The sequence below is a fragment of the Nelumbo nucifera genome, chromosome 3 (genome assembly GCF_055504915.1).
Source record: "Nelumbo nucifera cultivar China Antique chromosome 3, China Antique-T2T, whole genome shotgun sequence".
NCBI lineage: Eukaryota > Viridiplantae > Streptophyta > Magnoliopsida > Proteales > Nelumbonaceae > Nelumbo > Nelumbo nucifera.
In genome coordinates, this window is record NC_142651.1 from 102,601,072 (window position 1) to 102,673,160 (window position 72,089).

Consider the following 72,089-nt stretch of genomic DNA (forward strand, 5'->3'; position numbering starts at 1 on the left):
TTTTTAGGTCAGGGACAGGGATTTATCTCTAAATCGGGGGCGGAAACGGAGAATATAATCCCTATCTCATTGCCATTCCTACGACTAGATATTGATTGAATCCAACCGAAGTGGTTGGGGTGGGGCATTCTAGGAGACTCCAATGGTATTGCTGTTATTGCGTTCATTAATTATTATGGTCTTGTTTCTTCTATCCAAGCTGAATTTATGGCTTTAATTGATGTATTAAATGATTATATCTATATCATAATTAGGGATTCCCAGAAATTGATGCAGAGAGTTCCACATTCATGTTGAGCCCTTCACAGCAGCCTTGGTGTATAATGTTTATCATGCAAAAAATTTCGAGTATTATTGGCTATATGCAAACTAAGATTTTACATACCCTGACAGAAGGAAATATGTGTGCTGGATTTTTTTTTTGCAAAGTTAGGTGTGGAGTAAGAAAGGTTTATAATGGAAGAAATCAATTTCCTACTAGACTCTTATATCTGTTAAAGGAGGATCAATTGCGTATTCCTCCTCCTGGTGTTGGCTAATGAAATGGTCTCCTTGGTGGGCCCATTTTATAGTTTTATGTAAGGGAGAAGTTGTATTTTGGGAAATGTGCAAGGCGGGCTAAGTTCTCTGCTGTAATCTTATTTCTTCATTTTGATAATGGTTAATAAAATTTCAAGGTCACTTTGACTTAAAGTTTGGGGTGATAAATAAATAAATAAATAAAACTGATTGAATGAAACTCTTCCCTTATAAGATAATACTAGCGGGAACCATGTGATGCACAGGAAAACGAAATGCAATTTTTGACAAATTATTGTAATTTATTTAGGTCCATATTATTTGATAATTTGAAGTAATTATCATCTTAAGTTCTACTAATTTTTGGAATTTAATAGTTATTTTTACAAAGTTATACTAATTTCATCTATTTTATCATATTTTATGGAAATTAGTGGTTCTTTTGCCCTAAGTTCTACTAATTTCTGGTAATTTCTTTTATATAATAATTTATGATAATTCTTGGTAAATATAATATTTTATGGAAATTAGTGGTTATTTTTGGTCAAGTTCTACTAATTTCTGGTAATTTCTATTATAATAATTTATGAGAATTCTTGGTCAACATATACTTATTTTTGTATACTTATTATATGATAGTTTATTGGTCAATTAGTGGAAATTAGTTCTATTATATAATTTCTATTAATTTCTGGTAATTTCTATTATATACTAATTTTTTGGTAAATATATACTAATATATTATGTTTATTATATGATAGTTTATTGGTAAATTATAGTAATTTATCGATTTTATGGAACTTCGTTGCTATTTTTGGACATTTCTACTAATTTATGATAATTTTTGGCAAATTATTTTAATGTGTTTAGGATTATATTATTTGATAATTTCAAGTAATTATCATCCTAAAGTCTATTAATTTGTGATAATTTCTTTTGATTTATTTTAAGTAATTTTTTTATAAATATTGATAATTTATGTCTAGTAATGGTAATTTCTTTTAATTTACATTTGATAATTTTTATAATTATTTGACAATTGTTATTGTTACATTATTTGACAATTTTAGGTATAACAATTATCAAATTTCAAAAAAAAAATCAAATAGCAATGTTTTTAACTTACAATATGTAACAATCTTTAAAGCACAAAAGCTATAAATGTAAACCAAAGCAATTCAAGGTTCAAAGTATCGACACATATAAGCCTGTATCGGTTTTAATGTATCGTGTCGGTGGCTTCCCGATATGCCCCTATAGTGGTTGTATCGGGTTGGCCACTGGTTCAGGAGGGTAGCCAGGCCTTAAATCGGCCCCTCTGAACTGATTTCGAAAAAAATAAGTAAAACATAAAAAAACACCGATGCAGGGCGTATCGACCCGTGTTGATATTTAGAACCTTGAAGTAATTCATTAAGCTAAATGCAAATAGCATTTTTAACTAACACTATGCAACAACCTTCAAAGCACAAAACCCAAAAATTTAAACCAAAGAAATTCAATAAGCAAAAAGACAAACATTATTTTTGCTGATTTTTGTTAACATTATTTATTAAATATTTAATTTTTAACAACATTTATCAATAATAGTAAGTAATTATAATATTTTATTAAATAATCAGTAATGATAGTTTTAATAATAATATTTATTTATTTCTAAAATAACAGTAATTATTAAATTTATGAATAGGATCTATTAACAATATTCATTAAATTAATAATTATCAAAATTAAATTAAAGTAACAGTATTTATCAGTAATAGTCAGTAATTATAATATTTTATTAAATAATCAACCACGATACTTTTAATAACATTTTTAATTATTTTTAATATAACAATAAATACTAAATTTATTAATAACAGTATTTATAATTTTAATTTAAAGTAAAATTAAAGTAAATATCTATTTATTAACAATATTTATAATAACATAAATTATTAATTATAATCACTAATTATATGATTAAAATAAGATGAATATAATTGAATAAAAATAATGGCTAGAATGTAATAGTTTAAACGGAGAGAGAGAGAGAGAGAGAGAACGTATGGGACTAAAGAAAAAAAAGGCAAGGGCCAAGCAATTAATTAGACATTTAGAGCTGTACAAAATATCCATTCCCAAACCTAATTTTGCTAGTGTTATCACCTTGTCCATTGGCCCACTGATAGTGTTTCTAGAATTACCTTCAAATGCCAAAGATCTAATGAGGAGTCCATTGGCAATCCTTAGACCATTAAGAAGGGAACAGGTCTCGGCATTAGAGGCATTTGCAGCAGTGGTAGGATCATGTAAGTCATCAATGTGAAATCACAATTTTGTTGAATTGATATAAGCTTATTCATTAAGAGAAGCTAACCAGCTCAATTGGAAATCACTTGAATTGCAAAGGAATTATAAAGAGAGACCAACTAGAAATCACCATTAACTGAGTTGAAGCAAAGAGAAATTTCTAATTGAATATGAGCAATGAAAAATCACCGAAAGTGCAAAAGAATTTGTGAAAATCAGCATTGAGATATCTACATTAGCAGACCAAATATAAGCTTAGGCAATAAGAGGATCAAGAAATATGGAAGAAAGCAATTAGTAATCACTTGAAAATTGAAAAGCTTGTTCACTTGATGTATCTGAAACAATCAGTAATGAAGTTTAATTTAAGAGGAATAAAATGATGGTATGCAACTTTCTTTATAATTTTGATTCTTCTCTATTGCTCGTTTTCTATGGGTGTAAGTAATAACCTCATTAAAGTGAATAGCTGGTTACAAACATGTGTCAATATATACCAAAGAAAAGCTTGTTATGGCTAAAGACATAAGGGAATAACTGATCAACATAAATAAATAAAAGGAGATAGCTTACTTGGAAAAAAAAAATCAATGAGCAACTACCACCATGTTCTTGGGAAGAATGAGAAATCACTTGAACTACAAAGGAATTAATATTGCATAAAACAACCAATGGGATGTCACCTTTAACTAGGTAGTAGCAATTAGAAAATAGCAAGTGCACTATTTTCATGAATGTGAAGTAATCCTTAATCAAGTAAACAGTACTTAATAAGATAGTCATGTTAGACCAAGTTCCAAAAATCCAACTATTTTCATAAATAATAGAAACGTATATAAGTATCGTTACAATCCTAACCTTTTTTAAAAATAAAAACTTAAGGCTGCGTTTGTTTGAGGTGTAAAATTGAATTAGGGTAACTTTTACATACCGGTTCGATTTTGCAAGCGTTTGGATAGAGTGTATATTTATACCATAAATCGATGTAGTAGAGCGAACTGTGAAGAGAAGTGTGAAGGAAAGAGCCAGTGAGCAATGATGTATATGCTACACGCTATAGGTTGTAGCAAGCTAAAGCTACAGGTTGTAGTAGGCTATAAGCTACATGCTATATTTACATTGACGTGTATTCCAAACTTCAAAAAAAAAATCATCAAAATTTACACCTTACAACCAAATATGATTGGTGTAAATATTCAAAAACAACCAGTTTCAATTTCCATCCATCACTGAATCAGTTGTAAAATTGAATTTACACCTTAAACAAACAACTGATGACCAATCACACCTTGTCAGTCATTCAGTTGGGAATCAATCACCTGATATCCATTCAAACTCGCATATATGGGTTTCTAATGGGATAAAGTGTTTTTCTTTTTTTTTTTTTTTTTTTTTAACATCATAGAAATTGTCTTTGTACTCCAATCATGTATATTTTCAGGCATCATAGAATGTACGGACAGGCCCAATACATTTGGGGTAGGTGTTAGTTCGGAATTGATGCCATGGTTCAAAGTATCGATACACCCCTATGTATTAATAGGGGCGTACTGATACTTAAAAGCACATGTTCAATGGTTTTTTTTAAATATGATTTTTAAAGACGTTTTTTAATGATTTTTTATTGAAATAAACCAGGGTCCTGAAACACTTGTAAATAGATGTATCAGGCCAAAAGATATAATATGATACGTCCAATATGATGCATATCATATCGATTTTTTGAACCTTGATTAATGCTAATTCACGGCGGGTATGAATGTATAGAGTGTGGGTTTTGAGCTTTTAAAAGTTGCTTGATTAGGTCTTTTCACCTAAAATTCCTCGTTTGAAAATGAGAGTACAACTTGGTTACTTTTTGGCATATGTGTAAGATTCTGGATTGATTGGAGTTTCATGATTTTTGCTAGGCACTAGCTCCGGAGAAAATTTTGGCCTTAAACATTTGATTGACTGTGCTGTCATTAGTAATTTTTCAACCTCACACGTAGATTATGATAGTGTTCAGGCTCAGTTTGGAAGGAGTGTAAATACAAATACGTAGTGTAAAATCTTGCATTTTGTATTGATTTGTATGTATTTATATTATATGTATGGGTGGATTCGAGCATAGCTGAGTCGAATATCTAGTCATTCAAGTTCGACTAGTAATAAATCATAAGGTTCGAGCTTGAATTCGAACTAGAGTCAAAAGCTCATAAAAATATTTTGTAAACCAAGTGATTTTGTAAAAATAAAAAGTATACATATAAAAATATTTTTAATTTATTTTACATATAAAAATTAAGAATCATAAAATCTAGTTATTATATATATATATATAAATAAATAATAAAAACATTATATATTTATTTTTTATTTATGTATATGATATTTTTATATTTATTATTTTTATACTATAAATGTATATATGTATGTGTGTGTATATATAAGTTAAAGCTCAATTAAGCTTGTAAGCTTCACAAGCCAAGCTTTATTGGGTTCAAGCTCAAAGCTCCATTTAGACTAAACAGAATTGGACTTTTCACGAGTCGAGTTCAAATAATTCATGAAAAGCTTAGCTTGTGGCCACCCTTAATTATATATATGTATATGTTTAATTATATTATTTCCAAATTAATCGTTATGAATTTCATGACACAATAATATTACAAAGATTATGATCGGTGATTTTGAATTCCAAGCAACAATAACAGTACAAAAGGCAGAACTTAGATCCAAGGAGAACCCAGGACGGTAGAGTTTGGACTCACTGATCACAACACATTGCTGGCCACGGTCATCCATCTGCACAATATTCCTGATGTGCGACTGGATGAGTATGACCAGCAATGTGTTGTAGTCAGCCGGTCTGAACTCGGGGGACATATTAGCCATCCAACGTGGATATTGATGGTCTTCTCTTTAAGATCACATTTCATGCGAGACAAACCCGAGTACCCCTAACGGTAATTTTTGAATACACCGGTATTTTAATCAAACACCAGCTTGATGTGATATTTTGTCTTTTTCACGTCAGTGTTTAAATATCAACCAGTTGTCCCGCCATGGTGGTCAAACTGGTCACACAGGAAAATACATACAGCCTTGTAAACTTATTCGTGGGCACTCAATAAATATTCCAACAGCTGCATGTAATAAAAATTAATTTGTTTTTATTCTATTAATGGGTAGGTTTCGGGCATTTTAAGGGGCAGGTGTTAGAAAATTTATTGAGTGATTGATTAATGGGTGTTCTACAACATGAATGTTTTTATTTTTGTTATCAGTAAAAACAAAAAGTAAAAATATGTTTTTATTTTTTTTTTCATTTTCAAAAAGAAAACAAGTTGATTTTGTTTTGAAAAAACAATACATGTTTTTAGAACCAACAAAATATACAAAAACAAATTTTATAGTATAGAAATTATATAATTTATGGAACATGATGTCGAATAAACAAATGAAAACATGTTTTTAAAATCAGATTCAAGAACATATGTATTTTTTGTTTTAGTTTTTAAAACAAAAATCACACATGTTATTTTTGTGTTTTTATTTTAATAAATAATATGTTTTCAAACAAGATGGTTTTGATTTATTTTTGAAACAAGCAACACTAAGAACAATTCATGTAAGTTGTAGAACACCCCCTTAGTGTACTCATTGTGTGTGACTACCTGATCTAGACAAATGGAGTCTTCCACAAGAAACTATTTGTTGTTAGAATATACCATTTTTTTTGTACAAAATGGGAGCAAATACTAAGGCTGCATTTGGCATTCCTTATTTTAAGGATTTATATCCTTTTTATTTAATGTTCAAAAGGATTTAAATCCTTAAAATAAGGAATGTCAAATGCAGCCAGAGTCCATTTGGTTTGCTAAATTGCTATAAAGAATGGAATGGTAATCGGAATGGTCTATTCCCCTTGCCCATTTAGTTCAAATGGGAATTGGAATCAGTTGGAATGAGATTCTTATTCCTAAGAGAGAGGGAGGAAATGGACATTCTCTCAAATAGCTGAATGTCATTCCACCAGGAATGAGAACTGGATTCTGATTCACTCAACCAATATTGAACATTATTAAAAAATAAATTAAAGATAATTAAAATATCATAATGGTATGTGATGGTGTGCAATCCGACTGGTCCTAGCTGTCAACGACCTTGCCTCTGAACGGAGCTACTGGGAGCCTAAAACGGAGAAGATGAGGAAGTTCTGGGGGGGAACCCGGTATGAATGCTCTGAAGCTCAAGTTAGAATTCTCTCAAAGGCAAGATAAAACCAGATGGCGCAAAGTTCACATACCTTGTTCTTGGGGGGTAGGGAGCCTTTTATAACCACCTCGTGCACTCATTCCTAAGCTTCTGTTAGGTCGGGTATGATTACCTCTGGGCTCTTGCCAATTCGGGTGTCATCCCCTCTACTGGACAAAACCGCCACTACTCTCTTTGTCGGAGCCGTCTCTACGACTGGTGAGGACGGTGGCAGGTGGCCGTTGAAGTGCGGCTATCAAGCGTCAAATCCCAAGTCAGTCAGGTTCGCCGCCCTTGGATACGGACCTCCTCGGTGTCAGGTATGATACGTTTGTTCAGTTCGGCGTCCTGAAGGCGAAGTGCTGGAGTGGTGAGCGAGGTGAAGTCTTGAGTTTGGATAGGGGAGTGTCCCGAACTGCCATGAGGCAGGCCAGTTCGGGTCATTGCCTTGTGTGAGGCTCGGTGCCTAAGGGAGAGTTTGGGGTCCTTGTAGGGAGTTCAGGCTCCTTGTAGGGAGTTCAGACTGCTGGTAGGGAGTTCGGACTGCTGGTAGGGAATTCGGACTGCTGGTTCCTCCCTTTGGTGCTCGCGCCCTGGCGCGCTGTTGTGCCGAGCTGTTTGCCTTTGCCACGTGTTGAGTGATTACGAGGTCGGGCCAAATCTTCCTTCATCAGTATGTTAATGAGAAAATACATGATACCAGAAATACATAAAAATGGAAGAAGTTTGACTAATCAAAGCATCCCATGAATTGTGAATAATACCACCTAATAGGTCACCTCTTTTATGATACCAATTGATTGGCTATAAGCTTATCCAATATCTTGCCTTAACCCAAGAATTCAACTATTATGCCAGAAAGACATGATACCTAAAAAAAATCAAAACTTACAAGAGACAATGGGGCCTGAATCTGCTATAAACGCAGACACATACAATGAGTTAAGTAACCAACCAAGAGTTAATCCACCAATGATCTATAAAAACAAAATCTACATTAATTGTATAGATCGCTGGTGTGTTGACTCTTGACTGGTTATGTAGCTGAGTAGGGGTAAGCACTATTCAGTTAAAACCAAAATACTGAATAAAAAAGTTCAGTTTTGGTTTTTTCAGTTTTTGGGTAATTTGGTTCGGTTAATTCGGTTTCTAGGAATTTCGGTTTTCAAAGTTAAAAAATTTGGTTAACCGGAAAAACCAAATTAACTGAAATTTATTATATAATATATAATATACAATATATAACATTTAATATATAATATGCTATATATTTATATATTAATATATTATATATAATGTATTATAATGAAATTCAATTTCATAATATATATTATAACAATATATATACATTATAGGTTATAATATATTAATTAAATTTGGTTTTTAACCAAAATAACTGAAAACCGAACCGAAAATTTCGATTTTCTTGTAATTCGTTTTCACTTTGGGTTTTATTTTTTATTTCAGTTTTCAAAATTTCGATTTATTCGATTCATTTTTTAACCGAATAAACGAAATGCTCACCCCTAAGCTGAGATGGTCACTCAACTATATCCATTTAAATCCATGAAATTAACCACAGGTGATTCGTGGTATGGCCAATGGGCCCTACCTGCACCCTGTTCTCTCTGACCCTTATATCCATTTAAAAGGAAAAAAAATGATTGTTTATATAACCCATTTTAACCGGTCTAACTCTCCTGGCCCCCACACCCCAATCTTGAACTGAAATGTAACGGATCACTGTCTAATGCTCCTGTAACTCTCAAAATTAAAAAAAAAAATGTTTATTTTTTCTTTAAATGATATTTAATAGATTCATACCTACTCGGTTCATTCCCCCCCAAGAAAATCCTAGCTTCACCACTGACTATCATCATAAAAAAATGCTATATGCAAAAAACATGCACATGCATACTTATTAATATAGTGTTTTTCTACTCTAAAATTTTCACGTACAATACTCATACACATTTGCTAATATTACAAAACCATAAAAAGAGGTTCAAATCGAATCCGTTGATATCATATTCAAATGTCTAATCGTCGTTAAATAATCTAATTCAAATCTTAATATAGTGTTAGATTATTAATCTGATTGGATTCAAATAAACCCCCGATTCAATCAAATATGATCAAAGACAAGTACAACTTTAACCTTTTCTTCCCCTTTTTTTTTTTTCTTTTCTCTTTTCCAAACTTGTCGATGTCTTCTTCCCTTTCCCAATCAACTGGTAAGGCAACAAGATGCCACCAGCGCCAGTTCAGATCTCAGAATAAATCCAAGAAGGACCTGCTGCGGCTGAGACCAGAGAACTTGGAACAACCAACGCCAAGACATACAAGGTTTCAACCTCACTCACCAACAATCTTGATTTTTATCAGGTATGAAAAAAGAAAAAGAAAATGTCTTCTTCTTCTTCTACTTATTGATTTTGCTTATGCTATATGCCTATATCCATTCTTCTTCAGGCAAAAGATTGATTTATTAGCAAACTATCATACATTTTAACCAATTGCTTCAAATGATAACCTAAGGCTAACCCAATAAGAGATTTTGGATCAATATCTTTAGAATTAAAAATAATAGCAACAGGAGTGGCTCAGAGAAAGCTGATTTCAATAGATTTTTTCATTGGTAAGGAAAAAAATTAATAGACATCTGGTTATTTATTTATTTATTTTTGCAAGAAAGGAGAAAATTATTAATGAAAAGCTAGAGGAGACATAAAATACATATAATTTCAAGTAGAATATAATGGATGCTACCCTTTATTTGGCCTGGACGGTTTATACAGTGGTGCTAGAGGTTTAGTTGATTCTTGTTCCTATTTGGATTTAGGACCCTTTTTTTTTCCTTAGAACTGCTACAAAACCTTGATCTACAAGGTATCCTCTATTTCCCTATTATCTGTTTCACAGGAGTTGGTTTAAGTCTGCTCTACCCCCTGAATCAGGTCAGACCCTTGCTCCAATATGATACAATATGATATAATACGATATATATCATCAGGCATATCGTATCAAAATTTTGAACCTTGCTCCAACCTCCATTTCTTTATCCTGGACCTCCTTCCTTACTACTGTAACAGGTTGTACTTCCCGCCTAATATCTAGTTGTCTTCATATCATGTCAATATATATTCCTAATTCCATAATATCTAATCTTTCTTCCTCCTAGTTCATCACCTAGATCAACATCTGACTAAATTTTGATAATTAAATTAAATCATACATCTAATTAGTTAATCAAATCAACTTTGTATACAAGAATTTCTGGATTAATCAGATTCAAAACATGGTTGGTTTTGTCAAACACCCCCTTAGTTGTTTAAACAATAACAACATCCGCATTTTGGGTAAATTGCTGAAACCTCTCCTGAGTTTCTAGTTGTTGCTGAAGCCTCCCCTTAAGTTTGATAATTGCAATAGCCTCCCCTGAACTTTCAGACATATTTGCAAGTAGACCCCCTCTGTTAGAATCATCTAAAAAGAGGCATTGAATGTCGGAAAAATACCCATGCAGATACTTTGACCAAAGTGTTTATTTTCCAAGTTTTCTGTACATATGATGATATGAATGGCTACCCCAAACCCTTCTAATCTCTTTTATGAAATTGATTTATTTTCCAAAGTTTTCTTCATGTCAATCATTCAAAGCTAAAGCTGCAATTTTCATTTTTTTGTTTTCATAAAGTTTGTTTTTTTTTAATAGAAACCAGCCTCAATAGTCACTGCATAGTCTGCATGGGTATTCTAGACAATTTCATGCCTCTTTTTATAGCATTCTAACAAAAGGGGGTGTAGTTGCAACTGTCATAAAGTCTAGGGGAGATGATTGCAATAACCAAACTCTAGGGGAGGTTTCAGCAATTTACCCTTCTGATTTTAAATACCAAAATCTTACATATGAAGTCCATGTAACAATAACAATGCTGAACGCATAGCTCATGGTTATTTGGTTTGGACCAAGTCTTGTCTCGAAAGTAGTAGACAGCATAGGCTGCTGAACTTGGATAGCTAAAGTTTTCTTGTCGTACACCACATAACAGGTTCTTTTATAATGTGTTTGGTTTGAAGGAAAAGACAAGGAAATGAAGGAAAAGATAGGAAAATCTTTACAAACATTGTATTGCTTTCCTAGCTTTTCCTTCCTTTTCCTTCAAACCAAACATATCTTAGGGAAAAATGAATATATGAAAAAAAGTAGCATCCAAAAACATCATCAATTATAGGTTGTGTTCGATATCATTGCTGTTTCTACTGAAAGCGTTTTAGGTTGATCAATACAAATTGCTGTTGTTTCAACCTAAAATGTCGATTTTTTTTTTTTCTAATTGAAGTGACTCTTATATGTAGTGTTCATTCAGTTTGGAATTAGAACCGAACCAATATTTCAGTTAGGTCTTTCTCATGAACCAAACCAAATCAAATTAAACTTGAAATCAAACCAAATTTAAATCGGTTTGATTTGGTTAGTTAAAATGTAAATGTATTTTATACTTATATTAATAATAATTATTAAAATATATCTACATTTATAATTATAATACATATTATATATTATTAATACAAATAATAATGTTAATAGTAATATTAATATTAATATTTATAATTAAAATATAAATATATATAATATATTTATTTTGGTTAGTTTGGTTTTCGGTTCAATTCAATTGGATTTTTTTCTCAAACCAAACTAACCAAATCGAATTGGCTTATTCGATTTGGTTTTCAATTTAACAACCGAATTTGAACACCCCTACTCATTTGTGATGTGATAATAAATATTTTTCATCAATTTCTATTGATCAACCCAAAATGTTCGCGATATAAATATCAATAGTACCAAACACAACCATACTTATCCACGTAGCTACCACATGTATTTTTTTGGGCCACATGTATAGTGGTTGGTACCAGTGTCTACCTTAATTAGTGCCCAGGTGAAAATTGGGATCTGCTCCTCACAGAGTGTGCCTTACAATGACCTTACAGTCACATTTTATCCTGTATTGAGAATATTTTTCCATGAATAATATATTCAAATATGGGAGATGTTTCCGATGTGAGGCCAGGATGTATTGTGAGGACAGTGTGAGGAGCAGATCCGGACTCCCCAGTGAAAGACTGAAAGCAATCTTTCGAGTTTAAGCAATCCTTCGAGTTTTCTCTTGCCTTGGAGGAATTTATTGGAATGGAATTCTTCAAAATTGGAATCGGAATATTCTATTGTAATAGTTTGTTTGGTTTAGAAAGGAATGGGAATGGGATTTCATTCTCAAGGGAGGGGGAGGGAATGACCATTCCCTCAAATGGAGGAATGTCATTCCATCAGAAATGAGAATGTGATTCTAATTCCCCCAACAAAACAGTTGGAGTTGAAATAACCCATTTCAATTCCGATTCTAGACTACTATTCCTGTTCCCGTAAACCAAATTAGGCCTAAGTTTTTCTCAAGGTTTTTAAACCGAACCGGTCAGGGGTCCGGTTCCTGGGTCGAACTGTTCGACTGTTCGAACTGGACAGACAACCTGTTTTGACAAAAAATTAAAAATAAAAAAAAATAAAAACTGGCCAAACCGTTAAACAATTCGAACAGTTTGACCGCCCAAACTAACGGTTTACTAACCAAATAAGTGATTTTTGGGGAAATAACGATTCTGGGGTAAAATGAAACTGATCATCCCGGTTTTTCTGATCCAACCATCCCGTTTGGTCTGATTTTGAAAACCATGGTTTTTCCAGTATCAAGTCTTTTCACATCATAATCGGACCTTAGACTGGATTGTCGATTTTCTTCTTCTCTTCTGTTTTTTTTTTCTTTTTTCTTTTTTCTTTTTTTAGAAGGGGGTGAGGGTATTACATAGGGCAGAGCATGTGGACATAAGACCCACCAACCATACTACGGAGAGCCTGCAATTTTGCAGATTTGATCCCCACCTTTTATATGAAGGGGTGTCAAGTGACCATCTCCACAACTTGGTCATTGTAAAGCTTTTTTTAGCTGTTTTGGACAGCCAAAGTTTTCTCCAACCTATTTGGTCGAATACCAATTTAGCACAATTAGTTTTTATAAATCTGAATAGACAATCTTATCAGTTCCAATTTGAGGCAAAATTTATATGTCCAGATGTTATAACAATACATATATAATTATCTATATAATTATACTATATCATGACGTATCATTAAATGACATTTTTCTAACATATTTTAGATTGATTCTCAAAAAAGCTTGTAAATCTGGTTCATTTCCTACTTTGCTTTTTTCTATGTATAAAAGAAGGAATATAAGGTGATGAAGGGAAATTTGGCCCAACCTCGCAGTTACCCGACGCGTGGCAGAAACAAGTAACTCGGGACAGTAGAGCGCCCGAAGCAAGCACCGAAAGCAAAGTCCAAGCTCGCTACTGAGCCCGAACTCCAGACCGCCCTAACAAGAGTCCGAACTCCTTACTGGGAGTCCGAACTCCCTGTTAAGAGCCCGAGCTCCCTACTAGGAGTCCGAGCTCCCTGAAGAGCCCGAGCTCCCTACCACGAGTCCGAGCTCCCTACTGGGAGTCCGAGCTCCCTGTTAAGAACCCGAGCTCCCCGCCGAGAGCCCGAACTCCCTACCAAAAGCCCGAGCTCCCTATTAGGAACTCGGAGCTCCCTACTGAGAACCCGAGCTCCCCAAGCCTCGCAAAGCTGACCCGAGCCGGCCCTTGGCAGTTCGGAACACTCCCCAAACTGAACTCAAAGACACCTCGCTCATTCCAACACTTCACCTCCGAAACACCAGGCTGACCAAACGTACCTGACGCCAGGGACGTCCGTATCCTTGGGCGACGCACCTGACTGATTTGGGATCCGACGCCTGACAACCGCACTTCAAACGGCCTCCTGCTACCGCCACCCGCCACCGTCGTTACTAACCGCAGAGACGGCTCTGACAAAGGAACAATGGCGGTTCTGACCGGCCAAAGGAAATGACATCCGAACTGGCAGGAGTTCAGAAGTAATCATGCCCGATCTGACAGAAGCCTGGGAGTGAGTGCGCGAGGTGGTTATAAAAGGCTCCTACCCCCCAGAAACGAGGTATGCAAACTTTGCGCTATCTGGTTTATCTTGTCTTTGAAGGATTCTAACTTGAGCTTCGGAGCCCTTACGCCGGGTCCTCCTCGGAGCTTTTCTTCTCTTTCCGTTTTAGGTCCCTGTTACTCAGCTCAGAGGCAAGATCGTTGACAGCTAAGACCGGCCAGATTGTGCATCATCATAAGGCATTGTGCAATTAATGAGCTTGACTCCCCCATGCATGTCATATAACAAAGGTTCAAAATATCGATACGTTTGATATATGGGTAAGGGCATTTGTATCGGGCGGTATCAATAGTGTTATCATCTCTTTTTTTTTTTTTTCAAAACCGATTTAGGGGGATCGGTTTAAGTCTCCTCCAGCCCCTAAACCGGTCAGAACCCCTATACACCCCTTGTAGGGGCGTATTAGAAAGTCATCAGTATAGTACGTATTGGCCGATATCTATTAGGCTCGAGCTCGGCTCGAAGTTCGGTTGAAATTGAGTCGAATCGAGCTCGAGTAGCTCATGAAAGCTCGGTTCGTGGCCACCCCTAATTATTGCATTCAAATATTTGTATTGTTCAACTACATTTATAACAAAAAACAAGCTTTGGCTATTTAAAATCTAAAGCCACATCAAAACCTTTTAGATTTCTCGTGCATAGAGTTCAGCTTTACCAAGTATTATCATTATCATCATCATGGTTTTTAAAACCGACCTAGTGACCGAACCAGTTAGGGGTCTGGTTACCGGGTCAAACGGTCCAACTGCTCAAATTAAACGCTCGCCTCGTTCTGACAAGAAATAAAAAAATAAATAAATAAATAAAAAACGGTCAAAATCGTTTGAACGATTCAAACCATTAATCGCCCGATTCAATGGTTCGTTGACCAAAATTAACAATTTTGGGGGAAAAATCCGGTTTTTGGGAAAAACGGAACCGGTCACCTGACTGGTTCCCAGTTTTTCAGATCCGACCCTCCGGTCCGGTCTGGTTTTGAAAACCATCATCTTCTGAGTCTAATCTATCTTTATGGGGTCAGCTAAGTGAAGCCTGTACTTCATCTTCATGTTTTGTTAAGTGCTTTATAAAGTACCGCCTAAAAATTACGTTGTTCCCAAAGCAATTAATTTTTATCTTTTGTGATAGTAGCTCTCTGTGGCAACAAACGGGAAAAATTGTTGTTCGAGAGCCAGCCAGCCAGGTATTATGTTTTTCTAATTGGGGAAAATTTTGAGGCTAAAATATTTGAAGAAATTTTTTACTCCATTTATTATGATGAATATGTTTTATCACTTACGCAAAAATAAATTAAAAGGTATTAACAACAGTTTTTATAAGTTTTTTTTTTAATGTTATAGAGGTGAAAATACTTTTTCGAACTTTTACGTCCAAACATAGCCATATAATGGATGGATGGATGGATAGAGTCCGAAGTGGACTGGGCGGTTGGGGCACAAATGAGTCCATGTTTTTTTTTTATTCTTATTTTGGGAAGAGAAAACATCAACAAGATGTGGGGTCGATCTTCAGTCGACACTAGTCACACTAGGGGTTAAAAAAAGGGGTTTTATAAATTTTTCCACCTCAAACTTTTATATATTTGTATAGAAGTTTACAATAAGGGGTGAGAGAATCTATGACAATTTTAATATAAATTTGAAACAAACCGATAAATGTTCTTTTTTGTATTAACTAATAAAAAATTATGGGAGAATTACGTTATTAGCTAATTAATTGCACTTTGCCTCCAGTTACAGTCCGGATCAGGTAAGCATAGCATTATAACTACGTTCAATGAGCATTTTGAAAATATTTTATATCATGATTTTGAAAATTTACACCGATTTTATATGGTGTAAATTTTCAAACTGGGTATCGAGGGAAAAAGGTGAACAAGCAATGCTTACGCTGATAGGCATGAGTGAGCAACGGCCATAGATACCCTGTGCGCCTGAAGCATCGAGTACAGATAGAAGAATCATTGAGTTTGCAAAGGATGACCAGTATGATCCATACCAATCGGACGGAAATCGCCGATGATTGGTTATCCACCCAGCATAACAGACCCTGAATTGAAATTTAAACAAGAGAGGCAAACCTGGAGGATGGTACAGATAGAAGAATCAGGGACTTCGGCCACCGGTGTTCCGAACTTGATACCGGGCCATTGACGGCAGAGATAGTGTTGACCATCCTGGATCTGTTTATAGACGGAAGCAACGTGCATTCCGCAACCACCCCATGTGGTCTCCTGGCCTTGTGTTAAATTGTTTCAGAGATTTCTTAATTTGTTGAGTTTGCTTCTTAAAAGTTGATCTGAGAGACGATGCCTTCACTTGGGATCTCTTGCTTTTTGCAACGGGCCAAGATTAGAGATAGCGTCGTAGAGGTCGAGAAACCAGAACATCTTTTAAGAGAATCTCTTGCTTTTTGCGACGGACTTGGCGAAACCGAAGAGATGGATGGCCCCTTCTCTGCAAATTTCCGAGAAACAAGATTCTCTAATTGACTAGAAGGTGGAGAAGACGTCTACGTGTGGGTCGGTAGCTTGGAGACTCAATGCTCCGGCTAGTGCGCCTGGTAGGGACAGTGACCAACCCATTCAATAGCTAGCGGTTTCTTTCAGGGGCCACCAAGCGTGACATTAGAGGCCGTGCGCCAATCCACCCATTTCAGAGGGCCAACCCTGGTAGGGACGGTGACCAACTCTTCTCTGCTTCTTCACTTGACTGAGAGGAATAGTGGATCCTCTGCTGTCTATGACTCTGGCCGCAGATTTTGGCTGGTCTAAGAAGAGGAGGGGAGATGAAGCGAACGAGGAAGAGAACGGGTCTTATCGATGTAACCGCCGGAGACGCGAGTAACCGTTGGACAGAGAAAGGTAAAAAACTTTACACTAATTTTCGGTGAATATACTGATAACAATGGAATTTTACACTGATTGTGCCTACTAGATTGGGTCCCGTTAAGTAGGAGATGGGAGACAGAACTTAAGACATAATAATACTCTTGAATTAGATCCTTTGTACAGTAGGGCGGTGTTTCGTATCGATGCCATTGCTCCATAAAACTGTGACACATCAGCGCCACGTTGAAAAAATCGGTGTTCTTTGTAATTGTTTTTTCATAGAAAATGGTGTTCCGAATCATGCATTGGAAATCAAGAAGTCATGCTTTACAAAAGCAACACCTTCTGTTTGGTACTTAATGAAGGGTGATTTGGCCCGACCTAGCAAAAAGGGGACTCGTGGACACGAACTGACTAAGAGATGACAATTCAGCCTGGCATGCCTAATTCGTAACAATTGAGCTCGGGTATTCAATCACCTCAGCACAGGTTTACCTCGGCTTAGGGTTACCTTGGTGCATAGTCACCTCGACACTCAATCCAATTCGAAACTAAAAGACTGAAGTATCAGCTCGGGGCTACTGACGTAGACCGTCACGTAACAATCCCGGAAGTCTCTCCAACAAACTCCGAACCTCACGAGATCACGCTGCGTAACGGAAAGCTTATCTTATCCCCGCCCGGATTGGGCGGAATTGATAATCTTTATTAATTGATAACGTTACTCCCCAATTAAAGCGGAAACGGATCCCATCAGGACGAAGATCCCGGAACCAATTCGCAAAACCCATGAGGGCTCAACTATATAAAGGCATCAATCCCAATGACACAAGGTACACGTATTTTTTCTACTCTCTAGCTCTCTAGCTATCAAAGCTTTTCAACTCGCATCACAGTTTACTGACTTAAGCATCAGAGTGACATTGCCGGGTTAACCACCCCGAATTCTCTGATTCGTTGTCTTGCAGATTCACCTATCTCGCCGCCCGACTGGAAACCAGATCATCCTCCAGCAGGGAATAGTCAGATCGCGCTACATCAATACCAACACTCTATATATGTTTTCATCACTAGTACCCATTATAGGGAGTTCATGTCACTGCCACATCATGTCCTCACTGCCACATCACTGCCATTTTCTTATTCAACCTACACACATACAACACCGCTTTCTTGTTGTATATGCAGCATTGATGCCAAACATATACTAGGGAGAGTTTTTGATCCAACACACAGGGTCCCAACAAACAACCATCACAATCTTTCACTAGGAACGAAACTGGATCTACTCCTCACTTAGGGCGCCTCACACGCACATTCTACCATGCATTGAGAACATCTCCCATACTTAAAAGTTTTTATTGACGATAAATGTTCCCAATGCATGGTGGATGTGCATTGAGGCGCCCAAGTGTGAGTAGCAGATCCCATTCCACTAGGAGCATCCATCCAATCCGGATCACGTACCCATACCTACCCACACCTACCCAAAGACATTACAGCTGTAGTATCCAGTGGGTACGTGTGGGTAGGAGATCCAAGCTCCCATCATGAAGATTGAAGGTCCTGTATTGGGAATTCAGATTGGTCCCAACACCGGATCCCAATGACCTGACCCAACAACCGTTGCAGTCTTCATTGAAAACATCTCCTATCAATCCCAAACCTTTTTAACAGAATCTGACACTGCACATCTCAGTATTGCACCATGAGATTAGAATCCATGTGAGACCGTCCATATATACGAAATATGGGGTATCAGATCATGTTGAAAGGATGCTGGAACATGGAGATCCGGATTTACCCAACGCCGTTGGGTAAGTGAAACGGACGGCTGCAATGGTTGTTGGAAGTATTGGGACCAGATACGACTCGACAAGAACCAAACAATATCGATCTAAAGTTTGGAACGGTGGTCATTAATATGACCCACGTGGCCGAGTGGAGATGAGATGTATGGAATCACCGAACCAGTGTGGAATTTTTTTTGGCTGAAAATAGTTGAAATTTTTCTTTTTTTTTTTTTTTTGAACGGTAAATTGGGAAGGCGGGGGTAGTTGTAGGTCTGGAAACCGCCCATTCATGTGCACCAGGACAAGCTATTTCTGCTCATTCATTTATTTATGTTGAAACCATTTATTTTTTATTGTCATTTATCTATTTATTCATACTTGGTCAATCGGGGGAGACTTGAATGCTCGTTGCTCTCTCTCTCTCTCTCCTCTGTATCTGCACTTAATGGCGGCTACCCTTTCTCCACGTCTTCAACTAGTTAAAGCTCGTTGGTTTTCAGCCAAGTTTATTCAAGGTATAAGAACTTCAAAAACATTGCAGAGTTTCATATTTTTTCCTGCTCTGCAATCAAGCTCTGATTTCGGTTTTATTACTTTATACATTAACTTTTATTTTATTTTTTTTGTTCGCGCGCTCAATCGAGGTAAAACGAATGTTGTCCTGAACTGATAGATTTCTGGTTTAGATCGATTTTTCAGCTCTGTTAAGTGCCTTTTACTCTGTTTCATTTGTATTTGCAAGTTTTTTTTTTTTCTGTTTCTTCTGTATCTTTCTACTGTTTTACCCTGGAAATTGCCTAATATTTGTTCTTCACTAAATTTTGTTTCAGCTCAGATGCAGAAAGACCTTACATAATCTCTTATAAATTTTCGTTCTTAATCCAGAAATTTCGGATTGTTTTGGCTCTCTCTCCTCGTTTGTCTTTTGTTTAATTCACGTGCTTATTTTTCTCTCCATTTTTTTTTCTCTCTTTAATCTTGACAAAAACAGGATCTGCTGAGATCTGAGTTTCTGTTTCTTCACTCTACCAGGACGGCCTAATATTCTATGATGTAATTGCTCTCGAGTTTGTCTGACTGTCTTGGTTTATGAGCACTACTCATGTGCCCTTGTTTTTTTTCATAAATTTCTTTGCTAATATTATTTCTTATTAAATATTAAACAGAACACTGAATTCTTTTCTCTTTTCTGACTGAAATCATGTCTTTGTGGATTCTCTTGTTCCACTGGTTTCTTTTCTGTTTTCTTACAGAAATCATTGGCTCTGTGGATGCTCTTGCTCCTTCGTTTTCAGAATCCGAGCTGCATTCCGACGTTTATAACACAAATTCATTGCCTTTTTCTGTAGTTGATGAAGGTCATTTGATGCCCGAAAGCATCAACAATTCATCGTCAGTGTATTGGTTTAGAGTAGCTACCTTTTGCTGTTCTCCTTTTCACTTTTCTCATTCTTAGAGTTCTTTTCTTCATCTTACTGATTCAAATTTCAAGCTAAAAAAGGAAAATAATCTTTTAAGGAAACAACTTTCAGACCTCGTTTTCCCTGTGCTTCAGAGCTCCACTGTTACAGAAAGATTACTTCTTGACGTAATATTTGGTGGTGATCAGTTCTCTCTGTACTTCTGTCGTTTTTGTCATTATTTGTTGAAATGATACTGTGAAGAACTTTTTTTCCACTCTTATTACTTTCTTTAGTTTATCTTCTACTGATTCTGGTTCATGAAGGTGATAAAACGGTGGCCTAATAAATTTCTGAATTTCTCCGGAACCGATGCATTAATGTCAGATTGGAAATCAGTGTCGTTCAGTGTTTTTTTTGGAAAAAGTGTCTAAGTGCTTGTTTTCTTTTTGTACAGCGTAATGGAGAATCAAGGTTAATGAGAAGAAAGTGCAGAGGGGGGTTTTTCTTCAATCTGAGTGAAAGCTTGCTGGCAAACATGTCCTCTGGTTCTTGGATCACATCTCTCTCATGTTCGAGCTCGGTTGTTCAATCCCCACCTGATTCCTCCACCATCTCAGTCATATTTCAGTGGTTGGGATTCATATTTTTCTCTCCATGTCCTCAACGAGCTTTGCTCTCCTCTGTCGATCTCCTCTTCTTGCTCCTCCTCTTCGCCTTCGCCGTCCAGAAACTTTGTTCAAGGTTTAGTTCTCAAGACCATGCCGACGCTTCCATTGCCAAACCACTCATCAGAAACGACAGAACTGATCTCAGAGTAACTTTCTGGTTCAACCTTTCTCTCACTCTAACAGCTCTTGTGGGCATTTGCTACACAGTCCTATGCATCTTATCCTTTACTGGAGGCATCCAATCGACATGGGAGATGACCGAAGCTCTGTTTCGGTTAATGCAAGCCATTACCTATATTGCGATTACGATTTTAATTGCCCACGAGAGGAGATTCCAAGCCGTCACTCATCCGATGACCCTTCGTATCTACTGGTTCGTGAACTTCGTCGTCGTTTGCTTGTTCTCTGTTTCGGCCGTCATAAGACTTAGCTCTTTCATGGGAACCCAGGACCCCGAATTGAGAATGGACGATATATTTTCCTTGATTACTCTACCCATATCCACAATTCTTCTGCTTGTAGCCATTAGAGGATCGACTGGGATAATAGTAACCGGAGAATCTGAATCAGGACTGAAGGAACCTCTCTTGAGCAATTTGACGAACGTGTCAGGCTACGCCACTGCTTCATGGTTCTCTAAGACCGTGTGGCTTTGGATGAATCCCCTGTTGCGCAAAGGCTACATGTCCCCTCTCAAGATGGACAAAGTCCCAACACTTTCGCCTGAGCACAGGGCGGAGCGGATGTTGGAGCTCTTCCAATCGAACTGGCCCAAGCCAACAGAGAAATCGAAGCACCCAGTTCGAACTACCTTGCTCCGGTGCTTCTGGAAGGACCTCTCGTTCACTGCCTTCCTTGCGATTGTAAAGCTTTGCGTAATGTACGTCGGACCAACTCTGATCCAAGGATTTGTCGATTTCACGGCCGGAAAGCACAGCTCCCCCTACGAAGGCTATTACCTCATAGCGACGCTCCTCTTGGCGAAAACCATCGAAGTCCTCAGCAACCATCAATTCAACTTCCAGTCTCAGAAAACCGGGATGCTTATTAGATCCACCCTGATCACCTCTCTGTACAAGAAAGGCCTCCGGATGACCTGCTCGGCCCGGCAGTCGCACGGAGTGGGGCAAATTGTGAATTACATGGCGGTCGATGCTCAGCAGCTCTCCGACATGATGCTTCAACTTCACTCTGTATGGCTGATGCCCCTCCAAGTTACGGCCGCTTTCGCCCTCCTCTACGGCTACATTGGGGTTTCTACGCTCTCTGCGTTTCTCGCCTTGCTCGGTATTTTCGTGTTCGTGGTTTTGGGGACTCGACGGAACAACCGGTTCCAATTCAACGTCATGAGGAACCGCGATCTGAGGCTGAAAGCAACCAACGAGATGCTCAGCTACATGCGAGTGATCAAATTCCAGGCGTGGGAGAATCACTTCATGAAGAGGATCCTGTCATTCCGTGAGGCAGAGTATGGCTCGTTGGCCAAGTTCATGTACTCACTCTCCGGCAACATTGTTGTCATGTGGAGCACGCCGGTGATGGTGTCGACGCTTACATTCGCAACCGCGCTTCTTCTGCGGATCCCTCTGGACGCGGCAAAGGTGTTCACAGTGACGACGATAATCAAGATCCTACAGGAGCCGATCAGGAACTTCCCTCAGTCGATGATTTCGATATCGCAGGCCATGGTGTCGCTCGGGAGGCTTGACGCGTATATGTTGAGTAGGGAATTGGAGGGAATGGTGGAGAGAGCCGAGGGTTGCGATGGCCTGACGGCAGTGGAGGTGAAGGGAGGTGTGTTTGGATGGGATGATGAGAGCAAGGTAGCTGTTCTGAAAGATTTGAATTTCGAGATCAAGAAAGGAGAGCTTTGCGCCATCGTTGGGACCGTTGGATCGGGGAAGTCTTCTTTGCTGGCTTCGGTTCTGGGCGAGATGCATAAGATCGCGGGAAAGGTATGGTTTCTGATCTTGGACGGTTTCTGTTTCCAGCTATTATATCCTCCATCTTAAATTTCCTGCTTTTTTTGATTGCATAATAGGTTGCACTAGTATGGGCTTTTTAGCTGAACGTGGTGGCTCTGTAGAGGGCTGTGGAATCAATGATAATAATACCCCATCAATGTAGTATAGTAGCTAAGAGATTGAATGGATGTGGGTGAATGACCCCGTAGTAAGTACGGAAAAATTAATATCATATATATTTAGTACTATTAAGTTCATAATAAATAATGTTAATTAATACAATTTTGATAATTTTTCTCAATAAATATTACTGTTATTGGTAATTACTATTGATTATTATAACATTTTTGAAACACTGGAAATAAAAATTACAAACAGATAATAAATACTATTTATGAGGTAAAGTTTTAAAGTATAAACTGCTATATTAAATACTGTTAATTAATATTGCTAACATTTAAAGAATGTATTACACATGGGATGTATGGAGTGTTGGATTTGACTTTTGCTATTTAATCATTTTTTTAATTAATCATATTCAATTATTTAATCATTTTCCTTTTATCAATTTTTTATTTTTAAACATTTTATTAATTGCTAAATTATTTCCTTATTGAATTGGTCAATATTAATTGCTTGATCAATTTTTTATTTGAATAAATAAAATTATTCAATATTTTTCTTGTTAATTTAATTGTTAATTAGTAAATTACTTAATCATTTTATTATTTAACTATCCATTCTATAGTGAATAATCAATTATAATTTTTTTAATCATATTATAGTACTTTTCTCAATTTATTAATTATATAATAATGTTTTGTCTAAGTAAATGTTTTGAATCATTTAATCACTTTTATTTATAATTGAATAATTTTGTATTTCTCTTAACAATTTGTTACTTATGTAAATGAATTAATTAATTCAGTTAAATAAATTGAATTAAGGTAATTATTGATTCACAAAGAAAGCAACGTGTGCTTACCCATGAATGAATTGAACTACTATTTCCAGAAAATGTGGGTAGTAGAATTTGAATTCTATTTTCTATAAAAATGAAAAAGTGGGTAGTTGAATTGAAATTCTATTTCCTGTAAAAATGGGATGACACATGTCTAACTGGGAGGGGGCTTTGGACTGAAAGCCTTTTAATTCGAGATTGATTATGATATTGACTTATAATCAATCAACCGGTATCATAAAGTCATAACCAATCAAGTGGTATTCATCAAAAAATTCATTTGGGGAGGGGATTCGATTGGTCAAAACCCTTCCTGTATCATACATTTTCAGCATTATAGATTGTAAATGCTTCTATATAGTTAAAGTTTATATTGCAAGATTGGAAAGTTTGGTTGGAATATTGGTTTTTTACTTAGAGTCATTGGATCAAGTTTCATACAATTTTTTTTCAACTCATTTTGTTCATAATATGCAATATCAATTCATCTTTAGTTTATTTTATTAATATAGTATATGATATTTCGATTTTTTTTTTTAATTCTTTCATATCCATTGCAATCTTAAGTGGATTCATATCTGAATAAGATTATATTCAAATTGAAATATTAATAAATCAAATTTGCATCTAGTTATATCCAAATTGATTTTTTGAGTCCAGGTTAAGCCTCTAGCGTTATTAACTAAACATGCCCACATATATAGATGTGCACTATTTAGGGTTTAAGAATTTTCATTGAATTGTGTCATGTACCACCTAAATTAACTATATCTATGTTTTACATTTTTATTTTTTCGTCTTTTTTGAGAGAACAAATTTTTTCTAAGATGCTGATTTGGGTACTATTATATTTTTACGGTTGTCAATGGACTCTGAACCAACAATCAGAGAAGGCTGATTAAAATCAATCTATACATAATTATGTACATATAGATATTAAATATAATATATAAAGTTTATAATTTATAAGTTTAATAAGTGTATTTTTATATAAATTTATAATGTATGTATGAATTAAAAACATATTGCTTCGACTTGCCAGTACAATCCTTATGGCCATGTTTGATTATTTTCCCTTCCTTTTCTTTCCCTACCTTATCCTATCTGAGTATCTGTCACCAAATCCATTAATTGACTTCTTATTTAAGCCTTTCCGGGCGGTGTGTCTTCTTCTTTGAAAATAAAATTGAAAAGGACATAATAATCAAAACAAAAATACGAAAGCAGAAGCCAATTTGTAAGTTTGTATTAATTGACATAAGTGAAGTCACATTCACATGTTGACATGTGGCTTGTTATGGACTTATGGGCCTAACGAGTTCAGATGCACAAACGTGTAGTCATAATGTTTAAACAAACACCGTTCGATTTCGATGAATGGTTGCTTACATGTTGAAACTTTTCTGACATGTTCAATTATTCAGTATATAATGCCAATATCTCTCTCTTTAATTCAACGACTGATCACTATTATTTTTTTCCCTCTATCAAGTCTCAACTCTCAGCTATGTCCTCTCTCTTTCACCATTGTTATAGTTCTGATCACCATTGTCTTGGACATTTTTTTTTTTTGGTAAAGAGAGATTTCATTAAAGAAGAAAAACAGGAAACAAAAGAAGCTACAGAAACAGAGAAGAAACCAAGCTAAGAAGACAGAAGAACAAACTAAAGAAAAAAAAAAGAAAAACATAAAAACCTAAGGGAGCAAAACATCTCCGAGAATACAGTCTGAAACAACGGGGCAAGGCCCAACAGGACTTGAAAGACGACGAAAAGCCAATCTTAGCTGCGGCATTAGCAGTACTATTCGAGCTTATTGGGCACCATTGGAAGCTGTAGTTCCTTCTAACTGCTACCTCTTTGATATCACGGCAGCAGAACAAAATATCTGGACATACATCAGCATCACTGTCACACAAAAAAAAAAAAAAACTGATTAGGTTTGCACAATCTGATTAGAAGGTTGTATTTGATAAACCCAACTGATCTGCAAAAGAGATTCCTTCCCACAATGCTTTGGCTTCAGCTACTAAAGGCGATGAAGCTTTCAGAGACCCAAAACCAGCACCCCAGCACACTCCACAGTAATCACGCAAAAAGAAACCATAGGAAGCTTTATTTTCTGAAACAAAACTTGCATCACAGTTCGATTTAAGAAAACCTTGTTCTGGGGGCTCGATAGCTCACCAACTTTCACCATCGGATTGGAAAAGCTTTCCAATTTCTGCTGTGAGTGATGATTGACATGTGAATTTTGGAGAGAACAACAAGGGGACTTAAATCTTCTTTTTCAAAGCATGACAAATTCCTATCCCCTTTCTGGTTTAAAAGAGCAGATAAAGATAAAGGTCAGAGCACAGAAGGAAAAGATAAGGTGAGAGGGGATCCCCTTGCCTTAGCCCCCTCTAAGGGTACAATTTTTTTTGATGGGGAACCAGTCACTAGGATCTGATAGGATACTGTTGTCACACAATTCATGACCCAAGAGATCCACTTTTGCCCAAAACCAAATTTTCCCATGGTTGATGATGCTGCGCAATCTGGCTGCTCCAAGCTAGGGGTGATTCGGCGGCATCCAGTAGACGGCGGACGTGGAGAATCTGCACATAAAGAATCAGAGAACCCGGGGGTGCTTACCTGGCGAGGTCGCTCCGATGCTTAAGTCAGTATGTGCGAGCTGAGAGTAATTAAAGAGCAAGAGAGCTAGTAAGCAGTAATTGTGCGTACTTTGGGCCTTGGGAAGGGGGCCTTTATATAATGGAGTCCTCGCGGGCTTCACGGAGTAGTTCCGAGATCAACGCCATGATAGAATCCATTTCCGTGTTATCTGGAGATAACGTTATCAGTTGATAAGGTTAATCGCTTCCGCCCAAATCGGACGGGGAGATAATGCTTAGTTGTTACGAGGCGTGATCCCACAGAATTTGGTGAACCGTTGGAGTGACTTTCGGGGTTATACTGAAGGCAGATCGGTATACTCGAGCTGGTTTCTACCTCGAATTGATGTTCTTGAGCTAAGGCTTGTACACCTCGAATAGAATTATGTACTGGTGTTGCGACCTGGTACCGGAGTGCCCTTAGCTCGGGACGATTTCAACTTGAACCCTTAGTTCGGGGTAGTGGAGTATCACTTTGTAGTGAGCTGGCCATGCCAAGTTGGCACCTATGTCGAGTCATGTCCACGTGTCCCCTTATTATGAAGTCGGGTCAAATCACCCTTCATCAATTGCCCCCCACTCCCCGAGCCAAGGGTCCTGACCTGGTGTGGGGAGTTCACGACATGACGGGTAGATTTGGCTCGAAGTCTAGGACGAGGCAAGTTCTCTATGTACGTGGTTCTCATGGTGTTGTCGCTTGTGCTGGCTAATCGGGATAGGGCATCGGCCTCAGCGTTCTCGGACCTCGGGATCTGCCTGATGAAGTAGAACTGGAAATCACAAAGAGCTTCTCTGGCTTTGGTTAGATAGGCGACCATGGTCAGTTCTCAGGCTTCATAATCGCCGGTGACCTGGTTGACCACGAGCTGGGAGTCGCTACAGATGATGAGGTTTTTAGCTCGTACTTCGTTTGCATAGGCAAGCCCGGCTATCAACGCTTCGTACTCTGCTTCATTGTTGGACGCAGCAAACTCAAACTGAAGCGCGTATTCCAATTTCACCCCGCTTGGCCCATACAGAATGATTCCAGCTCCACTACCTTGCTGATTTGACGAGCCGTCCACATGAAGGATCCAGAGCTCCTCATCCAAGGTCGGGTTCGTTCCAACAGGGAGTGGTGCCGCATTGGTTGAAGCTTCTCCGTGCTTGGGCCCGATCAGCTCAGGGACTATAGTGCTAAAGGTACATTCCGCGATAAAGTCGGCTAAGGCTTGGGCATTGACGGCAGTCTGGGGCTCATACTGGATGTCGTACTCGCTGAGCTCGATGGCCCACTTCGATAATCTACCAGAAACATCGGGCTTGAGCAAGACTTGCCTCAGAGGTTTGTTGGTGAGGACGACGATGGTATGAGCCTGGAAGTATGGTCGAAGCTTCTGAGCTGCAAGGACTAGCGCGCACGCCAACTTTTCGATTTCTGGATATCTCGTTTCTACGTCCTGCAAAACTTTGCTAACATAGTAGATGGGTTGTTGAACCCGATCTACTTCTTTTATCAGTACCGAGCTGACTACCTCGTCACTCGCGGAGAGGTACAGTTTCAAAATATCTCCCTCCTCGGGTCGGGTCAAAACCGGGATGCTGGCGAGGTACCTTTTGAGCTCGTCAAAAGCAAGCTGGCACTCTTCGGTCCACTCAAAGTCTTTGCTTCTCTTGATTGCCTTGAAGAAAGGTAGGCAGCGATCTGCCGATTTAGACATGAAACGACTCAGAGCGGCTATTCGACCATTCAACCTCTGAACCTCTTTCAATTTTCGGGGCAGTCTCATGTCTAGGTTTGCCTTAATTTTCTCGGGGTTGGCCTCGATACCGCGTCGGTTAACGATGTAACCCAGGAACTTACCCGAAGTGACACCGAAGACGCATTTATTGGTATTCAATTTCATATTGTATTTGTGCAAAATTTGAAAAACACAATATAATTCTTTTATTAAATCATTTGAAAATTGAGTCTTGACGACCATGTCGTCTACATAACACTCTACCTTTTTTCCGATCAACGGCTTAAACAATCGGTTTACAAGTCTTTGAAAATTTGCCCCGGTATTTTTCAGTCTGAAGGGCATGACCTTGTAACAGTACAGGCCGAGCTCGGTTATGAAGGCCATTTTTTCCTTATCGACAGGGTCCATCCTGATCTGATTGTAGCCCGAATAAGCATCCAGGAAGCTCAGCAACTCGTGCCTTGAGGTCGCGTCCACCAAACGGTCGATTTTGGGAAGTAGGAAGCAGTCCTTTGGGCAAGCTCGATTCAGGTCGGTATAGTCGACGCACATGCGACACTTACTGTTGGCCATTTTTACCAGAACGGGGTTAGCCACCCAGCTCGGGTAATGGACCTCCCTGATGAAATCGTCTGCAAGGAGTTTCCCGACCTCCTCGTCAACTATTCTCCAGCGCTCTAGGGCTAAGTTGCGTTTCTTCTGTCTAACGGGCCTAAATACAGGATCATTGTTCAATTTGTGAGTGATTATTTTAGGGTCTATGCCGGGCATATCTGCCACGGACCATGCAAAAACATCTAAATTTTGAAATAAGAATCTTACCAGCTGAGAACGTAGAGGCTTCTCAATCGAAGCGCCGATCTGGAGAGTCTTAGTCGGATCTTCTGCTGAAACGGGTATAGAGGTCGTCTCTTCTATTGGCGAAGCTCGCTCTTCATGGTACTCCGTAGGTCGCTCCAACTCGAGGTCTTCTGCTACCTTTGCTTTCCCTTTGAGGGCGGCGACGTAGCATTTACGAGCCTCGAGTTGGTCGCCTCACACTACCCCAACTCCGAAGTCTGTGGGGAACTTCATGGCCAAGTAATAGGTGGACACCAGTGCGCGTAGAGTGTGGGTGATAGGCCGACCTATTATGGCATTGTACGGGGAGGGAGTAGTGGCCACTAAGAAAGTGTGGTCGAATCTCGCTATGCTAGGCCAGGTACTAACCTCCACAAGTACTGTAACTCTTCCCAGGGGTCTGACTTCCTCTCCGCTGAATCCTACCAAGGGAGTGTTCGCGGGCTTGATGTCACTCTCCTAGAGTTGTAGTTTGTCAAATGCATCTTTGAAGAGTATGTCCGCCGAACTGCCTAAGTCGACCAGGACGCACTTCACCTCAAAATCATTAATTTTTATTCTTATGACGAGCACGTCATCATGGGGGTACTGGACTCCGCGCGCATCGTCTTCGGTGAAGAAAATGGGCTCTTCTAGCCTTGGCCACTTTGGAGGATTATGTTCTTCTCTTTCCATTTCACGAGTTGATGTCTTCGCCGCGGTTGAAGTGCAACCCGCGACAATCAATCCGTCGTTGATCATGTGTATTACTCCTCGAACTGGCCTTTCTTCGAGCAACTGTCTCTGTGGCTGCTCGTTCTGTCTATTATTGGACTCGGGAGCATCTCTACTTTGCCCCCCCTGCCGACCTGTTTGATTTTTATTATCATTTAATACAAAGTTTTTCAAATATCCGCGACGGATGAGTTATTCTATTTCGTCGCGAAGATTCTTATAGTTTTCAGTGCCATGACTGTGATTTCTATGAAAGTGGTAGTATACATTTCTATTTCTGGTGTTTGGGTCTCCTCTCATCCAAGGTGGCCACTTCACGTAAGAAGCGTCCTTGATCGCCATGAGGGTTTCTGCCCGCTTCGCGTTCAAGGGAGTGTAATTTGTTCTTTCAGCTTGAGGAGCTCGAAAAGGTTGATCCGGTTTTCCTCCTCGGACTGACTCATCCTTCTTTCTCTTGTTGTCCCCGTTAGTTGAGGTCTCACCTTCTCTTTTCCTCTTCTCTGGTGGATTCTCGCTCTTTTGGTTCATCTCTTCCTCTTTTCTGATGAACTGGTCGGCGAGCTTGAGGAACTCAGTAATGTCTTTGGGTTGGTTGGCAACCACGTGCCACTTGAATTCTTTGTGGGTGATTCCTCTATTTACACCTATAAGCCTTACAGGGATCTAGATTGGGAATCTACAAGCACGCATCGCTGAATCTCTTGATGTAGCTCCGGATAGATTCTCCCTCCCTCTGGACTATTCCGAGCAGGCTTTCCTGTGACCTCAGGCACCTCTTACTAGTGATGAAGTGCGAGGTGAAGATCTGCACGAATTGCGCCCAACTCTTGATTGTCCCGGGCGCAAGGTTTCTATACCATGTGCGAGCTACCCCTTTAAAAGTTGTGGAGAAAGCAACACACATGCAGGATTCATCTACTCCGGCCAGTTGCATCTGAGATTAAAATGAATCTATGTGGTCATTTGGATCGAACGACCCGTCATACTTCTCCAGGGGAGGTACCTTGAAGTCCTTGGGCATCAGAACAGCTAGGAGCTCGAGAGATAAGGGAGATGGTACAGAGAGGAGTGGGGCAGTCTTTACTGTTCCCGAGCTCGCCTCTTCTTTTCCTTTAGGCTGGTTGGGTTGGCTTTGGACTGTAGCTCGGTGAGCCTTCCGACACTGCTTCTGCTGCTTTTTCGCTGGCTCCGCGTTAGTGCTACTAGCCTCGGTGTTGTCAGGCACGGTCCTCGTGGGGAGTTGCTCAGAATGCTAGTGGCGGCTGCTGCGAACTGAGGGGCCTGGTCTGGAATCCATGGCCAGAACCCCGAATCGGTTCTTCGCAAGTGGAACTTCGAACTGGGAGGGCCGAGGTGAGACGGCCCTGGCAGGCTGGGTATCTCCTGATCTATTCACCTGTTGGGAGGCGGGCGGAGTGGCCTGCCTCTCCCTCCTGCCGCGGGACGAGGCCTGGCTCCCGAGATGGTTCTGGGCTTGGGAGGTCTCTCACCAACGAGGAGGGCGCTCACGCTGGCGGCGAGGCTTAACTTGTTGTGTGGCCGGATGCCGAGGTGGAACCGACTGTTGAGTTTGCTAATTCTGCGGCAGTGGGGGAAACTGCTGCTGATAAACATGGTGTAGGACCTGTTGTTGATACAGTTGAAACTACTGGACCTGCTGCATTTGGGCTTGCATAGCTCGCATGCAATGCACCAGGTCGTCCAATTGATTCTGTCTGACTGTTGGGGGAATGATTGAAGGTTCGACGAAGGTAGCACCCACCGTCAGGGGGAGTGGGGTGGGGACCCCATCCGCAGAGAGAGGTACAGTGAACTGTCCGATACAGACAGTTGGGACCTGGAGTTGCCCCCCCGGAGGTGTTCATGTCGGCGTTTTGTTCGGCGTTGCTGGAGGATGCCATTAAAAATGAGTTTAGGATGCTTAGTGGAAAAGGCTTTTCGAAGCGTTTCCCACAGATGGCGCCAATTGATGCTGCGCAATCTGACTGCTTCTAGCTAGGGGTGATTCGGCTTCCAGTAGACGGCGGACGTGGAGAATCTGCATATAAAGAATCAGAGAACCCGGGGGTGCTTACCCGACGAGGTCGCTCCGATGCTTAAGTCAGTATGTGCGAGCTGAGAGTAATTAAAGAGCAAGAGAGCTAGTAAGCAGTAATTGCGCGTACCTTGGGCCCCAGGAGGGGGGCCTTTATATAATGGAGTCCTCGCGAGCTTCGCAGAGTAGTTCCGAGATCAACGCCATGATAGAATCCGTTTCCGTGTTATCTAGGGATAACGTTATCAGTTGATAAGGTTAATCGCTTCCGCCCAAATCGGACGGGGGGATAATGCTTAGTTGTTACGAGGCGTGATCCCACAGAATTCGATGAACCGTTGGAGTGACTTTCGGGGTTATACTGAAGGCAGATCGGTATACCCAAGATGGTTTCTACCTTGAATTGATGTTCTTTCGCTAAGGCTTGTACACTTCGAACTGAAGTGCCCTTAGCTCGGTACTAGTGCCGCGACCTGGTACCGAAGTGCCCTTAGCTCGGGACGATTTCAACTCGAACCCTTAGTTTGGGGTAGTGGAGTATCACTTTGTAGCGAGCTGGCCATGCCGAGTTGGCACCTATGTCGAGTCATGTCCACGTGTCCCCTTATTATGAGGTCGGGTCAAATCACCCTCCATCAGTTGACTTCAAGAAAGCCCATTCCACCCTGTCATATGCTTTGATGCAAATCTAGTTTGATAGCCATGAAACCATTTTTAGCTTTAGACTGAGCCATTAAGTGCATCACCTCATGGGCAATTAAGATATTATTTGTGATAGTCCTTTTTGGTATAAAAGCACTTTGATTTTTGGATATTATTTCATCTAGAATTGGTTTAAGCCTATTAGCTAAGGTTTTTGCAATGATTTTATATATTGTATTGCACTAACTAATCGGCCTGAATTGGGATGCTTCTTTTGGATATCTAACTTTTGGGATTAAGGCTATAAAGGTGGAGTTCATGGTTTTATTTAGAATGCCATCATTAAAAAAAGATAGCACTTCTTTTACCACATCCTCTTAACAATTTCCCAAAATTTTTGAAAGAAAAAATTTGGGAACCCATCAGATCCTAGAGCTTTCCTAGGAGCCATTTGGAAGATAGCACTTCTTTTACCACACCCTCTTTAGTTACCTCTCTTTGGATATCTGCATTGTTTTCCTTAGTGATTCTGCAATTCACAGCTTCAATAGCAGTGGAGATCTCTGAAGGTGAGGTAGTGAAAACTACCTTGAAGTGGTCCACTAGGATGTTCTTAATTTGATCTTGCCCTTCCATCCACTCTCCATGCTCATTTTTAATTTAGAATTTTGTTTAGAATTTTGTTTTTAGCTCTCCTTTTGATGGGAAAATTATGAAAACATCTAGTATTTCTATCCCATACTTTAGCCGATTCCAAACTCACGTTACTTGAACGGTCTTTAACAAAAATTCCTCTTCGTCAATTTACTTACATCCCCTCTACCCTAGTCTCATTTTTTGATACCTTCATATTAGACAATTTTGTTATATACTTTCCCTCAGTCAATACGAGTAATTAAATATCTTTGATCACTTGTCTATTTTACTTTTAGGGGTGGATTCAAATCAAAAATTTCAAGGGCTATTTGAACGTGGTTCATGAAAAACTTGATTCGGCTTAATTTAAACCAAACTTTGAATCTAATATATAGGGATATTTGCTAATTGAGTCAAACTCAAGTTTAATGAAGTTCAGCTCATAAACCTTATGAGCCAAATCGAGCTTATATTATTAATATTTTTAATTTTTTATATGTATAATAATATATACTTTTTATATGTATAGTTTTTATGCATATAACATTTTGAGTCCAGTCGAATCCAAATTTAAATTAAATTAAAACTTATATTTTTTTCTACCAAGCCAAACTTAAATAACTAAGGCCCCATTTGGTGTATCTTTCTGCATGGTCTTTTGGTTGTTTATAAGCCGAACAGACCACATCGCGGTCTTTTTCCGTTTGATTTGTAACAGATCTAACCGCCAAAAGTCGGTGCGCCAAAAAGACACAAAAGTCCATTTTGGGCTGATTTCTAAAAGTTCCAAATGGAGTTGTTCGTGTCTTTCTCACTTTATTCTCATGTAGAAAGACAAAGAAAGGCACACGATAAACAAACTAGCTTCAGACTACTCAAATCTTTATGCAAAAACTCAATATATCTTTTAACTGTCAAAACTTCTAAAAATATTCTCAAAAAAAATTACCAAACAGCCCCTAAATATTCAATTCAATTCAACTCGAATCCATTCCTATTTACTATTACGGACTTTATTTTATGAAAATGCCCCACTTTTTATTTCGATTGAATGCCCCACTTTTACTATTACGGACTTTTTATTTTATGAAAATTACCAAACAGCCCCTAAATATTCAATCAATTCAAGTTACCTTTCGAATTTTCGATTGAATGGACAAAATTGCAACGAGAGGCATCATTGCAATTTTGTAAACACTGCTATGGTGGTTTATTTCAGAACCCCTGTCCTCTTTAAGCCATTGTCAGAAATATTAAATAGAGGGTCCCATTGTATTATTAGATCACGACTTTCTAAGCATCTGTAAGAATAATATCCATAATATACGAATATATAGAACTTTCGTCACATCATTTCACTTTGTTTTTTGCTTCAACATCATCTGATTGATCAAGCAAACACTTTTGAACAAACCCTTTTTGACACCTGCTAGCCATAGTGATACGATCCAGCCAAACTCAAACCAGCTGGACTCAACCAACTGGACTTGGTTAGGTTTGATTTTTCTCTCTCTCTAATGCTCTCTTATATGCGTTTCTTTCACTTGTGCTTTACTATCAAAATTTATAAATAAATTGAATAAGCATAAATATAAATATCATGATAATACATATTAGTATTAAATTATATTTATTGTACTTCCATCTTTCACTTTGTGCATGAGTGCATGATTTTGGCCCATTCAGATCATATGCATATTGTAAATATGATTTAGAGATAAAATTACCTCTAACCTCAACCATAACTAGAGATATGACTAAGGCCCCATTTGATTTGTAGGAATAGAGTTTGGAATTGGAATCAGAATGAATTGTTCTGATTCTAATTGTTTAATTGGATAGAATCGGAATTTTATTTCCATTTCTACTGGAATAGTATTTTCTCATTTGAGGGAATCGCCATTCCCAACCTCTGCCTTGGGGATGAAATCCCATTCTTACTTATTTATGGGTCATTTTGATTAGATTTTAATTCCGATTCTGATTCTAATTCCCAGTACATCTCATAGAGTTGCAATCCATGGTCCAGAGTTTAATTCATGAAGATGCTCAGGTTGGGTGGGCCAAGCATGTCGTTGGATCTGCGCCCTGTTGCAGCTCTTATTAGTAGAGACCTTTGGTGCATAGGGCCCAGTGGCCCATAATTTAGAATAGGTAGAATATCTCTGCTACGAGATGTGAGACAATCGTAACGTCGCACGGCATGACGCCAGCCGACAAGAGTTTATAACTCACAATTCACAAATGTGTGTGATGGGACATTATGATTAGGCCATGCAATGCAGCCCGTAACATCGTACATTTGGAGCATCGTAGCAGTTCTATGGTCCCGGAACTGTCGCTCTATGTCCTTTCTGAATTCTGCAGTGTTTGTTTTCACGTGCGTGGTATAAGCGAGTTCGCACAGGCGCCCCATATATACATCTCAGCGTGCATTTGAAACATTTTGGAATGCATTGTGGATGGTACCTGGAGTACGCTCTGTGGGGGTGGAGTGCAGATGTGAATTCGGTATAAGCAGGCTGGATTTTCTACCCGACATGAATTGCGACCATACATCATCTTGAACTATGAGATGTGTGGATGCAATCCACGATGGATAAAATATGGATAGAAAAAGTGAATAGAAAATTTGGGTTCATAATAATATTATGAAGAAAAATCCTACTATCTCATAAAAGAAAATTTGTTGAATAGATTGAGGTAGGGCATCCATTAAAAAAAATAATAAAAATAAGGTTGTAATTGGATTGGATTCAATAAAATCAGAATCTGATGTAATTACTGAAAAATTGCATTTGAATTCTGATCTTAATGGATTCGGATCATATTTGGATTTACTATGATTCTGCTTTAATTTTTTACAATATAAAAAATTAAAAATTGATTACTTTTCAACTTTTATATATAATAAATTAATGTAAATATAACATATTGAGTTTATTATATATATTCATATATAATATAATATAATATAAATATATTTTTATAATTATATAAAATTTATATATTAAAATCAATAAATATTATAATATAATCATATTTTGATTTTAATTGAATGACATGGAACTAAATATGAATCTGATCCGATTGTTAATCAGATGTAAATCATAAAATTTAAATTCAATTTGATTATATAAACACATAATCTGAATATGAAATAACTGGTTCAAATTTGGATCAAATTGCGGATTTTTGGGCATTATTAACAGGCCTAGAAACATATGTGGATAATAATTCAATGCAATGCATGAGATAAAATTATATTTGGGGTGGATCCATCAAATTAAGGCTGCAACTTGAGTCGGGTTGGCCCTAACCCAATGGCTTGGGTTGGATTGATGATCGGATTAGGGTTATGGTTTAAATTTATGAACCCAACTTTATTTCGGGTTGGGTTAGGATTGACCCCTTGGGTAACCCAGCCCAATCTGAACTTAACTATATAGTACATATCATATATAAATATATGTTATATATACGGAAAAGTATGGATTTGCCCAATGCATATTTCTAATTTATACTACAGGGTTATAAGCATTCAAATGGACTGATACCTACACTCTATGCATCCACGCTGGCCCGTGAATTGGCATCAATTCCGAGCTGGCACCTACCCCAACCGTACACTAAACCTACAAATTCTGACACGGGGGCTATCGGTCATTCTCCCTTATATAAATGATATACACTGATTTGCTTAGATGCATGATTACTGTATAGTCCCCTCTACATACTATCATTTATTTCTTTTAAGATAATCATTTCACTTAATCCTAATAGGATTATATGTAGTGAAAATTGAATTAAGATTTGAGATTAAGAAGTTCAAGGAATGGAAAGAAGGTTGGGTTGGGCCCTATCCGAAGTTGACTTTAGATTGGGTTAGATTAAGTTAAGATTAGGATTGAGATTAAGAAGTTTAAGGAATGGAAAAAATGTTGGGTTGGGCCCTACCCGAAGTTGACTTTGGATTGGGTTGGATTTAAGTTAGGATTAGGATTGGATAGATCGGATTAAATTAGGGTTAGGATTAGGGATTTAAAACTTAGGATTAGAGTAGGATTTGCCTCAAATTATGGGGCTTTAATTCATACCCGCTAAGGACGGGAATAGAGTATGTTAATCTACAGGGATGCGTATGATATCCATTTACCCGAATTAAATATATAATAGTTTTTTTTTTTTTTGGAGAAAACTATATCACTTCAACGTATAAAACTTTTTTTTCAACTAGTTTGAGACTTTGAGCGTTGTGTTTGGCCAAGCACAAGCATATTTTGCTCACCTGCCTGATTTTGGTATAATCCTTTTCTTTTTCACAACAGGTTAGAGTCTGTGGGACCACAGCCTACGTGGCACAGACGTCGTGGATCCAGAACGGAACCATCCAGGACAATATCCTGTTCGGGTTGCCAATGAACACGGAGAAGTACAGGGAAGTGATCAGAGTATGCAGCTTAGAGAAGGACCTGGAAATGATGGAGTTCGGAGACCAGACAGAGATTGGAGAACGCGGGATCAACCTCAGTGGTGGCCAGAAGCAGCGCATTCAGCTCGCTCGAGCCGTCTATCAGGACTGCGACATCTACCTCCTTGATGACGTCTTCAGCGCCGTCGACGCTCAAACGGGATCGGAGATATTCAAGGTGACTATCGCTTTCCTGTTTACAAAGGCTCTGGACCGCCCCGGTTCACTTAACCAGAGGAGAATGCCGGTCCGATAAGTTCCTTTGCAACAGCCAACAACTCGGTTATCTTTCTCTCTTATAAGCTCTTTTCTTTTATTAAAATTGCAGGAATGTGTGAGGGGAGCTCTCAAGAAGAAGACCATCTTGCTCGTAACCCACCAAGTTGACTTCTTGCGCAATGTCGATCAAATCATGGTTAGTGTGCTCTTTGCTTCTGATCATTTTCTATCTGGTTCATTATTTGGTGCATGTCTGTATAAACTTTCCAGTCCTATATATATATGTATAATGGAGTTTCAGTCACCGGCAGCCATGCCAGTTACATCTTTCTTTTACGTGAATCTGAAAGAATAAATGCACTCGAATTAAAAAATGAAGTCTCTGTTGTTTCTTCTGATCATTTGCTTACAACCAGGTGATGCGAGATGGAAAGATCGTACAATCTGGAAAATATAACGGCCTGTTAGAATCTGGAATGGATTTCAGAGCGCTCGTAGCTGCCCATGAAACGTCTATGGAACTGGTAGAGAATGCAACTAACTCGACTGACAATTCCCAGCAGCAACCATCTCCCAAAACGCCCCGAGACTCTCCAACCCCAGGGCCAGGGGAACCCAATGGCGTGAACGGGTCTGTGGAGCGACCCAAGTCTGAGAAGGGTAGCTCAAAGCTCATCAAAGACGAAGAGAGGGAAACCGGCAAAGTCAGCTTACTGGTGTACAAGCAATACGGCACTGAGGCGTATGGATGGTGGGGAGTGGCTGCCGTGTTGATAATGTCTCTTCTGTGGCAGGGATCTCTGATGGCAAGCGACTATTGGCTAGCATACGAGACTGCAGCCGATCGTACGGCATCGTTCAACCCCTCTACTTTTATTAAAATCTACGCGTTAATCGCTGGTGTTTCATGTGTGTTGATATTGATCAGAGCTTTCCTCGTCACTTACTTGGGGCTTAAAACAGCTCAGGTTTTCTTCAACCAAATTCTACATAGCATACTGCATGCTCCCATGTCTTTCTTTGACACCACTCCTTCAGGAAGAATTTTGAGTCGGGTGAGTCTGGTCACTCCTTCATCTTTTCCATTAAACCATGGCGCTCATTCTACTATTTGGCAAACAATGTTGTGGATGAACAAATAAAATTGCAAAATTATGTCTAATGAGTCTTTTTTTTCGATCCTTTTATGCAGGCGTCAACAGATCAGACCAACATTGATTTGTTTCTTCCCTTCTTTATGGGCATTACTATTGCTATGTACATTACATTGCTCAGCATCATTTTCATCACTTGTCAGTATGCTTGGCCAACAATCTTCCTCATAATTCCACTAGGTTGGCTGAATTTCTGGTACCGGGTATGTGAACACTCTCTTCAACATCAGCCCTCATTTTACTCTTGTACATCTTTTCAAAGTTGCACATGCACGTTGGCTGCACTGGTTCAGGGGTGTCAAACTGTCAATTGGACTGGATTTGGTCCAATCCAATCTGATCCAATACGAGTCCATTACAAATGGGCCAGGTCCAATCCAATCCAACCTGGTCTATTGACACTTAAAACATATTCGTATCTTCTATCAATGGAACAGATATTGGTTCAAATCTCACCCAAACTAAAATACACCCATTACGGATGGACCAGGTCCAATCCAATCCAATAAATACTTTGGACCATTAAGTCTGGACTGGTCCAATTCAATATGTCTTAATTGATTTTGATTTAGACGGGCCCGACCCAACAAAACTAGTCTGATTCTACACTGGGACACTGTGAGCCCTTGTAAACTCTGTTGCCTTTACCAAACAATGCATCACTACACTACGCACCCAAATGTGGATTCCATCATGTATATGGAATCACTCATTATACGGCATCCAACTGGTTCATTCTTTTTCGAGAGTCCTAGATAACTGTCATCAAACTGCATGTGCACAGCCTTAGCAATTGGCCTCATATAATCCATTCTTTCAGTACACTGTCATGTGAAACTTTCATGAGAGACTAAAAGTTGTCATTTCCAAGACTTACTTTTATTCTTTAAGAGTGCAGGGATACTTTCTTGCATCATCTCGAGAGTTGACTCGCCTTGACTCGATCACAAAAGCTCCAGTTATCCACCATTTCTCAGAAAGCATCTCCGGAGTTATGACAATCCGAAGCTTTAGAAAGCAGGCAAGGTTTTGCCAGGAGAACGTTGACAGGGTGAATGCAAATTTACGAATGGACTTCCATAACTTTGGATCTAATGAATGGCTGGGCTTCCGCTTAGAATTGATTGGGAGTGTCATCCTTTGCATTTCCACTGTTTTCATGATCTTCTTGCCCAGCAGTATTATCAAGCCAGGTACTTGTATACCAACACATGCTTTTCTTATTATTTTTACAGCATACACAAGACCCTCAGACCCTGTGAGCTGTGAGCCATCTCACACTCATACTCATCTATAGTTATATGCTAACATTCTTTTTCTCTCAAGTTTTTTTTTTTTTTTAATTTGCAATTTACTTGTTTTCTACTTGTAACTTTTCCATGTATCAGTTTGCGTTATAGATTCTTGCAGTGTAATTTGTACTAGATAACTTTTAATCGCATACCCAATATTGTATATGGGATAACATGTATGCATGTTTCAATGTTTTGGGTTTTGATGAGAAAGTGTACCCTCTAAGACCAATAGGTACCAGCCTTTAATGTTTTAATAAGGAGTTGATCCATGCATGATGGATGTCTGCACCGTTCTTATTGATTAATGTAAATTATTTCCAATCAGAAAAGTATTTGTTTCTTGTAAATACTGATTTCTTGTTTAATATGATGTAGAGTATGTTGGATTAACTCTCTCCTATGGTCTATCTCTCAATGCGGTCTTGTTTTGGGCGATATACATGAGCTGTTTGGTGGAGAACAGAATGGTTTCAGTTGAGAGAGTAAAGCAGTTCACAAATATTCCATCTGAAGCAGAATGGGAGATCAAGGACTGCCTTCCTTCTCCAAATTGGCCTACTCATGGCAATGTTGATCTCATAGACTTGCAGGTAAAGGATCTGAAGATTTAAGGGGCACCTTGACTCGTGCAAGCATGCTGCACCAAAATTCCACCTAGCTAGTTGTATTTTTTGGAGGATTTTTCTAACAATTAGTTGCTGGGTTATTGGTTAACAGGTTAGATATCGACCAAACACTCCCCTGGTTCTTAAGGGTCTCACTATTAGCATTCGTGGAGGAGAGAAGATCGGTGTAGTTGGCCGAACTGGGAGTGGAAAATCAACTCTGATCCAAGCTTTGTTCAGGCTGGTGGAGCCTTCTGGAGGGAAAATAATTATTGATAGGATCGACATTTGCAAGCTAGGTCTTCATGATCTCAGGTCGCGCTTTGGAATTATTCCTCAAGAACCTGTCCTTTTCGAAGGGACTGTCCGGAGCAATATTGACCCTGTTGGGCTGTATACAGATGAAGAAATATGGAAGGTAACTCTGTCTTTCCAAATATTATTAGTAATAGTGTATGTACAATTCCAGTTTCCTTAAGCTCCGTTATATTTCTAGAACTTGGTTCCTATGCTGACAGTTTGGAGCTTTTCCCTTCTGCAGAGCCTTGAACGCTGCCAACTAAAAGATGTAGTGGCTGAAAAACCTGATAAACTTGATTCTGCAGGTCTCTCTCTCTCTCTCTGATTATATTATTTTCCGCTTTAAATCTTCTTCTGTTAAACTATATATCTTCCATTTTAAAGCCTCTTCTGTTACTTATGGGTGCAAAACTTTTCCACCTTAGTGGTTGATAATGGTGACAATTGGAGCGTGGGACAGAGGCAGCTTCTCTGTTTGGGGAGAGTGATTCTGAAGCGCAGCCGAATTTTGTTCATGGATGAAGCAACAGCATCTGTTGACTCACAAACCGATGCCATAATCCAAAGGATCATCAGAGAGGACTTTGCAGCCTGCACAATTATTAGCATTGCTCACAGAATACCCACAGTTATGGACTGTGATAGAGTGTTGGTTGTCGATGCTGGTATGCCTTCACAACCTTACTTTTGCATATCCTAGTATCGAATCATGTAATTGATGGGGTATTGCTTCATATTTAGACTACAAGACAGTTGAATACATGGTGACAAGTATTGCTACTTCTAAATCTCATTAGTTTGGTTGAGTATTCTCAATTCTGCTGTAACTACTTGACTTGGCACAGATGATCTATGGTTGGCTTGTAGTTCTTGATGTAAGTGGATTTAGTACAGTAAATAGATTTGATTGGACGTGAGACAATGTTTAATCTGTGTTAAATTGACAAATCATGGAAACTCTAAAATTTTGTTTCTAAAAACACTTGTCTCTCTCCATTAATGTCAGCTATTAAAACTTCAAAGCTTCACAGCTGAATAGGAAAAGAAAAGGGAAATAAGCAAGTGAATGAGCCTTTCTGAGGGACAAACAGACTGTCCAAGATATTGTCGTAGTTCTGCACTTAATACTTCATAATTGTTGTCTGCAAGCTGCATAAGCTGTTCCTTGAATAGCATATTTTCTCTGATTTTTTTTGACGCCACATATTTTCTATGATGATGTTGCTAAGAATATGAAATTAATATCTGCTCTTTTTTTTCTATACAGGACAAGCTAAAGAATTTGAAAAACCATCTCGCTTGCTTGAAAGGCCCTCACTCTTTGGAGCATTGGTTCAGGAGTATGCCAACCGGTCCTCTCAACTTTAGACATCAGTTGGCCAACTTGGCCGACAGCTGCTTCTGGTGCTATTGCCATCACTACCAAGCAGTAGACGTCGCTTGCCTTTCTTTGATGGGTTCACCAAGAATCAACATTGATGGAAGATTGGCGACTTTTGCAAAGTCTTATCCCAATTGTTCAATCTGAACCAGTAATTGACAAGCCTCTGCAATTATAGGAGGGCAAGAATGAAGGAAATGTTCTATGGAATGGATGCTCCAATACTATGAATCTTCTAATAGAATACAAATTAAGTTTTTTAAGAAAAAAAAAGATCTCTAATATGGCAAATAGTAGATTAGCGAAATAGTTGCTGAAAAACTAAATCAATTGATCATCTAGACTGCTAATTCGGGGGGAGGGAGGGAGAAGAAGCAGCTTCATTCAGTAAAGAACTGGACATGCAAGACAGTTGAATACAGAGTTGTAGCTTATAGCCACTTTACATTTACAAGCGAAATAAACGAATATGTGAGCAACTTGGTTCAGTATTCTATTAACATGAACAAAAAATGTAGATTGGAAATTCTTGTTTGGACTGTTGATGCGAATCCAGTGAAACTGCTTTATCCATGTCATAGGTCTGTTCCTGCTATTCAAAAGGTTTATATAAGTCTCTGAGAGCCAGAATGAATGATCAACTTGCTAAGATTAGAATTAAAAGCTGCTTCCGAGGTGCATACTAAGGCTCTAATTTCCGCATCATAGTTGTCTGCTGCCCAACATGGCTTTCCTTTAACAATGGTTGGATTGGTGGAATGCATTGAAGGATGAAGGCGAGTCCTCCAGAACTTGTAAAAGGGTCATAAGAACCATCAATATGTGGATTAAAGCATGATCTGATTTTATGCTACAGTTGAGTTTGGCCATGTAAGATCCTAACTAGTGTTTCTTTCACTAGCTAGTAACATAAGTTGAAACTTTGTGAATGACTTCCAATTGTGATGGCTTTGAGTTTTCAAAAAGCAATTTATTGCTTGCTTCCCAAATTAAATATAAGAGCACAAAATTTGCAAAAGAAGCCAGAAATCTCTTATTTGCTGTATTGTAATCTCATTCCTGTGTAAAAACTGACAATGAAGATTTCCCTCTAAATTGGTGTGTAATAAACTGGTACAGAAAAAATCTCCAGTTTGATCTTGGATTGGAATCCATTTTGATCATTTTGTCTTAACTAATATTCCATCCCATATATAGTGCATTCCAAGTAAAAACTTGGAAATGGTAGGGAATGTTAAGTTTCCACAATAGATTCCAAGTGAAATGAGTGGATGATGAAGACAGCAAGTCACTTAAGAAAGATTTGTACATTGACTTTACTTTATAAATGCCTAAACTATTCCTCTTCCATCTAGATGAAGCAAATTAATCTGTTACTTTAAGGTTCAGGAGATGGTGAAGTGCATCATTGCTTGGTTTTGGGACATCATTGAAGGAGGTTGGGTGTTAATTCCTGAATTAAGCCATGGGCTTGCTTCCACAATAGGGAGTTTTGTCTTCCTTTTCTTGCGGTGAAGATAGATTGATTAGAAAAATATTTTTCCTTGTTGACACCATGGAGTGCTACCTTAGGAAAGCAACCACCAAATCTGCTTTTGAACATTGCTATAATTCTATAAAGCCTAGAACACCAGCTGATTTAGGAAGGCCTAATTTAGGCCATTAGATAATGTGCTTTGAACCATGTGAGTCAGCTTTCCACCACAAATTTCTTGAGAGTCATCCATTTGCAGAAAGACTCTGGGGAGAATAGTAGTGCCGTATATTGGCAACTATAAACTATGAAGTAAGGTAATCTTCTAACATTATATGTGAGGTTTGACATGTATTTTTTATGTCATCTACCCAAAAAAACAAGCTTATTTGTTATGTTATTCTATTTGTTAGGGGTATCCACGGTTCGGTTAACTGAACCATGGGCATATTTTGTAAATCGAATTGGTTGTACCGGTTTTTCCATTTCTCAGAACTAAAACTGGACCAGTACCACCGGTTAACCGGTTCGTTTGGTTCTTCGTTTTTTTATATTTTATAATATATATTATATTATATTATAAATAATAAATGATATATAATATATTATAAATATTTTAAAATATATAATATATTTATAAATAGATTATTACAAATATAATATAAGTATATATTTATATATATAATGAATATATATTTATATATAATATATAAAATATGTGAAATATATTAAAAATATATATATATATATATATATAATATACATATAAATATATATACCGGTTGGTTCAGTTAACCACCAATTTTTTTCTAGGTTAACCGAAAACCGAACCGGTCCTTCAATTTTTCAAAAATTCCAAACCGAAACCGAGCCGATTGGTTCGATTAATAGCATTTTGCGGTTCGGTTTTTTAGCTTTTCGGTTTTCCATGGACACCCTTACTATTTTTTACCTCTAATAAAAAAAACCCTATAGAACCCATGCCCAACAAATGATAATTTTCTACTTTAAATATTAATTAAAATTTTCAAAGGGAATTTCATAATGACTACAAGGAAGCTACCAAATGTCTTTGATCTATATCCTAGTAGGATATTTCTCTTCAATATCCTTATTAAGATTAATCACAAATCAAATCCAATTTAGCTTATTGATTCAAATAAAAATCCAACACAGTGCTTTCAAAATATTTTATAATGCCAGCCCCATCTATCTATATTATATACCAAAACAATGTTTCTATAAAAAAAAAATTAAAGCAATGTATGCATGTCATATGGCCTCTCCTTGCTCCAAACCTCCCTTCTAATTCCCCCTATTTTGAATTTTCTTTTTTTATAAGTCTACATCACTTTTAAAACGATATCGTAAAATAAGTAGTAATCTAATTGTAAAATAGGTATAATCACTAAACCTGCTCAATAAATTAAGTAAGAATCTAATTGTACCCATTCAAAACCTTACAAACCAATTTCTTAACTTAGCCCTAAGTACCATAATTATTGTAGATTTAATTATTACCAAATTAAATTAGCTCATTAGTTCATTTAGTTAACTCAAATCTATACAATTATAAAAAAGTACCAATGAGGGTGTGGAACATTTCTTGACTAAAATGCCCACATTTGTTATTTAGTCCATATCTAATTATGAAGGTTGAAAATGTAATTTCAATTAATGGGTTTCACCTCATTTAATCCCCTCTCATTAACTCTTGTATTTAAGGTATTAACTCTCATTCTCTCTTATTAAATCCCATATTTAAGTTATTTTTTCACTAATAAATGCTACTAATTAGATCTATGTCCAATACTTTTAACAATATAAACCCATATGCTTTAAAACTTACACAAAAACAAAATCATTCTTTATCCAAGTGATGAATAAGAAATTCAATTATCTGAATCAAATTGGCCAACCCATGAAATCATAGTCATATAATAAATTTTTTAAATAGAAATAAATATAGAAAATTACAAAAATGTAGAAAAAATAGACACATTTGTGATATTTTTTATTAATCAAATTAAAAAATAACAAGTTTAATAAAAAAGAATTATTTTTATTGATGATGAAAATGAAATACATAATCTAAAACTAACCAAAAATGAAATTATTTTCTTGTTTAGCAGAGATCAATAGTTCAATCGTTGGGTCACATTTTTCAACCTTTAATGTCTTAATTAAATAATAAAAATTAATAAAATATGAAAAAACACAAAGATAAAAAAAATACATAAATTTTACAAAAAAAAACATTTGGGCACATGTATTATATCATATTTATCATATTAAATAAAAATAAGTGTACATAACAATATTATTTTTACATAGATAGAAATAAAAAAAAATTATAGAAATTTTGAACACGTCTATAACTCCATATTTAAACTACTATTAAAAATATGAATAAGATTATGGAACTTTCTTTTGACTAAAATACCCATTTTTTAATTTAATCACTATTTAATTATGAGGTTTAAAATGTAGTTTGAACTACAAATTTCACCCCCATTTAATCCCTCTCTTTAAATCTTTTACATTTTTTTATATAAATGAACAAAAAAAATATATATAAACTAAGAAGATAAAACATTACAAAAAGAAGAGTCCAACCAAGTGAGTAGGGTTGTTAATGATATCCGAAACCAAGGTTTTTAAAACCGAACCAGACAACGAAACGGTCAAGGGTCCGGTTCCTAGGTCGAACGGTCCGACCGCTCAAACCAAACAGACAACCCGTTCTAACAAAAAAATTAAAAATAAAAAATAGCCAGAATCGTTGGATAGTTCAAACGATTTGACTGCCTGGGTCAGCGGTTTGTTGACCAAATCAATGGTTTTTGTCAAAATAACGGTTCTGGGGTAAAACGGAACTAGTCACTTGACCGGTTCCCAGATTTTCTGGTCTAGTCTGGTTTTGAAAACCATACCCCAAACTTTGTAGCCCAATATGAGGTGCTTACGTAGTTAGTTTCAAATTTTGCAATCTGCATTCGATTAATAGTGAAAAACAAAAAATATAAAAAAATGCATGAATTTTATAAAAAAAATTTGGATACATTATTCCTATCATTATCATCATCTAAAATTGCCACGTGCAAAGCACGTGCGCACTTACTAGTTATCCTAAATGGGCTTAAATAAAATTAGATTAATGTAAATTAGCTTATGTTAATTTAAATTAAATCAAATTAATGTGATTTAACTTAAAATAACTTAAGTTAACTATATTAACAAACCAAATTAATTAATTATCCTAATTAATAAACTTTATTGTTTTCAATTCTTTAAGTAACCTAGCTTTCTTTAAGTGAATAATTAGTTAACTTAATTTACTTAAATTAGTTAAGGTTAATTATGATTAACTAACCTAGTTAAATAATTTGGTTATGTTAATTTTTTAACTTAACAAACTGAGTTATTCTTAACATAGATTAATTAACTTAAATTATTAATTATTCAACTAACATTGAATAAAGTAAAATTGTAAAGAACCTTAACCCAATTGACTAAATGAACCTTAGTTAACATAATTGGCATAATTAACCAATAATCTTAGTTGACTTAAGCTACCTTAATGGATTTGTTTTTTTTTTTTTTTACTTTAGTTGATGGATTCAATTAACCTAATTACCTCAATTAACCTTAATAGACTTAACTAACCTAATTAATATAATTAACTTAATTATCCTAATTAAACTATTTAACTTAATTAATCTAACTAAATTACCTAATTAACTTAATTATGAAATTAAGCCTAACTAAATTAACTAATTAGCTAACCAACTTAGACCTATTAACATAATTAACCTAATTTAATTTAATTACCTAATCCTGACTAACCAAATTAACTTATTAGTAATTAACTTAAGGTAATTTAATTTAATTACCCAATCCTAACTAATCCTGACCTATTAACATATATATATATATATATTGAGGTTTGAGGAAACTACTTACATATACCTTGCAGTTTTAAAAACTACTAACATATACCTGGTTGACCTTTCAAACATTAAAGGCCCATTTGATTTGTGGGAATAGAGGTTTGGAATCAAAATTGGAATGGGCATTCCAATTCCAACTGTTTGGTTGGTTAGAATCAGAATCCCATTTCCATTCTTGGTGGAATGGCATTCCCCATTTGATGGAATGGCCATTCCCTCCCCCTCCCTTGGGAATGAAATCCTAGTCTAACTAATTTCAATTTTCATTCCTATTTCTGTCTGAACCAAACAAATTATGAGAATAGACTATTCTGATGTTGATTCCAATTCCAACTACTAACCAAATGGACCCTAAATCTAATAGGTAAAACATAAAAGGGCATAAGTGTTCTTAACTATTCATTAAATTTTCAAAAAATGCCCCTACTCTTTTAGCACAAGAAGAACAACAATATCCCTGGAATGAACACAGAGAGATTAAGATAGGAGTAAGGTGGTGCAAAATTTGCATTAGTTTTTAGGATGCAAAATTTGCATTGTCAATGAACACAGTGAGATTAAAAAAGCACAGATTTTGTTTCTAGCAGGAGTGCAAACCAATGTTTTAAAACTGACCTAGAGGCTAAATTGTTTTACCTCTAGGTCACGGGCTAGCGGATTGACCGTTTGAGTATTTGCTTGCATTTGTTCCTCGACTAGAATCACATGCATGATTTGGGCAGGTCCTAGTTTTGATAAAGAAGTGAGTATAACTCTAGATCATTACCTATACTCCCATTTATTAAGGAACTAATTCATGATAATACTATTATTAGCTCAGGAACTAATTCACTTAATGAAGAAAAGAAAAAAAAAAAAAACTAGGGAAGGATATTAATGGTAGTGAAACTTGATATTTCTAAAGTAGGTTAATCCATGATAACATTATTATAGGAAACAATTCACATTAGGAAAAGAATAAAAAAAAGAAAAAAAAAACTAGAGGAGGATTAATGGCAGTGAAACTTGATATTTCCAAAGCCTATATTCTATTGAATGTGGGTTTTGAAATCATTGAAGTTTTCATAAGAGTGTTGTGAATTAATATGGGTTTGTATATCCTTTGTTAAAATGCATGTGCTAGTTAATGGTTCCCCTAAAGGTTTTTTTTTTTTTAAACATCTAGGTGTGGGTGCAAATGGACCGGATCACGATCCAAGATCCCATCCTATTTGGTCAGATTCGAATCACTGTATTCGGATTTTCATATCGGACTAGTTAATAGTACCCTATCAGAAATTGGATCGGATTCGGATCACCCTCTATCCGATTTGAGAAGATCCGATCTGATATATATTATATTTATAAATATAAATATATAATATATATATGTTATTTATTTATTTATAAATACATTGTTTTATATTATATTTTTATAAATTTGTTATACTATTTATTTTTTATAAAAAACATGCATATATATAATGAAAATAATTAAAAATACTTGTTTTTTTTGTTTTTTACTTCATTTAAATTAGTATATTTTAAAATTCTTTTAATAATTTATTAAATTTTAAAGAAAACAAATCAGATCGGATCATATTTGAATATCCGACTTACCAATAGGATTCGAATTCAAATCGAATCCTATTAGATCCGATCGGATCCGACATGAACAATGTCAGATCGAATTTGAATATACCCTGATTCGAATCCGATATGATCTGTTTGCATCCCTACATCTAGGGGTATTAGACAGGGTGATCTTATACCCCCTTACTTATTTGTCTTAGGAATGGAAGGTTTATCTCGATTGATTGTGAAGGCAAATGATCAAAATAATGTCAAGGGAACAAAACCCATAGAGATGTTGTAACTTCTATTAATCAGTTGTTAAGCAATACCTTTACAGTTTGTGTTAAACAAAAGGGAAATATCCTTATTAGTACCTTGTACTTTGGGTTTAATGTCACTTTGGTCCCCAAACTTTGAAATGCAACAATTCAGTACCCAAGCTTTGAAATTCAGTACTTGTCGTTAACTAGCTATTAATCAGCTGTTAAGCAACATTTTTAAAAAGACACAAATGCCCTTCGAGTGTCATCTAATTTTCTTTATCAACTATCCAAACATTGACAAAAAAATTAATAGTCCCAAATCCTTGCCTCTTCTATTCAAGAAAGTTAGGGTCACTAAAATGTCCACTTAAATGTAACCCCAACTTTTTTGAATGGAAGAAGCAAGGATTTGGGACTGTTAATTTTTTTGTCAACGTTAATGTTTGACAAAGAAAATTAAATGATACTCGAAGGGCATTTGTGTCCTTTTCAAATATCACTTAATGACAGATTAAATATTGCTGATTAATGGAAGGTACTGGATTGTCGTATTTTGAAAGTTTGAATACTAAATTATCGCATTTTGAAGTTCGAAGACCAAAGTGACACTAGGCACAAAGTACAGGAGAACCTAACAAAATGAAAGCAAAACTAACAAATTGGAAATCGTGGGTTTTGCCCTCTGTTGGTTAAAAAACATTAGTGCAATCAATTTTGCAAATAGTTCCTGTGCATTGCATGAGTATAATCCAATTTACAAAAAGATCTCTAAATGAAATATATAACGTTGGGAGGTTTGCTTGGAAGCCGAAAATTGAGAAGGCTAGCAGAGATTTACGTGGATGCTGCTGTCAAGGTGGACAAGGGCGTTAGAGGTAAGAGAGCTTCTAGGGGTAAGGGCAGATTAGAAAGAGGTGGAGTAAAGACTCAGGGCTCTGACCATGATTCAGCATCAGGAAAGAAAGGGTCGTTTTGGAGAGTTCAGAGGGCGGTTTTTCTGGTTCTTGGGTGTTTCTTTGTCCTTTTCTGTTTTGTGGAAGGCTATCTTTTTTTTGGAGGGTGTGAGGAGTCCATGCTGATGTACAATTTCTTTGGTTTGTTTTTCCACTTGGGTTGCAAGCTTTGGGGCCCAATTGTACTGTTCCTCCCTCTTGCTGTTTTTTCTTTTTAATAAATTTTATTTTACTTATCAAAAAAAAATTTCAACGAGGGGGGGGGGGGGCTTGGTGGAACAAGGGTCCACAAAGAAAGGGGGTTAAATGGGCAAGTTGGGAAAAAGTTATGTGCTCAAAAAAAAAAAAAAAACAGGAACCCGTTTGGTTTGCAGTTGGAATTGGAATCAAAATGGCCTATTCCTATAATCTGTTTGGTTCAGACAGAATGAGAATGGAAATTGACCAGTAGGAATAGGATTTCATTCCCAAGGGAGGGGCAGGGAATGACCATTCCCTCAAATGGGGGAATGCCATTCCAGTAGGAATGGGAATGAGATTCCGATTCCCCCCAATCAAACAGTTGGATTCGGAATAGCCCATTCCAACTCCAATTCCAGACCACTATTCCTGTGAACAAAACAGGGCCTAAGTGGATTGGGATTTAGAAGGGCCGCAACATTGAACAAGGCTTTAGTATAGCTTGGAGGTTTTTGAATAATATTAATTCCTCCCAAGGAATTATATTTAGGGTCCTTTTGGTTCATGGGCTGGACCGGAATCGGAATCGGAATCAGAATCCCCATGAGTCGGAACCGGAATCATCTATTCCTGATACCAGTTTGGTTCAATCAAGAATCAGAATCTAGTCTGATTGTTGCTGTTTGGTTCAACTAGAAACTGGAATCGTTATCAGCCAAAATTTCCAATTCTTCCCCTCTTAAAAAAAATCTCAAAACAACCCACTTATTATATATTTTCAACAAACACACATTGACAACCTAGAGAAAATATGAAAAATGAATGATAATCAGAATCCGTGTTGGTAGCTGAGACAATCCAACTCAAAGAAATCATTATACAGTCAAACACTGAGCCATTATATCCTTGCCAATAACAGCCAAACACTGAGGAGTGCAATTTTATTGATTCCGACCTGCAGGTTGACCTTTCCTCTAAACATAAATCTCATGTTTTCCCTTGTCTCAAGGAAGGGCAGAATGAAAAAAGGATCTAACAAATAATCAAGCAACATTTCAATACTGCAAGTTGTCCATTGATAAAAGCATGCAAAGCATGTTAGTTGACTCCAAAATAAGAGTGGGGCTTTGTCCTCCACATAAAAATGATTTTAATGAACTAATGTCAATACTGCAAAAGCAATACAAATAACTTATAAACCTGTAGTACAGAAATTCAGAAACCAATTATTTTCTGTTTCCTTGGAAGGAAGGAAATAGTAGGAACATTTCTTTAAGGTGTTATCAAAAAACTGTCTAAATGGCAACACTTGCTCTACCAAAAAATGTTGCACAGAGGAGGGGAATTAGTTAATCAGGAGTAGCATTTTGCTGGCCTTCATCAAGGAATTTTCTAATATATGAGGATGATGTTCAAGTTTGCAATCAAATGATCTTAACCATTGCATGTGTGACTATCCTTTTGGAAGGTCAGAAAACAAAAAACAAATGGGAGTGGTTCTTTATTCATGTTGTTTTTTGCATTTTGGTGTGGGCCATCTTTAAACTAAATGGACGCATTGATATGGGCCCAATCCATTACATAGACCAAAAAAATATTACAATAAATTAATAAATTATGAAAAAAAAAGGCGTCATCAAGGAGAAAGGAAAATAAAAATGAAACTAAACAATGCATTTTTTTGCATAGACAAAACACCATGAAGGCAAGAGATGCAAAGGTCCATTTCTAAACTATATGGACACCATGGAAACAAGACACAATATAGGGATGGGCGTATGTGTTAATAAGACTGAAAAAAAATCTATTGACCATGGAGATATATGGAATAAATTCCTCCCATAATTCCAGGGATTTATTCCCTGGAGCAAATGCTAATGATCTTCATCATTGTTCACAGCAACATGGTTGTGAAGAGAAGGATTCCATGTGGCATCCTGTCATTCACTATAAGAGCCACATGTAGAAGGGAAGGGTTCCATGTGGTATCTTGTCTTGGATTTTTTTTTCCTGTTGTTGTTGTTTTCTTTCTTTCTTTTTGTTTTTTGTTTTTGCTGGTGAAAGTTATACCACAGCTAATAACAATACATTTTCACACTCATTCACTTTCCTGCAACTATTTTGATGTTCTGGGTTTGGCATATCTCTTGTTAAGCCCACCTCAACACCGTCTTCATGCATGACACTGGTGAATGCAACAGTACTTGCTACAAGTAGCACAGATTCAGTTTGTGTAGCTTTGAATTGTAGATCAGCTATGATCCCATCAAGATCTTCATCAAATCTTCATAATATTAGCAAGTTAAGTGATCAATTGGCTCTAAAATAACATACTGTAACCAAGAGATTCTTTCTTTATTTTCTTATTCTTTTCTATTCACTCAATATATAAATGTATTCAAAAGTAATGAAATCGTTTGAGCTTTTTCCCACCATTGGATCATTGCTTTCTCATTCACTTTATCTCTGACTATGAACTGAAACTTGGCTTAGACTCAACAAATCCAATCACTTATAATCCCTCTTTTGGATAACGGTTTGACAAATGAGTAAAATCAAATGTATATGACAAAACTGTTTTTTTTTTTTTCTCTTATCAATTCTATATAAAAACTGGATTAGAACTATTAGGTAAGGTGATCCTATCAAAACCCAAATACCAAATACTACTACTTGTAATTGTAGACCGATATGCTTTTTTATTTTTTGGGTAGTTGTTTGTTGTTAACAATGGGGATAAGATAATTTGTTGATATAGTTGTTGCTACCAACGTTGATGATGAACTAATTAGATGTAGATGTTGTGATGTGAAATCTTTATTGGGTTTAACTATGCAGAAATGTAAAATGTCTAGAAGTTCTCTAATTATGTAACTTAAAGAAGAAATTACAAAGCAAGTTATGTCTCACCAAAACAAGAGGCATGATTGTAAAACGAACAGAGCAGGGCAGATTTGCAAAATGAATCAGAGCAAGGGTGGATCCAAATCAAAAAAAGGGGTGGATCTGTAAAACGAACCACCATATTAGGAGGAGGAGGAGGAGAAGTAAGAAGAGGGCCAGTTGATTTGGAAGAAGAAGAAGAAGAAGAAGAAGAAATAGGAGGAGGAGGAGTGGAAGAAGGATGGTTGGCGGTGGTCTTACCTCGTTAGAGATGAGATTGGTGGCAACGACGGCAATGGTTAGAATGAAGGTTGAAGTTGAAGTAAATGGGAATCGCATTCCATGGGGGAGAGTCGGGAATGGCCATTCCCCCGTATGGGGGAATCCCATTCTGCCTAGAATGGGAATGGGTGTCAATCAAACAATGGGAATTGCTCATTCTGATTCCGATTCCAGGCTCTTATTCCCTCGAACCAAATGGACCCTAAGTTTCCTTTAAAAGTTTTGTGATATGCATCCCCTATTTGTAAAGGAATTTCCAAGGCTCTTACAAATATTTTTAGTAAGGTTGGTGTTCAAGAGATCAGATTCAGTTAGTGCAAGGCCTATTCGTACACCTTTCGAACAGCCTTTACAGATTTACATCGGGAACATCTCCATACTTCTGTGCTTTATTTCATGGAGAGATATTCCCAATGCAAGACTATAATGGCTGTTCGAATGGGCTTTGCACTGACTGAATCCGATTTTGGTTTTCAAGTGAATAATCATTCGAATCTTAATGTTTGGAACAACGAGGAAAGATATATAGATCTCTTGTCGGACCTATAGAAAAAAGTAGCAAGTTGATGGTTCAAGACCTAATTCAGGACAGTTTAGGAGTTTGAATTAGGCAAATGATCACAAATGTGTATGGTAGAGGAGAGGGGGAGTCAATTTTGGGTACAACTACTATGAGAAATAGGCAAGAAGATGTTTAGATATGGATAGAGAGTCATAATCGAAAATTTACAGTAAAACAATTTCTAGAAAATGAATGGCGTACAAATCATGTATTTTTAGACCAATCCGCCAAATTCAAACTTGTTTATGTGGAGATTGATTGGGAAATTCGTAGTTTCAAAAATGGACTTGATTGTTAAAGGCATTAATGTGGAATGGTCTCATTTGGTATCTCATTATTTGATTTTTTTTTTATGAATTCAAATTTCAAGCTTGATGTTTAGTGAGTTCAATGAGATTAAGGGTGTCAATGGACCGGTTTTGGATCGGACCCTGTCTAGTCCAAAATCAATTTGGATGGATTCAATGGACCAACAAAACATATTGGATTGGATCAATTCAGTCCAAAATATTTATTAGATTGGATTGGATCTGGTCTGTCCATTATAAATTTATATTGGATTGGATTGGATTAAGTCAATATCTGATCCATTGATATAAGATAAGAATATAGGTGTCAATGGACCAGCTTTGGATTCAAATCAATCTAAATTAAAATGAATTTGAACTTCAAACCAATCTAAATTAAAACGAATTTGAACAGACTGGACAGTCCAAACATTGAATTGGATTGGTCCAAATAATCCAAAATATTTATTGGATTGGATTGGACCTGATGCATATGTAATGAACTCACATTGGATTGAGATGTTGTTGGCTTGCAGTGGCGTTTTATTTTGTCTAGAAATATAGGAATAATGTCATTTTTTCAAATATTAGAAGACATGTTAATTGGGTGGTGTCTTTGGTGAATTCCTGTCTTGAATGGAGTGATGGGGAATAATGAAGATAGTATAGAGCATACCTCTAATCAAATTTTAATCGATATGAATATGAATGCTGAAGGTGATGAAGTTATTATTCAATTCAATGTGATGCTGGTACCTTCATCAAGGATGATGCTTTATATGGCTCATATGGTTTCTGTATCTATAATAACAATAAAGAATTTTTGGATTGATGGTGATATATAAAGCCTTGGTTTTTTCTCTAGATAATGGTTGAAGGAGCTATATTTTATGATGAAAGTGGCATATACATGCAATCCATACATTGTAAGGGAAGAAGCTACATTGGAAGTTAATAACCAAATGATTTTTTTTTGAACCTTAAGGCTATGTTCGGTTTGAAGGAAAATGTAAGGAAAGGAAGGGAAAGGTAAAGAAACATTTACGACCCTTGTATTAGTTTGGGATTATAATAGATAAAGGCAACTTTAGGGCCCTAATATCAATAAAAGTAATACTTTTAAAAAAAATTCAAAAAATATGTCAACTTTTTAAAAATAATATCAATTAAGGGCAAAAGTACTGTTCATTTTCTTCCTCTTGCAATCTATTCATCAGCGCCGCCGCCCACTACCACCTCCAGGAACGCCTCTACCTATCTCCACCCACCTCCGCCTCCGCCTCCAGCAACGTTGCCGGAGGTGGGTGGAGGTAGAGGCAGAGGCGGCGGTGACGGCGTTGGTGGTCGTTCCTCTGCCCAACGCCGTCACCTCCGGCAACGTTGCCAGAGGTGGAGGCGGAGGTGGCGGCGTTGGGCTGAGGAATGACCACTAGCATCGCCGCCGCCGCCTCTGCCTCCGCTCACCTCCGACAACGTTGTCGGAGGCAAAGGCGGAGATAGGTGAAGGCGTTGCCAGAGGCGATGGCGGGTGGCGACGGATGGCAGCGCTGATGAATGGATTGAAAGAGGAAGAAGATGAATAGTGTTTTTACCCTAAATTGATATTATTTTTAAAAAGTCAACCTATTTTGATTTTTTTTAAAATATTACTTTTATTGATATTATGACCCAAAAGTTGCCATTATCTGCTATAATCCCTTTTCCTTGTCTTTCCCTTCCTTTTCCTACCTTTTCCTTCAAACCAAACATAGTCTAAATGTAATTATATTTCTAGAAAATTTACTAGTAGTATAAAAAGCCAAATGTTTTGATGATCATTGTTGATGGTGGGGATCTTCCCTAGAGTTTTAGTTTATTTTAGGAATGGCAACAGGCCAGGGTGAGGCCGAGTTTTGTATGCTATTCCCAATTCTGAACTCAAATGCCTCGCTCTGTCCGTACCCCGTATGGGGATCCTCGAATTTTCCCTGCCCTGACCCGGTCATCCTACTTGCATATCATGATTTATCATCCCCACCTTGAACTCCGATCAATGGTAAAAAATCCCATCTTGACTGGGGTGGGGCAGAATAGAGGTACATGGGATGGGTCAAATTATCATCTCTAATTTATTTATTTGATTTATAAAAAAAAATTATGAAACCCTAACCCTATTTTTTTTTGGGTTGGATCGACTTTTTGCCAGGTCTACTAGAACGTCATGGCAATTGGGGAGGGGAAATAGCTTGGGTCTAATGGTGATTATTGCCAGCTCCGGAGTCCGGCCTGAAAGTGCCAGCCTAAGTGGGCTGAGAACGGCCCGGGCTTATATAAGAGCCACTGTACCATGTGATAGACTGGGTCTGGGCCCGACTTATGATCACCTTAATTTGGCCCAATAGGGGCGAAGTGTAGACTTCCACTCCACTGTACGAACGAACGGTGGTATCCTTCTCCCACTTCCCAATCCGGCAATCCCCTCCGAGGCGGGAACGCACCGTGAATCTCTCTCTCTCTCTCTCTCTCTCTCCTTCCTGTGGTGGACGCGCTCCCTGTGCCCTAGATTTCACGAATTCTCAAAACTAGCCGTTCTTGCTTGCTCAATTCTGTCATTTCAGTGTCAAATTTCCAATGAAATCGTTTATTTATTTTCACAATGCATCCTCTCGAAATGCATTGTCGGAGTTCGATTCCTGAAGAAGTTCTCTAGTTCATGTGTTTGCCCCAAATCTAATCAGGAAATCTCCAGTTGTTTTTGTTCTATTCCGCTGTACTGTATATCAAAATACCTACTTCTTTCGCATTCTGGTATTTTTTTTTCGCTTCAGCTTTCGCATTCTGGTATTGTCTAGGGTTTTAATTGCCAACGAAGTTTCATATTTCTTTGTCTATTTTCTTTATCCTGGTTATTTTGATGGGATGCTGGTTTGTCTATGGGATTGATTTCTGGGGTTTCTAGGGTGACGGGCACAGCTTCGAAAAGCGGTCATGGGTGCTCTGACGACTAATCGTAAGCGTGGCGATGGTTATTTCAGCTTGAGCTATCCTTCCTCATCTCCGTATACTCCGGATTCCGAGTGCCGTGACGATCTTCACATCTCGAAGAAGCCCAGAATTTCATCTATGCGTCTTAGTCCAGACCGGCCCTTATCTTCGACGAGTCTAGTTACTTTAGCGTCTAGAATTAAGCAGTACCCGCAATTGAGTCAGGGTTTCCGGAGGGAAGTTCACGCTCCTTGTAGGAAGCCCAAGTTTGGTCTTCATTCAACAAGTTCTGGTAGGGAATTCTCGATTGTGGGTGGCCGAGATAGCACGAATCAAGAGTCCATTGACGAGATGGGGGGTTTTCTGTCCCGTGGATTAGAGAAAGCGAAAAGCAATGCAATGGATTTTCTTCAGCATCTTAGGAAGGACAAGGAAGTGCTTATCCTGGAACCAGAATGTTCCAAGGATATCACTTCCGAAGATTCGAGGATCGAAGAACTTGAGATATTGGATAATGGGCGAGGAAGACGCTCTGTTGGTTCGGACCTGTTGCCTCGTGAGACCAGTGGAGATGTATTTCTGCGAGACGCTTATGCAAAGCTTCCAAGTTATAAGCTCCAGCAGTCCTCATCGGCAGTATCTAATATGACCAATCTTACTCCAAAAGTGGACGAAGCAGAAAAGATGGAGCCTCTAGTTGTAAGCCATGGAGTGGAGGAGCTGGGGGAGCTTCCTCATAAAAAATTGCACAAGTCTGCTGAGAAAAGGAATTCCAGATTGAGTTTTTTAGGCTTTGAGATCCAATTAAACGAGAAAAAGTTAGCGGCCTTATCATTACTTCGTCTACCAAAGAAATCAGAGGTATAACTTGTTTGATAATTTGTTCTTCTAATTATTGTTTTGATTTATTGTCTTGTTGCACCTAAATATTCGTTAAGTAATTTTCAGGATATACCTCAGGAGCCTTTTCTTCCTCTTACTGAAGAGGAAGAGGCTGAGATTGATCGTGCGTTTTCCCCCTCCAATAGGTATAACTCTGATGTATATGGTATTATTTTGTCATACATCATGTTTTTTGGTAGTGATATTGTATTTATTTCTACTTGTGCAGGAGGAAAGTATTAGTTACTCATGAGAATTCTAATATTCAGATTACTGGAGAAATTTTGCAATGCTTAGGACCGGGTGCCTGGCTGAATGATGAGGTGCTCTTTTTCCCTTTTAAGTTTTTATTTGTGTCTTCCTGTAATTGTCTGATTTGACACGTTTTAGAAATTGTATTCAAGTTTTCATGCTATTTGATTGATACTCTTTTGCTTCTGCATTCTATTAATAGGTCATAAACATGTACCTCGAATTACTAAAAGAGAGGGAAAAAAGAGAACCAAAGAAGTTTTTGAAATGCCATTTTTTCAACACATTCTTCTATAAAAAGGTTGGCTTCTATTTTCCATAATCTACTCTGTCTTTTTTTCGTCTTAATTATGTTTAAGTTGTTTTAGAATTAGTTTCTACTTAATTAATTTTTCACATGTTTGGAGACTATGCTGCATGGATTATTTTAAATGAATCAAATATCAGTGTTGGCATATGCATTCTAATGCAACAGAGGTTCTTAGTTGAAGTTCTTCATTTTCCTCTACTCTATTGCTTGTTTGACATAGCTGTCATATTGTGATATGCTTACTAACTAGTATTCAAGGATGCAACTAACAACACTGTTTTTTGAAATAGTTCTCCAAACACACCTTCAAAAGGTTATACAGCTGGGTTCAAGGGACGCTTCCCATACCATACCATATTGCCATTACTCCACTATTAGGATCTTTGGTTAGATCGTCAAGATGCACCAAGCATTACTAATCTAGAGAGTTTCTGTGCAAGTAAGCTAGAAAATTGCATTTACTGATAGCATTTTCTACTAGTGTTAGTGGCAATTTACAAGATATTCTATTGTTTAATAGCAGACACTTCTTTGTATGATCTCCTCAAGTGTGTAGGCTTTTTCTGCTAATCCCCCCTTCATCCTGATGAATGGAGCTCCCTAACACGTTGATTCTGAATAATCCAGGCTAAAATGCTTGGATAACCAGGGGGGTGGGGCCTTTTTTTTTTGGGGGGGGGGAGGGGTGACTATAACAACCATTGGTCTATTATACTAATAATAGAAGTGGGGATTATGGGAAATTTTGAGGCATTGGGGTGGGGACCAAGGCTCCCCTCAGTCCCCCTGGCTCTGCCCCTGTGGATAACCATTTATTTTGTGATTATAACTTTTGTTATTATATTACTGACTTCTATTTTAATACTTTAGGCTGATTGCAATTAATAAAGCTTATTGATATTTTACTGTTTACTCTTCTCCTTTTCTATTACTGGTTCTATGGTCTAGTTGATTAGTGGGAGGAGTGGTTATGATTTCAAGGCCGTTAGAAGATGGACTACTCAGAGGAAGATAGGGTACGGCCTTATTGAGTGTGACAAAGTAAAGTTGTTGTTACCCTTCTGAATGCTTTATGAGTATTTTCTTAACTTGTTTTACATGGAAATAATCTTTATATTGGTTTTGTTAATATACTTGCAGATATTTGTTCCAATACACAAAGAGATACATTGGTGCCTAGCAGTTATCAACAAAAAGGATGAAAAGTTCCAGTATCTTGATTCACTTAAAGGCACGGATAGCCAGGTGCTAAAAGTACTGGTATGTTTGCAGAGGCGTTTCATCTGTATATGTATTTTAAAGTTTGTAGCGATTAGTGTCCCAAACAGATCATTAAAACTAGCTGGGTCGTTAAAATGCATCTGGTTTTCAATGGTTCCACTGGGTTTTGATTGGTGTTGTTGGTTTTCAGAAATCTGAAAATTTGGGATATTAGAAAAACCAGAACAGCTTCCAATTCCCAAGTTTTATGGTCCAACCATCCAGTCTGGTCCATGTCTTACAACATTGTCAAATACCTCTATATGCCTTATGGTCTAGCATCCAAGAGGTGATTAAAAAAGCACCCTTTCTTTAAGTTCATCAAGAAAAATATTTTTGTTCTTAATAATTCTTTTGTTTTTTCCCCCTCCTAGATGACCCACATCACAGCATGAATAATAGCTTTGTCTAATAGAGAGCCCCCATTCCCCAACCTACATCTGGCTAATGATTAAACAAGTCACAAATAGAATTAGGGGGAGCCTAGTAGAAGTTGTTTCTATGAAAGAGATCCAGGAAATGCTGCTATAAACTGCACCTTCATACAGCTGCCACTCTTTCCGAAAAATCTATCATAGGTGTTAATCCCTTTGCAAGCAGCCTTCCAAGTAAAAAAAGAGACTCTAGGAGGGGCCGTGGGCAGCCAAATCTTTTTGACCGGGAAGGATGAGATAGAGGAAACCACCACCAACTTGTGGTAAGTAGGACATAATAGAAAGCAGATCATTTGAAAATGGGGACCAAATGCATTTGTCTGGGATTAGAGGGGCAAGGAAGATATTGAGGAGAGAGGATATTTTGGGCTCACTATCAGCCAATGCTCTTTGGACATTGAAATTGTATGAGAGACCCTGTTCTCCTCTAGGCAAAAGCAAGGAAACTACAATTTCCTTGTTCAAAGAAAGGCAATAGAGATTAGGGTAGGGAAGACAATGAGGTTGTTGGCCCAGCTAGAGATCAGTCCAGAATTTAATACAATTACCATACCCTAAGCTGAATCTTATGAAGGGAAATAAAAATTGGCTATAAGAAGAAATGCCTTTCCAAGGATTATCATTTTGTAAGCTGAATCTTATATATACTATTGTTTCCATTAGTAAAATTGATTTGAACGTTGTATCTTTGCTAAAGTGTCATAGGTTCAAGTTTTATACATGTTATTTTTAATTCATTTTGTTGGTTTGATCATTCTCCCATGTGGTTAGAACTTAGAAGACGGCTTGTATATATTTTTTGACCACCTGGAGTAATATAGTTCTTTTATGCGGCAAAAAAAATAGTTGATTTTATTTATATAATATAATATATAATTTTTTTATCACTTTTAGTCTAGTTTATTAATACCATTCAATATCCGATTCAATCTGAATTTGATTTGGTTCCAGTATAAATCCAAAAGATGGGTTCAATTTGAATGTGAATATGAATGAATCAAATCTGGATCTATGTATATCCGATTTGATCTGATATCTCTGCAGTCTTACACACTATTCTACTCCATTCAGTAAACTACACCATTGACAACTTGATTGCAAGAGAAAAAGCTTTGACAAATGGTTGCATGTTCTGCAACTACACCTCAGAATCAGTTTGGCATCTCCTTATTCATTGTAGTTCCTCTTCCTCATTCCTCTATTTGGTGGCATTTTATCAATTTATTTGACTATCAATGGGCCATCCCTGTTGACGTAGTCCTACTGTGTTTAGTGGACTCATGGGCAGTCAATTGGATTTAGCAAAAAGGGAAGCATCTTGTGGAACCTTATCTCCTTTCACTATCTTTTGGTGTATTTGGATAGAGTGGAACTGAATAAGTTTTGAAGGACAAAGAACTAAGCTGCACTGTTTGATTGGTTTAATTAAAAGAATAACATCCTTGTCATCTCTTGTCCTTAAGGAACTTGTATGGGTTCAGTTTCAAATTTTTGTAATAAGTGGGATTCTATCATTTTTATTTAGGAGGGCTGGCTATTTTATGGGTTAAGGGCTAATCCTTATCCCCTATGTATCGGTTTGTTGCTTTTCTGCTTCAATAAATTTCTTTAATTATCAAAAAAATATTGACCTCAAATTAGAATTACTGTAGGCTTAATACTTTAATAATGTAGTTGCTACATATATAACATATGTGTGCATGTATTCATGTCATCATGTGTATACATGTTTACATTCATACATGCATTTAAGATCAATAGATGGAGATAGAGACATTTTAAAAGTCAAAGAGCATGCCCAAAACATTACATGTAGATAAATTGGCAAACCATATAATATATATTAATATGGTATCTTTCTTTGTTGTAAGGAATCCTACTGGAGTGAAAAAAAAAAGATTAAATTGAGAACAAAAGAAACTGTGCTAACAGGGTAGAGCATTCTCATGGTACTCATCTAGTCATCTGTACGTATGCATTAGGCTAAGTGCAACTTTTTCCTGCCCTGTGTTAACAGGGTAGAGCATTCTGTTTGATATGCATTAGGCTAACTGCATATTTCACAACTTCATGTTGTAACCTGACATGAACTGCATACATGTAAACAAAAATTCAACTTCTGATTTTAAGGAAGTTAGATCTGCATAGGCTAAAAGCGCAACAAGTTTTAGACTTGTAATGAAAAATCCTTGATAATTTAATTTGTCTAAGTTAAACTCTGTGATGTGCTATGAGCTTGCAAGGATGAATGAGTATACTTATCTTCAAAAACCAAAATGATAAATAAACTCTACTCTATTGTTGTTTTAATTTTTCAGGCTAGGTACTATGTGGATGAAGTAAATGACAAAAGTGGAGAAGGCATTGACGTAAGTTCTTGGAAGCATGAATATGTTGATGACCTTCCTAAACAAGAAAATGGGTATGCATGCATTTAATTATTTTTTCCTTTTTTGTGTGTTTGTTTTTTTGAGTCATACTGTAGCTAGCTGTAAAATGGTTATTCGTAAGGTCAATAATTGTTTCCTTTTTAATTTGCGAGAAGTTTCATGACAACATAACTTGTTTGTAATATAGTTCCAAATTGTATAGAAAAGCATACCTTATTACCTTAATTTAAGAAGAGGAAATATACAGGGAAGATTAAGAAATTAATGCCTATAAAAGCATATCTCAGATTGCTTCAAAGTCTGATTTCTTACACTTTTTTCAATTAATCTTAGAAAAAAGAACAGCAAAGTATTCCAAAGTGATTGCCTTTTCTGTAATAATCTTAAATAGTAAAAGAATGCAAATGCAATATACTGAAATATTAGTAGTGAAAATTTAATATATTTTATAGAAAAAAATTAGTTAATTTTTAACAGAAATTTTCTGAAAATATAACAAAAGAATATTTTATTGAACTTTTAATTAATATTTTAACAAGCTGTGTTAGTTAATCATGAAATTAATAGTTTTTATAATATTTATTTTCAAGATTTACTTTCTAAAAATTTATATTACAGATTTGGCAAACTGAAATGGATCAATCAAGATATATTCGAATCGATAACTAAATAAATTGGGGTAATCCATTAGACTTATCTAATTGACCCATCTTCTTGCGATAGTGTTCCCTCAATGAACATAATAGTGCTTCAACGTCAATACAAATAGTGATGTGTGGGGCCAAAAACATCCCATGGAGTGGGAGATGGATTTTATAACTATTAGAATAAAATATTATTTATAATGATAATAATATTTTTACTTAATTATTAAATTTTATTACTTTACATTTATTCTTTACTCATCTTATTTCAATATTTAAGTTTTAACTTAAACATTAATATTTTAGTACATTGATGAAAACTTAAACGCATGTATATGGAAGTCCGAGAGAGATAGAGATAGAAATAGATAGAGAGATAGGGGAAGGGAAAGAGACATTAGAATTAGATGGTTTATTGGGCATGCAAGATAGTTTAGGAGGTGTTTTAGGAGGAAGGCTTAGATGGGGAAGATGGTTTAGGAGAAATTTTAGGAGAAGAGAAATAGGGTGGCTTAGGAATTGGGAATGTGAGAAAGAAGAATATGGCTCTATTAGGGAAGTGGTTATGGGGATGGCCTTTAGAGAGGGATAGCTTATGGCATGAGGTGGTGGGCAGCAATGTTTTAAAACACGGAGGCGTGACGCGAGGCGTTCCACTACCTAGAGGCGTGAGGCATAATTCAAAACACAAGAGGTGTAAGCCTCCCGAACATAAGGAGGCTTACGCCTCCTTAAGAGGAGGGGGGTTAGGTGGAGGAAGGGGAGGAGGATGAAGAGGAAAAGGGGATCACATTTTTTCTCTTTTTCTCTTTTTTTCTTCTCTTTCTTTTTCTTTCCTTTCCTTTTTTTTCTTTTTTCTTTTTTTTTTTTGTATTTTTATATAAGATGTGCATGAGGCGCACACCTCTAGCACGCCTCATGAAAAAAGCACATGAGGCGTACGCCTCAGAGGGTGTCAGCGTCTCTGGCATACGCCTCAGGGCGTTTTGGGAGCGCCTCCAGGTGTACGCCTCCCACGCCTTTTAAAACACTGGTCGGCAGTATCCATGGGAGATTGGAGAGTGGTTAGGATGCTGTTGTATCACTTCGGGCTACTTTGGCAGCACCTTGGAAAGCAATCCACAACATTCTTCCTTATTTCCTTAGGTTTATCAGGTATAAATGTATGATGTTTGTATGTTATACCCGTAAATAGTCCAAGTTGCCTCTTTCTAACTGACCCACATGAATGAATAGAAAGTAATTAAGAGAGTATTTTAGGAGAAAACATGGGTCAATTAGAGATGTGCCCAAATGTTTTTTACTAGCAAATGTGAACGTTTGGTTTGTGACAATTTTAGATGATGTGATCTTATTTATCACACTTATTTTTGTTTAATATGATGAATATTTAATATTAGAGATGTGCCCAAATGTTTTTTTTTTTTTTTACAGTGAAACGTAGTAGTTGGAATGCCCTCAGAATTAGAGAGGGACCAAATTCAAAGATAGGGGCTTGGGTTTTATATTATTAAAAGTATTGAGTTTATATCTAATTCATAGAATTTATTGATGAGGAAATACTTTAGATATGGGATTCAGTGAGAGAGAATGGGAGTTATTACTTTAAACATAAGAGTTAATGAGAGGGAATTAAATGAAGTGAAAAGTTGTAGTTGGAATGCCCTCAGAATTAGAGAGGGTCCAAATTCAAAGATGGGGGGGTATTATAGTCAAAATTTTCACGTCATTACTACTTTTAATAGTAGTATAGATATAAATATAAATTTGATATTGAGCGTTTTTGGTTGACTATATCAGTTTTGATGCTACTTTCTTGAAATCATTTCTACTTGCTCATAAACATTGCATTTTTTATTGACTGTATTGCTTAGACAATGTGTTAATTTTTGGCATATTGGTCACCCACCAATATGATACATATCGGCCAATCTGCTCACCAGGGTGTCTGAGTAAAGCTTTTCTGCTCCATTTCAGGTGGGACTGTGGCGTGTTCATGATCAAATATGCTGACTTCTATAGCAGAGATTTAGGACTGTGTTTCAAGCAGGTAATTTGCTTTTAGTTTAATATATGGCTGTATGGGTGAGTTTCTTGGTGTGTTTGTGTCATGTATATTATAATTTATAAGTAATAAACTATAAGTTTCCTATGGTCATTTAGGAAAGAGGTTTATACCATCCAGGAATTTCACACGTCAGCATGTTGGTGCCTCAAATTCTTGTTTTCCTTGTCCACAGCTTTATGGAAAGCTTCATTCTGATAGTGGTCTGCAATGTACCTGAACTAATCCCCAAATCTTAATTAAATAAATAGGTTTCATAGATAACCTAGGAAACTTTCTCAATTGCCCTGGTCTGCAGTACCATTCATGCCAGTATTCTGCCCCTTGTGAAAGCCAAGATATTGTATATGTTTGGCATGGCTTCCGTTTATTAAATAAACATTTGTACTTGATTTGTCTTCAAAACTGAGAAAAAGTGGTTGGTAAATGTTTTTCTGAGATTTGTTGACAACTAGACACCACTAGGCACCACATTAGTGGAACAGTGAATAAACACTTAACCGTTGGGGGAGGCGTTAAAATGAAGCTTCCCCCAACAGTTGGCGCACACATAAATCAAGACCAACTTTTATCAATACCTATGTGTACAAATCAGCATGATGGGACAAATGTTGATTTGGCGATGACATGGCACCATTTATCAAATAAATGGAAGCCATACCAAACACCACCATTGTCACTTTGTGGCTTTGCACTGCATGGTTGAGTGGAACTAGGTAGAAAGCTGTCTTATAGATAGAGGGGCAGGTTGTGAAATAAAAGTGCCATGTTTACCCTATGAGAAAACAAAACAGTATTTACACTTGTTGCTTGTGTAGTTAATGAATTTTTTCATGTTCTGGGAATTTAAATGTGGAAACCCTAAGGGATTTTGTGAAATGTAATTTCTCTTCATCTCACAATTTTCCGGTGTTGAAAATCCTTCTAATAGCTTTATGTCACATTGTCAAAAAGCCCTTAGGGTTAGCAGAGGACCACATTGACCAGAATGGTAACCATCTCTCACAGAACGAAGAAGATTTAGGAAAGCTCATTTCACAACCACATGCACATTACCATGAAAAAATTACACATTACAAATCTACAAGGAAACTAGAACACCATATCTAGGGCAGTTCCTACTGATTAATGTTGACATGGTTTACATTACTGCATGCAATTATGCCATTACTGGACCCTACATATGATATTTTTGGCAAAAGATCTTGGGTTGATCATATGATTTTGACCATCTGATGCATGGATGCATGCTATAGGAGCGCTTCATTATATTTCTTGCTATATCCAAAGAAAAGATAATTGGATATTTGGCTGATTGCTAGAATTCTTGGGCCCCATTTCGGAGGGCTTGAGCTTTGGTTGAGTTGCTTTACCTGAGCTGCATTGAAGTCACTAAAAGAAGCTTCGACAGAAATCCATGTAAGTTGCTTAAAAATAATCAATTTGGGCTCTCAATTTTATACCATACAGTGCTTATAGGCTTTCCTGGCGGGCCCCATCTTACAAAAGCCAAAAGCAGTATATTGACAGCCTCCTAAATTAGTGCTTATCCGAGCTGAGCTTCGGTTTAGGAAATCATCTTAAGATTGAAGTCAATGGTAATTAAATTTTTTCCTATATTTTATCTAGGGCTGTGAAAATGCTTCAACCTCAGGTAAAACCCTCCTAAACAGGCACTAATTCATTACGAAAGTATTGTTGCCGGAGATTGTTAGCCTTCCACGCTTCTTGGTTGATTTGATTGCCCCCACGCTTAGGTGTTAAAATGTTACATCCAGCAAGGGCAAGTTCAGGATAAACGTTTTAGTGAAAGAAATGGATAGTAAAACTTGTAGGTAGTGAAAATATCTCTGTTGCACATCTTACATCTAGTTGCTTCCTTCACAGGGAAAATGCCAATTGGAGTCTTGTTCACTGGTTATCCTGCATGAATTTAGCATGAAATTTAGATAATTTGTTAGTTGATTTATTTTTGTATTGCAGGAGCATATGGCATATTTCCGGAGGAGGACTGCCAAAGAAATTCTGTGGTTGAAAGCTGAGTGATCCCTGAAGATGAATTTGTAATTTGAAGCCACAGAGGTGGAATGATATGTGATCACTATGATAATGGAGATGTGTTGATATGTAATCACTACAATAGCAGTGGTTAGTCCTTCATGATTGGAGATGCCCAATTCCTATATATATGGGTCCTGGATTGGCTGCCGGGAAATCAAAGAGATTCCGCATGTTTGGTTCAGCGGACTACTACTATCCAGTTAGGGTAGTTTACTGGCATGCCAGGTGGGACAGAGTGGCTTGTACATAATAAGTTAAAAAAAGGCTTGGCAGAGTGGTATTTCATATTTGTGAGCGGTGAGAGTGCTGGGAGGATTTGAAGAAGAGGCTATATATTTCTAGAGCAGCCTGTGGTGTTTTGTTTTAGTTTTGTTTTGTTTTCTGTTTTTGTTTGTCTTTTCGCCTTTTTTGTTTTCTGATGATTGTAGTCATTTTCACATAAAATTTATATCCAATCCGCAATTGTAATGAATGATTCACTGCTGCCTTTGAATTTTCATTTTTGGTGACTTTGGTCTTTGACATTTGTGCACATTGTTATGCAAAGGTATCCTCTGATTTTTGTTCCAATTGATCCAATAAAAGCTCACTTTTTCTTCTTTTTTATAAAGGATAAAAAGAAAGTTGCTCCCTAGTCCTTTCCATGGTGGATATTACAACGTGGAAAGGACAAAGGAGCATTCCCTCCTCTTTAAAGGGAGTGGGAAGTATTTCAGTCTTGGTGAGTAAACACTTGAAATTCTCTAGGGAAACTGAAGAATATTGTGTCAATCATGATAACACCAAGTCAACCTGACGTGAGGTGTGTGGGACCTATGCATATGGAGTTTATAGAGTAGCCGTAGAGGATTCAAACTTGTAAATTGAAAAAAAAAAAAAACTCGTAAATAAATGGGTGATTCAACATTCATAGATGCCATATAAGCACTTGGCAAAAGAAGTATTTTCTGATGCCGTGTGAAATGAAATCGTTTTGCATTCCAACACTTGCTACTTTGCTTCCGAAAATAATAATGTCCACAGCTCAGATGGAATTGAGTAATCTCCGGGACCCAAACTAAATAAGTGATTGTGCTTTATGCCTTCCAAGAAAACAGTCTCAGTTTATAGGAGTACAAATTTAAATGTACAAATAGATAGAGTTTTGACCAATCAAAACTCACCCATGAATTTGGATAACTGATTGGCTACTACATTTATGATTCCAGTTTATTGGTCAAAAGTTTTTCAGATATTATATCTTATTTGCACTGTACATTTTTGACAATTGCAGTTTAATACCCTACTTTATGTTAATAGCATTGTCCTTCCCTAAATTTTCTGACAGGGTTGCATCTACATCTTAATAGAATGATAGCTGAAATTGCTGATATCATTATCTCAACATTTTTAAATATTAAGATTGGCATTAGGTGAAAACATTTGATTTTACACTAACCAAAATACCCTGAAAAGAGTCACCTATATCTTGCTTGAATTGATAAAATTTTCAAAAAAAAGTTTTATATATGGCTTCTAAATACATAAAATGATAAAATTTTCAAAAATATATATCTCAAGTAAAAATGAAAAAAAATGTAGAAAAACAAAGAAAATGATAAAAAAATAAAAATATATATATTTCAATAAAAAAGTAGAAAATGTAGAAAATACATAAATTCATAACAACCGAATATATATATATATATATATATATATATATATATATATATATAGGGAAGGGAAAATTTTATGAATTTTAATAAAAGAATAATTCCCCTGTGCAAGTGTCAGGCAATGATTACTACCAAAAAAAAAAAATCATCTTTGGTTTTCGATTTTTGGTTGTATGATATACAAGTGGTTTTCCTTCCAGTTTTAACTAGCCCAATAACAAGGTTTTTAAAGCCGAACCGGTCAGGGGTTTGGTTCTCGGGTTGAACGGTTTGACCGTTTGAACTGAATGGGCAGTTTGTTCTGACGAAAAAATAAAATCCGACCAAACCGTTGAACGATTCAAACGGTTCAATCGCCCCAGTCAGTGGTTTGCTGACCAAATCAACGGTTTTTGGGGAATGGTTTTGGGGTAAAACGGAATTGGTCACCTAACCGGTTCCCAGTTTTTATGGTTCGATTTTGAAAACCATGCCCAATAAGCCAATACCAAAAAAAAAAAGCCAAATAAATCAACCCTACAAAGTAGACTTGTTCATGGGCCGGGCTTTCACTCTGTATTAACAGATTTTCTAAGGCCCGAGTCCGAGCCTGGCCTGACCATCAGGCCTACAACTTGGGCCCGAGCCCAGTCCTCATAAAAAGCCCAAAGCCCAAGCCTGGGCCCGAGCCCAAAATTTAGCCCATACTGTTACTACTATTGAAGCGACTGAATATATATATATATATAGAGAGAGAGAGAGAGAGAGAGAGAGAGAGAGAGAGAGAAAGAGAGATTATAAAGAAAAGAATAAAAAATATATATATTAAATTATAAATATATATTTCGATAAATATTATATTAGTTTTATATTTTATATAATATATAAAATACATATTATATATTTTATAAAATATATAATACTGAGTCGAGCTGGGCTTTTTTGACAAATCCCGAGCCCGACCCAAAACACAGTCAGGCTTACTGTGTTAGACCCGAGGTTAGGCCCGCGGGCCTAATTACATGACCAAGCCCGACCGAAGTGTCGGGCTACCCGGCCCATGAATAGGTCTACTACAAAGAACTCTCTCTCTCTCTCTTTATCTCTTTCTCTCTCTCTCTCACTCACTCTCTCGGTCCCTTATAATTATTATTAATTATTAATTATTTTAATTTTTTATTAATTTTGCTTTGTGTTATTTATTATTTATTATTTGTATTATTTCAATATTATTTTGATGTTGAAAACTATTTTTTATGAGATAATGCAAATTGAATTCAACATTTCCAAATAGTATATTTTAGGGGTAAAATAATAAAATCAATAAATTTCAGATGGTAAAAGATTGATATACAAACAAACTTATGGATTCAGCTAAAAAGTAAGAAAACAGCTATTTTTTTTTTCAGATTTCAGACAAAATTTTTTTTTTTTAACTTTTCAAATCTGAAATTTTAGATTTACCACCTAATTAGTTTAGCATTGGCCCGACTCCATTAATTTAAGGGTCCAGCCCATGTCACATTTAACTTTTTAAGTTTTAAATAACCTTCAACGCCTCTACTCCTTGTTTCCCGCAGGGTTTTAGTTGCCCTAATAGGTGGAACCCCTCACACTCAGGGAGAGAGGGAGAAAGTGAGTGAGAACTGAGAAGAGATGGGTCGGTCACGCAGAAAGTACAAGAAATCAAGGCCGAAGGTGCAAGTAGGTCTGCCGCGGAAGAACCCTCACGTCTTCAAACCAGCTTTCTCTCTTCCCCCAAAGCTCCGCTCCCTTGTGGACTTCTCCAAATGGGACGACCAGGCTACTGTTATCAACAATTACAAGTCTTTGGGCGTCGTCTCAAACCCTAATTTGCTTAGCGTTCGATCTCGTACTCCTCACATTATCGAAAGCGATTCTCTGCAAGTCCCTCCACCAGACGCCACCATTAATTCTACCTCAGAGTGCGAGCCCATCGATTCAGGCAGCGATCTCGAAGAAGATGGTAAGCTCCATCCTGGCTTTTTGTGTTTTTTAAATTTAGGTTTTTGTTTGCTCATGCCGAACTTTTTTATAGGGGGTTAGGGTTTTTAGGAGGTGGGTTGTGGCAAAAACCTTGGCGAGGATCCGAATGGAGAAAAGATCGAAGAACGGGTCTCGATCTATGGTTCCGATACTGACGAGTGACGTTGTCGATAAGGTGATTAATCAAGAAAGGTAGAAAAATCATGAATGCTGCTGCAGGTTTTCTGTGGGCTCTTACAGTGCCCATCATCTCGTATACTTTCTTGACCATTATAGGCTAGGAAAGCTTTTATGGGTAATGTTTTTAGAATAGCCTCCGTAAGCTTAGATTTGGAGGTCGGTCTCCTATTAAAGTGTAGCTTGCAACCT

General features: G+C 37.2%; 3 protein-coding genes across 15 annotated transcripts in view; all 3 read left to right on the plus strand.

The window, feature by feature from the left end:
* Positions 1–19,114: 19,114 nt before the first annotated feature.
* On the plus strand, positions 19,115–43,579 carry LOC104598966 (ABC transporter C family member 4-like). 4 transcript variants are annotated; one of them, XM_088900599.1, is made up of 13 exons: positions 19,136–19,275; positions 20,014–20,118; positions 20,618–22,786; positions 37,333–37,653; positions 37,804–37,890; positions 38,111–38,749; positions 38,887–39,051; positions 39,747–40,041; positions 40,519–40,733; positions 40,861–41,166; positions 41,290–41,353; positions 41,474–41,713; positions 42,316–43,579. In XM_088900599.1, exons 2-13 carry the CDS (start codon positions 20,113–20,115, stop codon positions 42,414–42,416), a joined length of 4,608 nt encoding a protein of 1,535 aa, XP_088756725.1. In that variant the 5' UTR covers positions 19,136–19,275; positions 20,014–20,112; the 3' UTR covers positions 42,417–43,579. The 4 variants fall into 4 exon arrangements, with proteins under 4 accessions (XP_010259593.1, XP_088756725.1, XP_010259594.1 ...); XM_010261291.3 differs by lacking the exon at positions 20,014–20,118 and having other exon boundaries at positions 19,115–19,275; XM_010261292.3 differs by lacking the exon at positions 20,014–20,118 and having other exon boundaries at positions 19,269–19,404.
* A 13,576-nt stretch (positions 43,580–57,155) lies between these two features.
* Positions 57,156–68,598, plus strand: LOC104598965 (ubiquitin-like-specific protease ESD4). 9 transcript variants are annotated; one of them, XR_016084734.1, is made up of 11 exons: positions 57,229–57,604; positions 57,756–58,642; positions 58,730–58,809; positions 58,893–58,986; positions 59,118–59,216; positions 60,174–60,266; positions 60,366–60,485; positions 63,238–63,341; positions 65,931–66,003; positions 67,275–67,437; positions 68,002–68,598. XR_016084734.1 is itself a non-coding variant. In XM_010261288.3 (9 exons), the coding sequence occupies exons 1-9, from the start codon at positions 57,785–57,787 to the stop codon at positions 68,062–68,064; spliced, it is 1,584 nt and encodes a 527-aa protein (XP_010259590.1). In that variant the 5' UTR covers positions 57,156–57,784; the 3' UTR covers positions 68,065–68,598. The 9 variants fall into 9 exon arrangements, 6 of the variants coding, with proteins under 6 accessions (XP_010259590.1, XP_088758433.1, XP_088758435.1 ...); XR_016084733.1 differs by having other exon boundaries at positions 57,216–58,642; XR_016084735.1 differs by having other exon boundaries at positions 57,216–58,642; positions 67,341–67,437; positions 68,002–68,234.
* A 2,674-nt stretch (positions 68,599–71,272) lies between these two features.
* LOC104598964 (nucleolar-like protein) overlaps positions 71,273–72,089 on the plus strand; it is a 1,726-nt gene continuing 909 nt past the window's right edge. The window contains exon 1 of one of the 2 annotated variants that reach the window (XM_010261286.3): positions 71,273–71,700. In XM_010261286.3, coding sequence (XP_010259588.1) covers positions 71,370–71,700 — 331 coding nt within the window. In that variant the 5' untranslated portion in view covers positions 71,273–71,369. The remainder of the gene's footprint in view (positions 71,701–72,089) is intronic. The other variant, XM_010261285.2, reaches the window with a different exon arrangement.

Bases quoted from the DNA above. Each gene is read 5' to 3' on its own strand.
- LOC104598965 (XM_010261288.3), top strand. From the start codon at position 57,785: ATGGGTGCTCTGACGACTAATCGTAAGCGTGGCGATGGTTATTTCAGC. The intron at 58,987-59,117 runs GTGCTCTTTTTC...TTCTATTAATAG, and splicing joins GTGCCTGGCTGAATGATGAG to GTCATAAACATGTACCTCGA. The intron at 66,004-68,001 runs GTAATTTGCTTT...TTTGTATTGCAG, and splicing joins TAGGACTGTGTTTCAAGCAG to GAGCATATGGCATATTTCCG.
- LOC104598966 (XM_088900599.1), top strand. The intron at 37,654-37,803 runs GTGACTATCGCT...TTAAAATTGCAG, and splicing joins CGGGATCGGAGATATTCAAG to GAATGTGTGAGGGGAGCTCT. The intron at 38,750-38,886 runs GTGAGTCTGGTC...CCTTTTATGCAG, and splicing joins CAGGAAGAATTTTGAGTCGG to GCGTCAACAGATCAGACCAA.